This window comes from Xenopus laevis, chromosome 2S, assembly GCF_017654675.1.
Source record: "Xenopus laevis strain J_2021 chromosome 2S, Xenopus_laevis_v10.1, whole genome shotgun sequence".
In the NCBI taxonomy this organism is placed as follows: Eukaryota; Metazoa; Chordata; class Amphibia; order Anura; family Pipidae; genus Xenopus; species Xenopus laevis.
In genome coordinates this window covers 82268816-82329763 of record NC_054374.1, presented here as the reverse complement: position 1 = coordinate 82329763, position 60948 = coordinate 82268816, and the positions used below count along the sequence as shown (strand labels likewise).

Sequence of the window (60948 nt, the reverse complement as noted above, 5' to 3'; positions counted from 1 at the left end):
CAAGCAAACTAAACATTACTTACACTATATAAATATATTTAAATATTGTGCCATTTTCTGAACACTGTTATTAAGACAAGTTTTGCATCATGCTAAGATCTTGTTTATGCACCAGAAATGGGGACCTGATGCCGATGCACTGGCTACACAATTAGATGGTAAGGAGGGCAGAACTTGTGTTATCCTTTGATAAATAGATTGCACCTTTTAGGTTTCTTTTCCTAATGCAGCACGGTCCTATTCATTATAGGGATCCCTTTAAGTCAAGCTAGATTAAAGAAATGTTCTTTAACATCCTTCAAATAGCATACATTTGCCCAAAACTGTATATTAGACAGACACTATATTGTAAAATTATCTTCTCATTTGTGTTTTGAAATAGGGTGGGAGATATCCCATAAAACTGGGTCAGTACTACTAACCACACTGTACAAAGCTCAACTCAGGAGGCAGTATAGAGTTAGCTACAAGGGACCTCTGGACAGTTGTGCCTCAAACTTGCCATTGTTTTTTTATGAAGCTGTATTACAATTTAGAAGTACTTAATAATGCTGGTAATCTATGAACCAAATAAATAGAAGTTTGAATTGTTATAGTTTTCTTTGTTTCTTTGTGCTGAGAATAACATTGTACGGTCTGCAGTCTAATGACAAAAAACCCCAACAATATTTTTGACTGTAAAATGTTGCACAGCATTGGCTATCATATTTATGATGGCCTTTTTTTTTTATTAATGCAGGCAGAAATCCTGTTTATACAAAAATGATTGGTATAATGATATACTGAAAAGTCTTTGTTTATCACCCAAATACTGAAACACAAGGGCTAGAATGGGCCATTTTAATAATTGCAAAATGTAATTTTGGGAATATTGGAATTCATAACATAGAATGAATAATTATTGTAAAGCACAGTGTAACTTGTTGGTGCTCTAATGAACAAGGTTAATGGCATGTTAACAGATTAAGGGCTGCTGTGATCTTTGCTGAAATCTGGTGCCTTGTATTTTCCTTCCTTCTCCAGCTTCTTCTTTTGTTCTTGAATTGCCTGCAACCGCTGCCTCTGTGAGAGAAACAAAAAAAATGAATGGCATACTTTTAACATCTTGTTATCATGTTATGTAATATTGCTAGACATAGAGATGTTAACGAGCTCAGCAGAATCTAATCTGCTGATCCAGTTTGCTATAAGAATTCCCAGCCTGCTTAGGGTTTGACTCCATCCTGGAACCAGTTCTGATGTGAGATATCAGGGTGAGGAGTTCTGTGAAAGGCTTATTTTTTTTTTGGTAAGCAAACTTTTGGGGTTTTGGGTGAAATATAAACCTTTCTTTTGTGTGTGGTAAAGACTGCTGTTGCTAATGTAGAGACCAGAGCAACGCAAGGTTGTTTCCGGTCTAATAGTCAGGGAAGCCTGAATGTATAGTTAGCTGACAAGGGTTTATTTTGCTGTTTTGTTTTTTTAACCCTTTTCATTTTGTCCAGCTCTAAATGGTGTAAATAGGGCTGTTTAAATAAAAATCCATACGTGTGTTTCACTCAAACCCATTGTTGTACTGTGCCTGATTTAATCGGTGTACTCATCCATGGAACTCATCCATGGAGTCACCGTTATCCCGTTGCTGGGCTTATACCTACATCACACACAGATATGTTATTGGATTTTTTTTTTTCAAATACAAACATATGAGAGATGCAACTAATTTACCAAAATGTAACAATTTGCACAGGCATCTGCTAAAACATTTGCTTATTCATGTTGCTGGCTTGATCTATTAGGTGTTCCTTAGATCTTGCATGAAGGATCACCACAATGCGACTGAAAGGCTATAGGGTTGCAGGTTGCAATGCCCTACAAAGCTTATTGTCAGGAAAACAATTACAATAAGGGTAGCTGCTTTATTGTAAATTCAGCTATCAGTAGCAAAGTCCCCATGCCAACTCCCTGGGTATAACTGCATGTTAACCATAAAAAACAAGTATGCCAGCTGCTAAATTTAGATGAAGGTCACAGTATATTTTAGGAGAGTCTCCATAATGCTTTATCTGGTCCACTTATAACTGCAGCAAGGCCAGCGCCGATTCTGGGGTCCAGATGCCGCCCCCTCCTCTCCCTTCTTGCCTCATGGCAGAAGCGGCCCTGAGCAAGGCAGAAACAATAACAAAAGAGAACAATGGACAGGTACTGAAATTGGCAACAAGTATAACAATTGTTTTCAAAACAAGTCTTCTAGACAAACCCTATTCTTCCCCCAGCTGCAGTCTGTTAGGTGGTAAAATAAGGTACAGGTCACTATGCAGATAGATTTTTAGCGGACTGCTCATTTGTTATGACTATGCTCATAAAAAGAGAAAATAGAATGTGACTTTACTTTAAATTTCAGATTTTGCGCAATATTGAATAAACTCCAAAAACCATACATAGTTTATTAATTAAAACAATTGGATTAGTAGTTGATCAACACAAGCCATATTCATTCAATTCATGCCAAATAAAGGGGTGTTTAACAACCTACAAGCTCTGCATAAATAACCCTACTTTTGAAATATGTACTAGCACCCCTGATTTTTTTTTTTACACACAGTTTGGTTATTCCCTACTAGTTATCCTTTCTTCCAACACGTTGTTGTTTCAGAAGTTTAACCCCATCAAGAACTAAACAGGATTCTAGCCCATGAGATATGTATATTTGCAAATCATGTTATTCATTTTTTTTTTCAATTGTTCACGGGGTTAAGCCAATAATGCAATATATATGATATTTGTGTTTGTAATATGTGAATTATGTAAGAGATCTATACTCGTGGGAAAGGTATTGATATGCACAAGGTGTCAGCCACCTATCTAGAGAAACATATACAGTATCTGTATTAATTACTAATCAGCCCTATATTGTGACATTTATATTCTATGTGTACTCTTATTGAGTGGGTAAGTGACAGCAGCACAGAGAATGTGCTCTGACGGGCTGTGCAAAATCATAGGCGTCACGTCGGATGCGACGGAAATAAGGTAAGTAATGCCAGTGTATGGTCATGTCGTGTCGCATTGTTGATGTAACGTGACACGACTGTCGGATGCAGACGCAGCATGTAGCATCTGCACAAGCCTTATTCACTGATGAGCTGATGAAAATTCCGCAAACTGATGCAATCTTATCAGCGGCAAGAACGCTGCAGCACCTGACCTGTGCATCAATAGCACGGAAGTATTGTAGTGCGCAGCGGAAATGAGAGATTGTAAGTAGGGTTGCCACCTTTTCCGGAAAAAAATACCGGCCTTCCTATATATTTATCTTTTTTCCCTGTTAATAACATTGGGATCAACTATCATTTTTACCGGCCAGGTCGGTAAAATACCGACCAGGTGACAACCCTAATTGTAAGATGACAGGTATAGAAAAGGTTCTAGGTAAAATTGAGCTTCTTAGACAGATGTCAGACAGGTTTATAAATACTACTGATACGCAAATTTAGTTCTCTCTGGTCCAGAACGTTATTTAGCGCTGACATTACACAGCGATTTACAGAGTGTGACCGCATAAGCCCCTGCCCTACTCAAGCTCATTCTCGAAGTCAGTTTTCTGGCTGGAATACATTGTAGAATGCCCTGTTGTTAACCAAAAGTCAATTCATCTTCATTTTTTTATTTTTTTCCATCAATTTATGCCTGTTTAATGGGGTAAACAGGACACTGTCACCCGGGTCATACAAAAAAGACCAGTTGCAAATTCTTTTATATTACTCTATATCAGACACACGTATAACGCTATATAAATGCTTAGGCAGCCAGAATGTTACTTGTAAGATTTGTATGATGCGTTTTTGCATTCCACACATTATTACCCCTATATTAATTAGAACATACAAACAGTTGTGAAAAATTAAAACACCTGAATTGAACACTCATGAGTAATGGTCAGTTAATCTTCTATTATATATCTGCATTTTGGACCAGTATAGAGGTGTGGGGGTCTCTTTTTAAAAGCATCACGTTGGCGAAAGGGGCTCTCCTTTGTGAAATCGAGGTAACTCTCCATTCACAGCACTACTGCAAACAATGTTGCCCTATGGTACTTTATTGTGGAACTGCTTTAAATTAATCCAGATGGATGTGTACATCTGGAAAATATCTGATATATCTGCTAGTACAGGAGCCGTAATGTACAACAACCTCACAGTTGTAAAAATTCTGTTTGTACCTTAAGATGGAACCTCCATTTTTCAAATCTCAAAAGGATGCCCTGTCAACTGGAAACTTCTAATACTGAAAAATATTCTAGAGAATTTATAATAAGGTCCCTTTTTTTTACTGCTTGTTTGTTTATTTATTTATTTATTTATATTTATATATATATATATATATATATATATATATATATATCTCTATCTATCTTAATAAGTTTCCTCTTCACCAAAGCATAACTGTAACACTTCATATGTTATTAGATTAACTGCACTACTCAGGACTTTATATATTTCTGTAATATTCTCTTTGTGTACTGGAGACCAAAACTGTATACTGCAGATGCTTTACAAAGAAATAATTAAACTACCTTTCAGGAATCTGTACCCTGTTCAGTATACAATAATATCTTCATGCCTCCTAAATGTTTTCCCATCAAGGATTTGCCTGTGTACAGGTAGCCTGTACATTTTTTAAATATTAATGGTATAAATGTACTGATTGATGATCAATACAAATTCTCTGGCACATTTGCTACATCCACAATTAATGAATTATTCAGAAATGTTTTATGCAATCGGCAAACACAAATGTTTCTTATGTCCCACTCTCTCCTAAGGGTCACAGGTCCATAGCAGCATGCAGGGGCATTAGAATGGCATATATACATAATGTCACTCTTTGTTTTTTGTACACTCCTGACGAAGATCCCTGTAAGGGATCAAAACGTTGAGAATCCAATAAATTCTGTTTTTCGATACACAAATCCTGTGAGTGCCGCAATCCCATATATATATATATATATATACACTGTATACACACACACACACACCCCAAGGACAGCACTCCAAGTAAGTTTTGAGGCAAAGGTTTCAGCAAGCAAAATGTAGGTTTATTGGTTCCAACGTTTCTGTTCCACACTGGAACTTTCAACTACATCAAAGTCATCCCATATCTGGCCAGTCTTACATGCAATTTTGTTTGGTGCTAATAAAAGGCCAACCAAATTTAGGAGTTTTACTTTGAAAGCAGAAAGTCAGCAGGTAAAACTTAGTCCCTATATGTATAATGAAGCAATAGAATTCTTAATGAATCAGATGAAAATTGAGCATAGGACTGGCCAGATATGGGATGACTTTGACGTAGTTGGCCAGCTTAAATATATTGCAATATATGGACAAACAATCCCTGTTTTGTTTGTGGCATTTTTCAGTAGCAGTATGCACAAAATATCTCTGTCTTAAATATATTGATAATGGGTGCAGAGGATCTCTTGTATTTGTCTATACCAGAGGTGTCCAAACTTTTGGCCCGTCGGGCCACATTGGAAAAAGATAAAATTGTCTGGGGCCAGACATGAAATACACAAACACGTTTGATTTGTAAAAGTAAAGGAAATACACAGAAACGAACAACAATGCCAGTTGGATAACCAGATGGAGCTATACACTGGAATATGGGACAGCTGGATCTAAATAGACATATTATTATATTATTATTACTAACTGGGCAATGGGCAGAGTCCCCCCCTCCTCCTATTTCCTCGGGAACAAAGCGTTTCAAGCTGGGCCGCATTCATTTGCATCCTGGGCCGCATGTGGCCCTCGGGCCGCAGTTTGGACACCCCTGGTCTATACGTTCCTATAAAAAAATCATAGGAACGTGTCAGTATCAAGTAGTTGCTGCCCCCAAAATAGTTCCCCTCAAAGCCACACCAAGCCCCCAAACCTGCATGAACCCGACCCTCCGACACTGCTAAAAGATCTTCTGTGCCGTTTCAGTGATGCTGGGCTGGGGGTGGAGCGACCCTTCCATAGGCTAATTACAAATGAAAACAGGACTTCAGCCTATGGAAGGATTGCTCCGCCCCCAGACCAGCGTCACTGAAGCAATACAGAAGATCTGTTAGTAGTGTCAGCCGGTCTGCTGCACCAAGGTTCAAGGGGCTGGGGGTGCCTTTGAGAGTGGCTTTCAGGGGAACTATTCCGATGGCAGCAACTACTTGTTACTGACGCTTTCTTATGATTTTTATAGGAACGTGTCAGTATTGCTTTAACTATGTAGAAGCTATTTCACTGTGTATGTGGTCTGACTTGATATATGAATTCTATGTTTGTCCCATATGTTTCTAGGGTTGATAGCAGTTTGGTACGTACGCAACACATTTTTCTTCTCACAGCCACTAAATATCTAGAAATTCACAAATCACCCTTGCTAAGCACAAAATACACAGTTGGTTGAGGAAACCCACAGAATGTTGTGCTCATGGAGATAGTGTAAGCGCCCATATTTGGAAATATGATCCAGTCTCCTGTTTCTAGATCTGGAAGATGAACCTCATTCACTAGTTCATCCAAATTTGAATAGGTGGGACCCAAAAGAATGCTCGGAAAGAGCTCCTGTTCAGTGGCAAGCTCCTTATGGAAGAAAAATAAAGATGAAACAACCTTACAGTTAAATGTTGACCTCAACTTTCAAGTTTAGGATATAACAATTTTGTAGTATTTCTGACGATTCTAAAACAGTAAAACTTTCCAGTACAAGCGAAGTGTTTCTCAGTATCTCATCTTGCCTAATGGCATTAGCAGCCCTGTCTATATGAAAAAATAAAGTGAGAAGATTTCTCCTGAACATAACTTAAATGAACACAATTAAGCATTCATTCAGTCTGTTTTAAAACAGGGTATAGAAAACAATTCTCAATAGCTGTTGTGTCAGTGCTTGCAGATTCTTAAATGACAAATAAAGGCAATAGCATTAGTCTTAAAGAAGTATGTATATTTTGTAAATTATACATGTTATGTACTAGCCAGCTTAGAAGTGTTTCAGTTTGTAATAGAGGCAACACCAAACACTAAAATTGTTAACTGTTGTTCGCCATTAATCTGATCTTGGTAAGTTTAGTTCCCAAAGCAAAGGCACATGATCAGCATGTTCTGCATTGCTGCAGGCAAGCTACACTAAGAGGCACATTTACTAAGCTCGAGTGAAGGATTCGAAGTAAAAAAACTTGGGTACTTCGACCTTCGACTACGACTTCGAATCGAACGATTCGAACTAAAAATCGTTCAACTATTCGACCATTCGATAGTCGAAGTACTGTCTCTTTAAGAAAAACTTCGACTTCCTACTTCGGCACTTTAAACCTACCGAGCACCAATGTTAGCCTATGGGGACCTTCCCCATAAGCTTTCTAACCTTTTTTTGATCGAAGGAAAATCGTTCGATTCAAAGGATTTAATTGTTCGATCGAAGTATTTGCGGTAAATCCTTTGACTTCGATATTCGAAGTTGAAGGATTTTACTTCGATGGCTGAATGTCGAGGGTTAATTAACCTTCGATATTCGACCCTTAGTAAATGTGCCCCTAAGTTATGCTTACTTTTCAAATGTATGTACCCTAACTAGATAAGCTATACATCAAGCAGTGTGGGTTAATATTTGATCCTATCTTAACTGGTCTAGATAAATGTTTTCTGCATGTTAAGATTGTTTGTGTCAATTTTGCATGGGGAGAAGCACAATAAACCCATTTCTTGGCTGATTACTACTACTGATTGGTAATGCTCAATACTGCCCCCTTTACTGGTTACTAGAAAGCAGCGACTCTCGACTCTCTAAAATAATTACTAAGTAGTTCTGCAGCATGTGGATTTGTTTATTTTAATGGTAAAAAATGGTAAGAATATCTCGGGTTTCAAACACCAATACTAAATAAATTAATTTCTTAGAAGCTAAATGGATGATGTTCTGTGCCTCTACTACCTTGCAAGAAATGTAGAGTTCAGAAGAACACATTACACTAACTAGGTAAGAATACCAAAATGCTAAATGCTATTAGCTAAAGATGCAAGAGACCAAAGTACTAATGTATAAAAGCAGCAATATTCTCAAAATTAAAATATAATAATATAAGGGTAATATAATATAATAATAATAATATAATAATAATTAAGGGTATAAATATATATATATATATATATATATATATATATATATATATATATATATATATATATATATATATATATATTAGGGATGCACATGCACCGAATCCACTATTTTGGATTCAGCCGAACTCCTGAATCATTCATGAAAGATTCGGGTGAATACCGAACCGAATCCTAATTTCCATATGCAAATTAGGGGTGGGAAGGGGAAAACATTTTTTTACTTCCTTGTTTTGTGACAAAAAGTCACGTGATTTCCCTCCCTGCCCCTGATTTGCATATGCAAATTCGGATTCAGTTCGACAGGGCAGAAGGATTAGAATCCAAATCCTGCTGAAAAAGGCGGAATCCTGGCGGAATCCTGGATTCGGTGCATCATATATATATATATAATTGTTCACAAATGATGCGCACTCCAATCCTTCTTGTTCTTTTATTTGACAAAGGTTGTAGACCACAACCAAAACGTTAATGTAACATATGGTTATACTATGGAATAAAAGAATAAGAAGGATTGGAGTGCGCATCATTTGTGAACAATTGTATTATCAACTATTCCATGCAGCACCCAAGGTCGATTGTGAAGACTAAGAGAGTGCAGACCGTTTTGGTATATATATATATATATATATATATATATATATATATATATATATATATAATATATATATATATATATATATATATATATATATATAATTTCATGATAGTGCACTTTAAATCCTATATCTGTTTGCAGAGCCCTTGACACATTTTTGACTAGATAAGGGTTATGGGGGTATGTTAAATGAGAAGCTACTTTGATCACCAACCTTTCTTAATATTGGCCTCCGTTTTAGTTTTTCTTTTAATAAACAAAAATCAAGAAACATTCCATACACCCCATCATTTAGTATATACAAGAATTTCCTTCTCCTCTCTCCATCTGCACCTGTAGAGCAAACAAAAATAAAACTATGGACACATATAGGTATAAATGCATGAGGCAATGCTAAAAGGGGGGATTACCTTGCTTGGTTAATTTATGTTTTGTACCTCTTATGCTGGCCAAAAATTTGATCGTGCGAATCTCTGTTTCGCACGATTTTTGGTCGTATGTGGAGTGTCCCGACATTTTTCATGCCATGACGATCGGTCGTTTGATTGGGCACCTTTGAAGGCGCCCGAACATCGGCCACTGTTTACTGCGGCCAATGGTAATTGTTACGTCTATGGCCACCTTTACATCTCTTTCCATGGCTCCCACCTTTTCTGTATGGCATTAAATCCTGCTATAAATGCATCTTTATTGACCAGTGTTTTAAATAATATTGTACCATAGACAGATACACAGATGCTTTAAAGGGGTAGGTCACCTTCACTTTGACTTTTAGTTAATTGTTCTTCACTTTTAATTTTTGATGGTTTGTATATATTGAGCTTTTTCTTTATCGACTTTCCAGTTATGAATATCGGCATCTATCTGGTTTTACCCTTAGCAATCAGGCAGTGGTTTGAGTGAGAAACTGGAAGATGAATAGCAGAGGGCCTGAACAGAAATATAAATAATAAAACATAACAATTACAATAAAATTGCAGCTGCACAGAACTAATATTTTTGTTGGGATCTGGGGTCAGTAATCCCCATTTAAAAGCAGGCAGAAGGGCAGAAGGGGAAGGCAAATACTTACAAAACTATAAAAAAATGAAGACCAGTTGAAAATATGCAAGAATACTAAAAGTTAACTGAAAGGTGAATTACCCCTTTAATATTCAGCACATGGTCATGTACTGACCTTTCTCATACATCTCCTTCTTGGTAATAATATTCAATGCAATAGTGAAAGCTGATTCCACATAATATCTTCCCGGTTCAGAAATAATCTCTACATCCATATTATTAGGAAAGTACTGGTTCAGAGAATGACGGATGACTTCTGCAAACTAAGAACAAACAGATTAAGGGGCCGATTCACTAAATTCGAGTGAAGGATTCGATGTAAAAAAACTTCGAATTTTTGTGCTCCTCGACTATCGAATTGGTGTAAATTCGCCTGAGTAGAATGATTCGAATAGATCGAGCACAAAAATGCTGCGACTATTCGCCATTCGATAGTCGAAGTACTGGATCGAGCGCAAAAACGCTGCGACTATTCGCCCATTCGATAGTCGAAGTACTGTCTCTTTTAAAAATACTTCGACTGCCTACTTCGCCATCTAAAACCTACCGAATTGCTTTAAAAGCCTTTGGGAAAGTCCCATAGGCTTGTTTTCCAAGTTTTTGATCGAATAAAAAGGCATTCGATCAAATGAAAATCCTTCGAGCGAATATTCGATCGAGCGCCTATTCGCCTGGCGAATATTCGCCAATTCGACTATTCGCCAGCGCGTAAATTCGCCCGAATTGCCTATTCGATTCTATTCGATTCTATTTAACCCCTCGAAATTCGACCCTTGATGAATTTGCCCCTAAGTTTAGTATATCTTGCAAGAAATTTTACGTTTTTCAGCGGACCAGAAAAAAATGGTGTAAAATCCAGGAAAATGTATTATACATAATATAAAGGTGGGACCACAAAACAATAATGTAAAATGAGGGAAAACTTAAAACCAGGGGATGTAAAATTGAGGTTCTACTGTATTCTATTTGCATAGTTTTTGTAATGCTTGCCATGATAACATACAGTAAGAAAGTATCTTGTGGGTATGTACATATTTTCCGCCGGCCCAGAACTGCTCCCCCCCCCACCTGTCTGATGTTCAATGTTATCCCACTCTCCTTCTTTATTATACTTTATTTTTTTTAAAAATGGCAATTTTCTATTTAGGATTACCTAATGGCACATACTACTATAAAGGTATATTATTATGAAAGCAGGGTTTTACATCTGAATTGTTTTATGCAATGTATTTTTATAGATAACTATAGTTTTCTTTTAATGAAGGGTTTAAAAAAGAGGATACCATTAAAGGAGAATGAAAGGCGTTTAATTAGGAGCCACAACACTGGTTAGAGAGTAGAAGGTCAGAGGTCAAGGGGCCTTCAACCCCGCCTCTCCATTTCAGCATAGTTATGGGGGAGCAGGACCATCCTGAGGGGTGTCTTTGGTGAGGTTGCTGAAATATGAGGAAGACCAGCAATGGAATGCAGACTTACACCCTTGTTCCTGCATTGATAATTGATAAGCTCACACATTGTTGATGCAGTAGCCATATTTGAAACTGAGAAGATCAGTGAAAGGCCAAATGCCTACCTTGCGAGTACACCCCTGGTTACCACGCATAATACTCTAGTGGAGCTTTAGAAATACGTCATGCATTTTACTCTAACTCTTTTACAACAAATTCTGGCTGAAACTATATTTCATGAATGCCTAATTTTGCCTCTGGTATATAACTGTCTTTAAGGCCCAGTCTAAGACACAATATAACAGTAATAATGTACTTGCCATATACCTAGCTAGTAACATGGTTAAAGGAGAATTCAACCCATAACTAAAAAAAACCCTACCCTACGTTGACACCCCTCCCTCCTCCCCCAGCCTAGCTGCCCCCCTGGGCAAATGCCCCTAACATTTTACTTTGGCACAGATTCAGGGATCGCAGTTCACCGCAGCCATCTTCTGGGTCTTCGGTAAGCTGAGACTGAGACTGGCAAAGCAGCACATGCGCCGTTGGGGCAATTTACCAGTTTGCGACAACTACGCATACACCAAAATGGACGGATATTGCCGAAGCACCGGAACAAGACATGAAGACCCGGAAGATGGCTGCGTTGAACTGCGATCCCTGAATCTGTGCCGAGGGGTCTACGTAGGGGGGTGGGGGTCTACGTAGGGTAGGGTTTTTTTTAGTTACGGGTTGAATTCTCCTTTAAGGAGCATGTGGTGAAAACTGAACTTCCCTAGTAAGTCTTACCTCCTCAAATGTTGGTCGGAATTCAGAGTCCCCAGGAAAACCACCTCCAATATCAAGGAGTCGCATCTGATATCCCAACTTTTTCCCAATATCAAATACCTTTCTGGCATCTTCAATGGCTTTGCAAAAGGAATAAGTGTTCTTGCATCCAGAGCCAGTATGAAAACTGCAGAGGGCAGATTAACTGAGACTTATGAGAAGAATTTAACAGATGATATTAAATACACTATTTTATTTCTCAAGTCCCCTTGCTGCACATGCACAGATTCCATCATTAACATTTTAAAATGTTGTTGTCAAATTTCTAGTGTCTAATTTCTAGATCTTTGCTTTAGAAACCAGAAACTGCCATTGTTTGCTGTTGTTTCCTTGGGCATGAAGTGCTAATGTGATATCAAATCAAGTTACAGATGAAATGTGTTTTTATGCAACATGATCTAGAACAAAAAGAGTAATTTTTGAAGCACAAGGGTGTATCCTGGGTTATGTCTTTAACCTTGAGGGCAGGTTTTTGCATTCCAGCAGAGCTGTCTTCGTGAGGGTCAGGCGGGGGAGGGGGGGCACATTCGCATCCCCTCTCCTGCTTCCTTCCTACTACATAACCTGAACATCTTTCAGACACTGATATTAGGAAGCTCTGGTAGGCACAAAGGATCCCTTTTCTTACTACTTGCCCTCAGATAAGACAGGACTGCCTTGTGTCCATCAGCACTGCATTCTGGACCTTGCTCATGTTACCTGCATGATATTCCCCAGACACAATTTTGTGCTCCTTAGTACTCTAGCATTTGTGTTCTGTACACTGGCCAGGGCGCCTACAAGTTATAAGAAAAAAAGAACATTGCACTTACTATTTTTTTAGCCAGGTGCCTGTAACTTCAATTTCCTGTGCTCTGATTCATCAGTGAAGTGTAAGTCCCAGTAAAGTTGCATGGCGATTCAATAAAATGAAGGGGAGGTTCAAACTTCACCCATCCAATCCCATGCGGCTTTACCAGGACTTACACTTCACTGGCGAATCAGAGCACAGGAAACAAGATGCAGGCTCCGGAACTCCAGCCCACCCTCCCTTCCGAAGTCTACAGCTCATTGACGGCAGGGGCCCGGCTATGCAAGAAAGTGCAGCACGGCTGGGCCCCCCTTAACTCGCCAAATCATCCGGGACAGCATTCCCCCTTCCCCCCTTGATGGCGGCCCTGGGTGGTTGGTCCCATAGATGAGGTGTCCCCCTGAACTGCTGACAGACATGGATGTAAACCCAGAATCAAAGGAGAGTGAGTTGCCTTATTTGAGTACTGAAGAATAGTAACATTTAATATTTTTTCCTAAAGGCAATTACTATCCACATCCACATGTCAGTTGAGATGTAAAGTATACTGTGGTAATATCAGGAGTGTTATTATGCAAAACCCTACTAGAAAATGTATGCATCTTTTGAAATGCCTCGTACTGCCTTAATATAGTATGCTTTTTTGTTTTGTGTTTACATACAAAAATGACACATTTATTTATATATATATACTTTGCTTTTTAAGCAATGATCTCTCGTGCTGCATTTTTCTGCCCAAATGTCATTCCATTCCATCTGTAAGATCCTCAATGTGGTAATAATATCAATAATAACAATATCTTCTTGTTACAATCCATAAAAACAAATGTAAGGGTGATCACAAAATAACAATCTGCACAGTGCTGGGCAGGAATGAACAGACTTCCACAGTAGTGATATGGGAGTTGATCTGAACATGCAGTGACTCTGATACCCTTCCTCAAATCAGTTTACTCTAATGCTAGTTTTATAGCAAGGATAAAGCTTGTTTCAGAGGTGCTGTATCTGAAGCAACAAGATCTTTCTAGGCTACCACCTATAGTAAGCTCCACAAATCTGGCCAACTACTTTCTAACTTTACTATAAGACTCACTTTATGGTCATCTATTCTTATCGTCTTACATTAGCAAAAGGGGAAGTGGTCCACTTTTCTCCCCTCTTTATAGAGGGCAATTCTTTTCCTTCCAGAATTACATTGAGGGGAAACCTGTTCTAGAACCTTCTCCCTACCTTTCATCACCATCTAGTGAGAGATAGTAATAATAGCAACAACTAGTATAAAATACTCTATTTAACCCTTACATTTTTTTTTACACCCTGCCTTACAGTTAGTAAATGACCCCTAATGTTCAAAAAGAATGAGGGAGAGGCAAAAATTAAGAAAGGACATGAAGTTGAAAGCAAATGTGGAAATTCAGAAGAAAATAGTTTATATGTAGACTGGGGAACAAGTTAGAAAAAAAGGGCAGAGAATGTTATGGTTTTAGAGGACAACTGGGAGGAAACTGGGATGGGAATAGGTCAAACTGGGAGGATCTTTTGAAAGTAACAAGGACAGTGGTGCAATCAAGATCGGGATTAAAGAATTAGAAATGATTCTCTTATACTGTAAATACCTCACTCCGATTACTTGGATATTGAAGTTTTTTGCTTTCTTGAGAAGATCCTCACATTCCTCCAGAAGAGCACCGTATTTGAAACTAAGGGGACACCAAGCGTCTCTGTCGTTGGTTGCAATGCGGAGAATCATCCTGCATAAAATTAAATTAGTTGGGGAATATAAAAGAAATGTAGATAATTTCATTGGTGCATCATATATACTTTATTACAAATATTTTTACAGGTTTTGGGACAGACACCCTTACTCAAGCATGGAAAGTATCTGAATCCCAGCCCAGTGTTTGCTCCTGTGGCAACTAATTAGTAATTATATTTAACAGTCACCTACAAGTTAGAAATCAAAAAGCAAATGTTAGTAAACTTGTTGGGGTCTGGGCTACCCATTCTAGCTGTCCTGTTAAATTGTAAAAAGTACCTAGTACTTCCCACTAGGAGACACTGTCGGATTGGGATGCCAAGGGCCCACCAGAAAACCTTAGACCATGGGCCCATTCTACAAGATAATTTTCTTCCACTTCTCATTCAAACTTTTTATTTTCTTAGTACTTTTCTTTACATTATATACTCTATTTGCCATCTATTCAGCCCCTTTGTTTCCATAAAGAATTAGGGAATAAACATGAAATTGTTACAAATGCTTAGAAGCAGGAGGGCCCACTGACACCTGGGCCCACTGGGAGTTTTCCTGGTATCCTGGTGGGCCTGTCCGACACTGTTAGAAGACCCTCTCTGTCTATACCTAAACGGCAGATGTCAGAAATAGAAAAAAAAAAACAGGGTGTGTCCTCCCCTTACAACAGGGATCCCCATGTATATCTAAAAGGAGTTGGGGAGCAACACAAGCATGAAAAATGTTCCTGGATGGAGCCAAATAAGGGCTGTGATTGGCTATTGGTAGCCCTTATGTGGACTGGCAGTCTACAGGAGGCTCTGTGTAGTAGTACATCTGTTTTTATTGCCTCCAAGCCTGGAATTTAAAAATAAGCACCTACTTTGAGGCCACTGAGAGCAATATGCAAGGGTTTGGGGAGCAACATGTTGCTCACGAGCTACTGGTTGGGGATCACTGCCTTACAATATATACCCTTGGCCCTCTAGTGGCTGGAGCCTAAACTACAATTAAACTTACATTCCCTTACCTCTATTGCCACCTAGTGACCAACCTAATATAATACTGTTACAGAAATAATTTTTCGAAACCCAACATATATAAACACATTGAAGAACCATGTTTCAAATTCGTATTAATGCCATCATTACCTTTCACCCCCTAGCACATGGAGAGTGGAATATAGATTACACTTTGCTGTCAACTTACTCGGCCTTTGGATGAGAGGCTGCTACCTTAAACAATTCAGCTTCACAGTCAAATGTCATTCTGCACACTCCATGCTCAGCAGCATATTTGATGTGTGATACCTGCTTACAAGGGTTGGCATAGATAATATCAGCAGCTCGTATTCCCATTTTAAGCACGGTTTCTATTTCTCCCTGAAAGGAAAGACATACGTGTCTTGTAATAAGGATATCAAAATGTGAACCAGAGAATTTTGACTTGCTATGGAATCAGACCAAAATTTTACAAAGAGTATTACCATACTCGCACAATCAAATCCTGTACCAAGAGTTGCCATCATTTGAAGCACCTCCCTTGTGCTATTGCACTTCATTGCATAGAAAGGCTTCACTTGGGGTAGCTCCTTCAAAAACCGCCTATGTTTCTGTATTATGTCTCCAAGGTCTGCAATATAAAAGGCATCATGATTTCCCTGCAGAGCAGAGAACACAGGGAGGAGATTAAAAGGGTAGCTCACCTTTAAATTAATTGTTACTATGATATAGTAATAATGGTAGTAGAACATTTGCAAATCTTTTTTTTTAAATTTGTTGTGGTTTTTTTGTTCAGCTGCTATCCAGTTTGAAACTTTAGCAGTTATCTAGGGTTCCATTTAGCCTAGCAACCAAGAAGTGGTTTGATATTGGAATATGAATAGGAGAGGCTTGAATGGAAACATAGATAAAAAAAAAAAGTAACAAAAACAATAAAACTGTAACCTCATAGAGCAAGGTTTTTCACTTCCAGGGCCAGTGGTGCATAATTAACCATAACAAATGAAAACCAGTTGAAAATGTGTAAAGAATAGGACCTTTTAGAACATACTAAAAGGTCACTCAAAGGTAAACTTTAAAGAAAAAAGAGAAGGAAAGAAAAAGAACCTTGTTTTGTAACTGTATCAATTACTACACCTCTATAATTCGAACACTTCCCTCAAAAAGATAATTTAGTTTCAATTCGTTATATGGTTTGGAAAAGGATACCCTTATCTTATTTCAGTTATCCGACTTGAAACTATGTTTACAGTTGCCCTTAACACCGAATTTTAATTCTAGTGGTTATTTATTTTGTGGGTTAAACCTGAATAAAATAACAAACGATACTAATTGATAAGTTTTTTTTTTTCTATTTAAAAATATTTATTGTGAGGTCTTTGAAGGTGAATGTTGCACATGGTTCATTTATTGTGAGGTCTTTGAAGGTGAATGTTGCACATGGTTCGTTATATCTAGTAGAGAGGAGTTAAATTTACCCAACCCTAATAATAAGCAACATTGTAATTTGATAACCTGGTGTTATCAGCTTATCTTAAAGACTGTAAACACAGTTTCAAGTGGGATAACTGAAATAAGATAAGGGTATCCTTTTCCAAACCATATAACGAATTGAAAATAAATTATCTTTTTGAGGGAAGTGTTCGAATTATATAGGTGTAGTAATTGATACAGTTACAAAACAAGCTCCTTTTTTCTTTCCTTCTTTTTTTTCTTTATAATTGACTTACACCTTGTGTGGCTGTAGAGTCTGAGCATTTATTTAACTTATTTTAAGAGTTAATTTTTTTCTTCAAAGGTAAACTACTCCGTTGAGTTAACTTTTTCTAATACAGAGCACTGCTACCATAGGCAGATTTTGCTTATATGCTTCAGACACTACTCACTATGTCTAATGATATTGGTCATCATACACAAACAGAAAACAAGTAAAACAACAACCAAAGTAAACTAAAGCCACAATGCATAGGTAACTGTAAAACACAACTACTTTGTGGTAGTAATTTCTTATCACTTATCACAGAATCATGACATGATTTAAATTAATAAATTCCCTTAAAGCTCAACTATTGAAAATAGAAATAGAATGTATGGATATATTAGGAGTGCTAGGAAGAGGAATGATACATGTTAAAAATAGCAATACACTGTTGTAGTTAGGTATAAGTACTGTTACCCACCTGTGCTATGTTATTGCTGATTTTCTGCTTGAGGAACTGTTGTGCTGAAGTTCTGTTATCTAGTAAAGTCAGATTTATCCTATTTGAAAGGGTGACAGGATGCAAGCTATTTCTTTTGTCTAGATTCTCTTCTATCCTTTCATCTAGGAAACAGGTTATATTGTTTAGAATCCCACAGAAACAAAATGTGATGTAAGTAATAGAATTAGCTGCAAATACAAATCTATGCCCCTTTAAATACAGCTCAAGACTTTATTTGAACTTGCTACAGCCATATTTTTTACATCCCTGGTGCATGACATTTATCCAGGGCCGGATTTCCGTGCCTGGCGCCTCGAGGCCCACCTATTTACGCGCATCCTGATCATCACAGCTTGAGCGTGCGCATGCGGTTGCTTGCTGGGGAGTGAGTGTTAAACGAGAATGCAGCTGGGCAGCATGCCGCCCCTGAAAATTTGCTGCCCTAGGGCCGGGCCTTTGTGGCCTTGCCACATACCTGGGCCTGCATTTACCGGCATTGAATCTCATTTGTCACTTAGCTGCCCAGATTGCCAGTATGTCAAGATCCTGTTGCAAGGATGCCACATCCTGGATGTAATTAATTGGGCTGGATAATTTTGTGTCATCTGCAAACAGTGATACATTACTAAGTCATCCCCTAAGTCATTAATGAACAAGTTAAATTAAAGTGGACCCAATACCGAGCCCTGAGGGACCCCACTAAAAAACTTACTCCAAGTAGAGAATGTATCATTAACAACCACCCTCTGTACCTGATCCTGTAACCAGTTTCCTATCCATGTGCAAACGACTTCATTAAGCCCAAAAGACCTTAGTTTAGAAAGCAGTCGTTTGTGGGGCACAGTATCAAAGGCTTTGGCAAAATCCAAATAGATCACATCTACTGCCCCCCCCAATGTCCCAGCATCTTACTTACCTCATCATAAAAAAATTGTCTGACATGACCTATCCTTCATAAAGCCATGCTGATTGCTGCTTATAATGCCATTCACTAGGACAACATTTTGAATATGATCCCTTAACATACACTATTATCAAATTATTGTGCTAAATGAAAAACAGGATCACAAACAAAGATGCTTCCAGAATATACATGAAAATAATAGTAGTATATTTAGACATGATAAAATTATGCCGTATTGAATAATGACTTAAAACTCACTTGCATTACCTTAATCAATTACATTTTCCAGGGTCAAACTTTTATTCCATAATCTTAAAATTTTCCCACAATCATATTTTTTGCCACAATTTATCAAATCAAATTTTTAAAAATAATAAAAAATCTTGCCATCTCAAAAGCCAAGATGCCATAGAAGTCAAGGGAAAGTATACCGTCATTTCAGATTTTAAATAAAATGGTAATCAATTTTTTTTTCCAGGATAGAATTTATTTTTCCATTTTTTTTCACGAAATCCCCCCACCCTGAAATCATGAAAAAATTATGCACAAGGTATTTTCTAGAAAATAAACACATGAATGGGATCGGGGAATCCTTTGTTGCCATACTATTATAAGGTCCAATCCTAGAAGAAGGAATGTAACAAGTAAAATGGAGATACAGGACACCCTCCCCATATTAGAGGAGGAAGAGTGGACAGAGACATTTACTGCCAACAAATACAATCCTTAGCTGCCATGAATCGATTGAAATGATTGAATTTATAGCCACAACAGACCATGATAACACGTCAAGGTTTTATAAGGTTATTAAATCGGGCAAAATCTTACTAAACCTATGGCTTTCAAAATTGGTATACATTTGCCCACTAAATCTCAGATGGTCAGGTGTCCTACAGGACAAGGAACAAATAAATAGTGACTAAATGTGAAGCATTCTTTAATCAATACGATAATATAATAGAATATTTCCCATGAACCATAAGTTCAAGGAATAGGGTTTGTGCTGAAGGTTTCTTCTTATTATTTTTATTGTTTTTGTTATTTGTTAAAAAGGGGAAAGAGAAACTGAAGCTACTCCATGTTTGATCCTGGTGAGGCAGAGATATATATATATATATATATATATATATATATATAGTATGTGCAGTGTTCGCACTCTTACTGGATCACAAGTTGATTGCGGGTGCAGGGTCAAAAGTGTATCAATTAATATCGCAGAGGGTCGAAACGTTGGCTGTGCATCATTAAAGAAACACAGTTGATTTATTACAAATGAAGTGCGGGTCCCTCTGCAATATTATATATGTAGCCATTAAGATATTACCCCACTCATAGGACAGTCTTTACCTATTGTATACAGCACTGAAGAATATGTTGTAAATATGTGTTAATAAAAACAATAGTTCTTACACAACAGAAATGTGAGCACAGTTTAATATAGTATTGTTAAAACAGATATCACATAGTAAAGTTTCTAATGGATTGTTGATGTAGAAAGTAATATTCTGGGACAATATGTAATTGATCTTTATTTTTTATTATTTTAGGTTTTTTAATTATTTAGTTGTTTTATGTAGCAGTTCTCCAGTTTGTTATTACAGATGCTATTTGGTTGCTATAGTCCAAATTACCCTAGCAACCAGTCATTATATTGAACGAGAGACTGGAAAATGAATAGGCGAGGCCTGAAGAGTAAGGTAAATAATAAAAAGTAACAGTAAACCATGAAATTGTAGTCACACCAACAATAGGTATATGGCTGCTGGGTTCAGTGGCCTGCATTTGAAAGTTGGAAGAAAACAGAAAAAGAAGAAGACAAATAATTCACCAATAGACCAATTTTAAAATTCCTTAGTATTAGGCATTATGTAACATACCAATATTTAACTTAAAGATGAACCACCCCTTTAACTAGCAAAAATGTTTTACAGGATTATCAGTTATTAAATGCAGAGTATTATTAACCTGCTAATACAGTACAATTATGTAAGTTCTAACAATCATACAAGTATATAATAGCTACTGAGCTATAAAAAAAGAGATAATGTGATACACACGCGCAGGTGATTGTAGCTTTTCCATTTGAAGAAGGTCCGTGTATGCTGCAGGCAAAAGAAAAGTAACTAGAGAGTAGAAGTCAGCACAGACAAATATTTAAAGTAGAGGTAACAGCAGGCAGCCAGTCATAGGGGGGAGAAAAAAATCTGCCCAATCAACTTGTGTATATATAACTTGCTATTGGAATGATTCAAGTAGAAGCCAGTGGCAATTTCTTAGTTACTTAGTTACTTAGAATTTTGGATTCGGTGCATCCCTAACAGGAATAATTGCACTCATGACTGAGCAACAGAAGCCGCTGTACTGAGGTCATACCAACTATCATAATAATAATAATAATCATTTAGTAGCAGTAGTGCCAAGCTTAAAGGAAATCTATACCCCCAAAATGAATACTTGAGCAACAGATAGTTTATATCAAATTAAGTGGCATATTAAAGAATCTTACCAAACCGGAATATATATATAAGTAAATATTAACCTTTACATCTCTTGCCTTGAACCACCATTTTGTGATGATCTCTGTGCTGCCTCAGAGATCAGCTGACCAGAAATACTACAACTTTAACAGGAAGAGTATGGAAGCAAAAGACAGAACTCTGTCTGTTAATTGGCTCACGTGACCTAACATGTATGGTTTGTGTGCACAGTGAATCATATAATCCCAGCGGCCCTTATTTTTTAAAATGGCAATTTTCTATTTATAATTCACCCGATGGCACATACTACTAAAAGAGTATATTATTATGAAAACGGTTTATTTACATGAAGCAGGGTTTTACATATGAACTGTTTTAAGCAATATATCTTTATAGAGACCTACATTGTTTGAGGGGTATCAGAGTACATCACCAGAGTACAGTCAAAATAGAATGGTGTTTTAGTGGGCTGTGCTTCTGCCTGAGTTTGATTCCAGCCTGGTAACAACATGCAAAGGGTTTTATACAGTATTTTCTCCCTACTTTCCTACCATGCTCCAAACAAGAAGGCAAGTTATCTGACTCCTAATAAAATGACCCACTGTGCGTGAATATAATAGACACCTTTTTGGGGGACAGAGAGGACTGGGAGCACTGGGTCTGCTGTACAGAAATCCTCCTCCTTTCCTGCAGAGGGCAGGTGCACAAGAAAGCAGGTGAGAAGAGGGGGAGGCGGATTGCTGTGCGTCTAAAGCCCTTTCAAATATTTTCTGGGGGGGCCTGGTGACAGGTATATTCGCCACTGTGACCTTCAGTTGTAAGCTCCACAGGGGCAGGGACCGATGTGAATTATCTATATTCTCTGTAAAGAGCTGCAGAATATGTCAGGGCTATACACAGGTAGTTAATAAGAAACTTATTATGATATTGACTTTACCAACTGGCAGAGCATAGCAAAACACATGGGGCAAATTCACTAACAGGCGAAAATTCGCCAGCAATGGCCTGGACAACGCTAATTAACGAAGATCCGAAGTTGCGCACAGGATACCGAACGAAATTACGCTCAGCAGTTCGAAGTTACGCTAGCTTTGGCTAATTATCATACGGTGTGCAGTTAAAGTACAGTGGACATATATGCTGCAGCTAATACATTACACTACACAAGGCCAGGGAACCATAATAAAATTATATAAAAGTTGTTATAATGCCCTACACGTGTGCCCACAGTATAGTTTAGGTGCCATATGTTATCAAATGTAGGGGGGAAGGAGGATACCCGAAAAAATTTACGATCTTTTTCAGTCTATCACCCTTTAAATAGGAAAAAAACACCAGCGTTTTTTGGGAAAAATTTAGAAAAATTTTTTTTTGAGGAACTCCTATCTACTCTATTGCACTTTGCCTGGTCTGAGGTGACGAAGGCAAGTCTGGCGATAGAGGTAACAGTCAGTAAAATCAAAAACTTAGTGAATTTGCGTAGTAAGGCTCTTTCGCCAGACCGTAAATTCGCCTGGTGTTAGAGTGCGAAGTTGCGCCAGAATCTATCTCCTTGGCGAAATTACCGTTAGTAAATTGGCGAAGTGCCGAAATGACGTCACTTCGCCCTTTAGTGAATCTGCCCCATAGCCTTTCAAGAAATATCTGAGGATTTCCAGTGCTGAGATTAAAACAGGAGGACCAGTTCAGAAAGGCTAATGTCATACACCAAGGGGCAAATTCATCAAGGGTCGAATTTTGAGGGGTTAAATCCCTCGAAATTCGACTGGGGAATCGAATAGCATCGAATAGGCAATTTGGGCGAATTTACGCGCTGGCAAATAGTCTAATTGGTGAATATTCGCCAGGCGAATAGGCGCTCGATCGAATATTCAGACGAAGGATTTTCATTCGATCTAATGACTTTTTATTCGATCAAAAACTTGGAAAACAAGCCTATGGGACTTTCCCATAGGCTTTTAAAGCAATTTGGTAGGTTTTAGGTGGCGAAGTAGGCAATCGAAGTATTTTTAAAAGAGACAGTACTTCGAGTATCGAATGGGCGAATAGTCGCAGCGTTTTTGCGCTCGATCCAGTACTTCGACTATCGAATGGCGAATAGTTGCAGCGTTTTTGCGCTCGATCTATTCGAATCATTCTACTCTGGCGAATTTATGCCAATTCGATAGTCGAGGAGCACAAAAAACGATTCGAAATTCGAAGTTTTTTTACTTCAAATTCTTCACTCGAGCTTGGTGAATTGGCCCCCAAGGGTTTTTTTTTATCATCAAGATCCAAATTTATCTCACTATTTTTGGAAAGCCACTCAGACCAAATCTGCACGGACTCCCCTCCCCCCTATTTATCATGACATTTTCCTGAAAAATCCTTGAGCAGGAAAAGTCTCTTATAAAATCGTAAAAACAAAAAATCAGAATCCGCAACTTTTTTGGGTTTGACATCTAAATACTGAAACCTTTTTCAGATTTAACACCTGAATACAGCAACCTTTTCAGATTTGATGCTCGAATGCTGTGACTTTTTTTGGATTTGATGCCAGAATACCACGACTTTTCCAGGAAACACACCACAAAACAGGATATCTTTGCGACATCTGCCATTGACTTCTGCATGAAGTCGTCAGGTTAGAGTTGGAGTACTTTTTTATTCGGACTTAACACCATTGGTGATTAATAAATCATGAAAAATTCGAGTTTTTCTTTTCTAAGAAAAAATTGTGGTTTTCCCCTTTAAAAGTCCAACCAGAAAAAAATGGACTTTGATAAATAAGCCCCCTACTAGAGTTTTCTCTGCTGGTGGAAAAACGCAAGGCATCTGTGGCCATCAACATCAATGTGGTGGGGAGGGGTGGAGAGTGTCAGACAAACATATTGCTCTGAGGAGGGAGGGATAGCAGTTTTTAATCAATGCTACATTTCTTATCACCTATAGCAACCAATTAGCAAGTAGCACAACATATTGGTTACTATGGGTTACTGCACCTGGACAAGCTTTGTGCCTTTTATTATATGTGGAAAATATTGAAATCCAAAATCCTACACTAGTATTTAACTAAAATCTGAAGTCTGTGTAGTCTTTTAACTGTGGGGTTGTACGGGGCCTAATGGCGGCCCTGCAAACAAGTACAATATTTTAGAATGTTTTTCTCACATAATTTAGTCCCCTTACTCCACTACTACATAAGAAAAAACAGAAAAAACACATAGGACAGATGAATTAAACCTTTCATGAAGTATTTTTTATTTGTATAATTTGTATAATTACCACTGATTTGTAGTGCCTATACATGTCATACAATATATAATCTGCAGACATAGCCAACCATTTAGTGAATAGCTCAGTTTGGAGTGATAGCTTTGTTCTGCTACTAAAATAATGGTTCTTATTGTGGTACAAATTATATTGATGGTGTTTCTACAGTGATTTTTCTTTGGTGAGCACAAAGTATACCTTGGGTGCAGCAAATGCATTGAAATTGGAATTCATGGAAATGGTGTAAGCCCCCATGTTTGGAAAAAATATCCAATCTCCCATTTCCAGTTCTGGGAGATCTACATTATTCAAAATTTCATCCTCACTTGCACATGTGGGTCCCCAAAGGATACTGGGAAAGAGCTCCAATGCTGTGTCAAAGTCCTAAGAGGAAGAAAGAGATATACATTTTTGCTTTGTGATTTTTTAAATTCTCTACTATAGTGATGAACTCCAGCAAGAGAAAAACTGGTCTGTAACTGTAGCGTATTAGCAAATTATTAGCAAGGGGGTAACTGAATAATTACAGGGCAATTATGTTGCACCATTTAGGCCTGTAAACATGGAACATGACATCATGTAGTTCATGGTATATTAAATGAGAAAATAAATATAAGGGAGAAATGTGCACTGGAACTTTTTGAAAAAATGTAAATATAAACTGAAAAGATCGGGAAAATAAAAAAAATTATGCAGCTGAACTGGTTAAGCATCAGCTTTCTGATTATTGCATAATAAGATGATGGAGTTATTTTACCATTCTAAATATGATGTTCTTCAAATGCAAGTTTGTGTAAATAAACAGGGCTAATATTTGTCCATTCCAGGAAACCATGTAGCCTTATGCAGAAAGAAAAGCAAATAGAAAAGTATATATCTGGTTTGTTGTTGTGGATTAGTAAACAGTCCTTAGCCTCAGTAGGGATGTAGCGAACTGCCGATTTGGTGTTCGCGAACGCCGTTCGCGAACACCGGCAAAAAATGCGAACGTTCGCGAACAGTTCGCGAACTTCGAACACCGCTAAAATCGTTCGATTCGAACGATTGAAGGATTTTAATCGTTCGATCGAAGGATTTTCATTCGAATCGAACGATCGAAGCCATTCGATCGAATGCTTTTCATTGAATCGAATGCTTACAATCGTTCGAACGAATGGAAATCGTTAGATTTTTAGCGGTCGAAGGAATTCGAATGGTCAAATGGTCGAAAGATCGAACGCAAACTCAAAATGCGAACGTTCCCAAACGTTCGCGAACATTCGGCGGACGCGAACGGTCGAAGTTCGCGCAAACTAGTTCGCGGGCGAACAGTTCGCTACATCCCTAAGCCTCAGTTGCTACAACACTTAGGCTTCGGTCATACGTGGTGGGTTTTTTTCTGCCTAGAAAATGGTAATTCCTTCCAATGACTGGCATGCCAATGTTCAAACAATTCCCTGTTTATACTAGCATTTATTCTTTAACACTCTCTCCCTATGTCACTCATTGCATTTTTCAGTTATCTCCTAACCTCAACATGTATCTCTGTCTGTTACTTCTTCCTTTAATCAATCCCACCAATTGCCACATTTGTCTCCTTCACTCTTATACGAAGCCCACCATGTGCCTCTTTCCTCTTTTTCTAACTCACTCTTGCGTATGTTATTGGCCCACTTTATCTCCTTGCATTTACCTAGTATTTCCCACCTCTGCATTCTCTTCCAGTGGTCATTGTTTCTTAACTAGCAGTTACCTTGTATCTTCATTTTTCCATTATATCCCCCATTCCTTTCAGCACTAGGTTCCCATGTGCCATTCTCTTTCACTTCTGTTTCCTAGTTATGCGGCACAATCTCTAATACCTGCTCCCTGCCTTAAGTGTTATTACTGAGCTGTTAGGTCTGAGTAGGAGGGAAAGCTAGTGTAACTTTAGAGCTCTTAATCTGCTCAGTCAAGACATTGCATGCAACTCTACTGACTTGCTTCATACCTCACTGAAATCTAGGCCAATACAATTTCAACAAAAAAGTTAATTCCTGTCTGTATTCCCAAAGATGTACAGTTAACCAGGCCCCCAACATTACTATTGTCTAATGGTTGTCTAAAGTAAGTAACTCTTATTAATTCATTTACCTTCCCTACGAATGGCTTTAGATTTTTTTCTTCTATTTGTAAATAATTAAGAAGAAAAGACCCAAATGTCCCATCATTCAGAATATAGGACAATGTCCTTCTTCCTTCTCCATCTGCAATTAAGAGAAACATTTAATAATCTATAATAATAATATAAGTGTTAACAGCAGGACTGTCATTCCAGTGTATTGATAAAAAAATTTGTATTCCAATGGGTACAAAAATTATCTTGGCCAGAGGATTGGAGTTCCAACTTATTCCAAAATCTGATACCCAAGAGGTGTCCAATGTCACTGCTGAAAGTACCAACACTGCCAACTATGATTGCCATTAAGACAACACAGGCATCATTGTCAAGATATTGGCTTGAGTAATGGCTTATTACCCAGCTGAGCAGAGTTCCAAAGGCACCAGGGTTTTGTTTGTACCAGCTTTCCTGGCACCTTCACTAAGGCAATCTTTTGTGGCCCCACAATCTCACTGGCCCTCCTTTCAGGCTTATATGGCTCTCGAATCGAGCACACAGAAACATTGTCTGCTCCCTAATTATACAAGATCTATGCAATAATTATGCTACAATAAGTATTCTATATGGGTTTTTGTGGGCATCCCCAGCAGTTACAGAGTCATCTCTTTCTACTTACAACAGTAAAAGTTATTCTAGGAAATATAACAATATCTTTTTTATACTACTAGGAGCTCTTGTGCTTCTCTTCTTGCTGAAAGCAGCAAGGGGTAAGTAGTGTCAGGGCAAATACTGTTTTGAAGCCACCACCTTCTATGGTTACCTCTCCTTTGCTTGTATGGGGACAGGATCACTATTGTACAAAGCACAGGTGTGCTCTCCTACATGAAAAGAACAGAATTCCCTTTTTTACTGGGGGGGGGGTCACCCCTGGCAAAGTGCAGCCCAAAGAAAATGTTTTCGCTTATAATTTAGGGTGGCTGCTTTTTAAGATGAGCAAATAAGACTATTATTTTAATTGGAAAATTGTCTGCTGTCCATAAATTTTTATTTACAGTGCAGCTCAAGGCAAGTTTCTTATATTGCGTCGTGGCACAAGTAATGAACAGAGGGTTCTGGTTGCACTTTGAAAGGGTTATGGGCTTTAAATATAAGGACAATAAACCTCTGCTTTCCAATCACCTTATGTTTAGTTGTGACTCAAATAGTTGCTGGGGTCCTTGTTGACCAGTTTCTGCCTGGTCAATAAGCTAGTTGGATAATCATCCTGTTTACTAATGTGATTTTAGTGTGTGCATGGGGTAATTAAGTCAAAAACCAACACCTCAACATCAAGCACAATTCCAAAATTATTTTTAACATACCCAAGTAAGGGCATTGGCACACAGGGAGATTTGCCACCTGCGACTATTATAAGTGACAAATCTCCCGAAAATGCCTCTCCATTTGAAATAACTGAAATCACTTGTGCTATGACCAACATATTGCTAAGTCGCCTAAAGTTTCCTCCAGAGGCAATTTCGGGCAACTTAGTGATATGTTGATCATAGCTATAGTGATTTCAATGATTTCAAATGGAGAGGCCACTCCCCGTCTGCGACCGCCCTTAAAGTGAAGGCCCTCTACATATCATAAAGTACTTTATATTAAGGACCTTTCTTAGTCACCTCCTTCTTGGTAACAATATTCAGAGCAGCTGTGAAAGCTGAGCTCACATAATATCTTCCAGGTTCTGCAATAATCTCAACATCCTCATTGCAAGAAAAGCATTGGTCCAGGGATTTGTTTATGACTTCTGCAAACTAACAACAAACAAGTTTACATTGATGAAGGATGCAGTGAATTGTTAAAATTCTGCCAACCCAAACCTTTACTCCAAGTCATGTGATTTTAAACAGACTGTGACTTTAAAAAAGTCTGTCAACAGAAGGTGACCGACTTGTATTCAGGCATTGCCAAAATGTTACTGCAAAAAAAGTTGATTCTGATTCCATTTTGTATTTTGACAATGTTTTGTGAATGTTTTTGTTATTCAGCCAAGTCCAAAAATGATGGACTGAGCATGTCTCTTTTGTACTACGTCTCAAAAGAAACTTTGGGAACAGAGTTGTGTTATGATTTAAATTCATACTGCTTGTATATAAAGTTTTGCAAATAATGTCAGAGTATGTTATGTATAGTGAATAAAGTACCCCCTCCTGTAAAATATAAGGAAGTTACCGAACAGTTTCATGACCATATAAAAACATGAGGCCGAAGGCCAAGTGTTTTTATACAGGTCATGGAACTCCTAAGTAACTTCTAATATCCTCATATTTTGCAACTGGGGGTACTTTATTTATTATAATACACAAATTGCAGTGAGTCATGTGACAGAAATGACATCAGAACTCACCGTTTATAACTGATGACATCAGAACTCACCATTTATAAGGATATAATTTACAAGATATTCATGGCATTTGTGTATTATATATATATATATATATATATATATATATATATATATGTCCTTATATATTGTAGTTCTTTTATCTGCTAATAGCAGACAGCATTTCAGGGATAAGACATGTTCCTGTAGTAAATATAACTTGTCCTGAACTGATATTTCATTTACTGAAAAGAGAGATCCATAAAAACAAATACCTTAATTGAAGTCACAAGGACATAAAAATGAAAACTGGGAGATTAATTTGTTTACATACGTAGGAGTGCTGTATAATACAATTATGTATATTAACATAAAACAACCCATTAGATGATTAGAACATTCATTAAACTATATATATTTTATAAATAAAACAAGTGCTGCATATATATATATATATATATATATATATATATATATATATATATATATTTCATTCACTCCATAAGTGCTGCATATATATATTTTTGTGTAAGTTTCAAATGAACCAAGCCAATTTTTTATGTGAATATAATCATGCTCTTAGTGATTGTTTAAATAACTGAAAAGATTAGAATGATAAATACTAAAGAAGCAGGATGTAGTGACAAGCCTGTGTGTCCTGCTGGTGTTGATTTACAAGGCTCTTATGACTTACTGCTTTTCCATCAGATAGCTAGACTAAAACTGCATATTAATATTATTCATAAATCATTTCTTCCACAACTCTTTCCCCCATGTCACATCAGTGACCTAGCACTAGGGTAAGTTATTTAGCTAAAGATAAAATAATATCAGCTTTACAGCATGCATGGACAACTAGATTTATTCATGGAAATACCTACAATTCAGCTACTGCAAACACAGCACCTTTTCTGTGTATTATGTGTCATAACATAGCACAACCCCATCATATTCTATATTACCCAAGATTATTTCATATATATCATTCACTCACTGTTCCTTAATCTGCTGCTGTTTAATACATTTATTTTCGCTTTTTGTTTCCTCCTTTTTTTCTTCTCACCTTTTCTCTATAACCCACTCTGATGCGTCCACCTTCTTTATCTGTTTAACACTTCTCTATCTTTTCTACTTCTCTCCCAGCAATCTTTTCTCTCATTTCTCTATATGTCTAACTATATTATATTTTACCTCTTCATTTTATTTGCATGCAGAAGTGGAGAGGAGCAAAGGAAAGTTCCAGGATTCAGAACTCTTGCATCCCCACGGAGGGGATGCTATTTCACAGAAATAAAGAAGTGAAGGGATGGCATCCATGTTTTAGCACTGGTTCCAACACAAAATTTGACAAGGTCTGGGGCCCCTGGTGTGACATACATGTTTTAACATACAAGCTAATCATATGGAGGTGCAATCATAATACCCTAGTCATAACCATATGAATCGTTGATGCTGAGTCCAGAGAGTAACCTCTACATAACTTGTTTTGTATACTGCTATCTCACAAATTGTAAAGACACCTTTGTGTAACTTTAATAACTGTATATGGGACCTGGAAACTTCCACTGTTTTTTTTATGTTTCATTTTGTTTCCCCTTTTTACCTTTAAAAAATGTTGCTCTAAGCACAGGCCCATGGATGCCTACATATATAAATACTGCCCTGGATACAGCTGACCCCACAACAGTGGTAGGGCCTGGAACAAAGGCGTTAGACTGTCTAAAGGGTCCCAATATACATGCACCCTCAGAGTGGATGGGTTTGGGGGAAGCAGCCTCATGCCCACACATCCTCCCCCAGACTATTCTCACATTTTTCACAGTGGGTGCATCGTAGATAGCTTTTTTAGGAACACATACAAAAAGCATATTTGCACACCTACTCATCTACAACATGATTTGCTACAAATAGACAACTGTTCCACAGTAAGTCTCACCTTCTCAAATGTTGGCAGGAATTCAGTGTCCCCAGGAAAACCCCCGCCAATATCCAGGATTCTCATCTTATATCCCAATTTCTTCCCAATATCAAATGCCTTTCTGGCATCTTCAATGGCTTTGCGAAAGGAATGAGTGTTCTTGCATCCAGAACCAGTATGAAAACTACAGCAGGCAGAATAGAAAACTTGGTAATAAGCACATGGGTATATCTATCTTCCAAAAATAAATTACATTGCAAAGTGAATTATATGTGAAACACTTACAGGGTTATGTAATTAAAGTTTGCCCAGGTGCAGTAACCTGTCAGGACTTACCAGTATAATCCAGACGTAGAAGAGGCTGGAGCAGAAGTTAATGAACCCACAAGCGCCTCACACAACCGCTACCCACCTGGAGTGGAACAGGGAGCAGGGTTGTGGAGAGTAGCCAGTGAGACGATCAGCGAAGTACAAGGGATGAGGCAAAAGTCGTAGTCAGGAGATCCGAGGTCAAAAGGCAGGCAGAAATATTCGTAGTCGATAAACAGGCAAGAAGGTCGAGACAGGCGGCAGTAATCAAAGTCCGGGTTCAGGCAAGGGTCAATAATCGGGAATCCAAAGTTCAGAGTCGCTAGGGTTTCAGTCGAAATAACCTAATAACCAGGCAATGCATGTTAATCTGGTTTGGGTTTAAATACAGGAGTTTTGGCGCCAAACTGGCGTCATTACGCTGACGTCGCGGAGCTGACGCCATCACGTCCGTCACAGGCGTTTCCGCCTACATCCTTGCGACCGTCGCCAGCATCCCGCGTCAGACGCCGACGCGCATTAGCGCGTCTGCGCCTGCGCCGGACAGGACGCAAGCGTGCGTTCTCACATTGCCCCCCATCAAGGAGCGGCCTCAGAACGCGACCACCAGAAGGCTTACCAGGGTGAGCTCTATGGAATTTCTCCAGCAACTCAGGAGCGTGGATATTCGACGTTGGTTCCCAGGAATTTTCTTCCGGACCGTAACCCTTCCATCTCACCAGGTACTGGAGCCGCTTGCCTCTTAGTCTGGAATCCAGGATCTCCTCAACCTCAAATTCTTCCTGACCGTTGATCACCACAGGTAGCGGAGGAGGAGCCGAACGCCCAGGAAATCGGAAAGTTGAGGCTGGTTTTAGAAGAGCAGCATGAAACACTGGGTGGATGTGCCAGGAAGCTGGAAGTTTGAGTTGAAAGGCCACAGAATTGACTTGGCGAATAATAGGGAAGGGACCCAGGAAACGCTGACCCAACTTCCTACTGGGACAAGAAAGCTTAAGGTTAACAGTTGATAACCAAACACGGTCACCCACCTTGAACTCCGGATCCCCGCTCCGTCTCCGATCGGCATACATCTTGAAATTTTGTTGGGCCTGCTTCATGTTTTCCTGGATCTTTTGAAAATTGTTGGATAAGAAGGTTAATCGGTCTTTGACAGCAGGAACTAAAATGTCAGAAACAATGGCAGAGGGAAAAGTTACTGGATGAAAACCATAGTTTGCGAAGAAGGGGGACTGATTGATTGAAGAATGATGGGAATTATTATAAGCGAACTCGGCTAAGGGAAGAAGATTCACCCAGTCATCTTGGAGGTATGAAGAATAACATCTTAGATATTGCTCGAGAGTCTGATTAGTTCGTTCGGTCTGACCATTGGACTGGGGATGAAAGGCAGAAGAAAGGGACACCGAAATCTTGAGTGCTCCACACAACGATCTCCAAAACTGAGAAGTGAATTGTGGTCCTCGATCCGACACCACCTCATCCGGAAGACCATGGAGCCTCACCACTTCCTTAATGAAGGTATCAGCACTCTCAGAAGCAGAAGGAAGTCTAGGTAACGACTTGAAATGAGCCATTTTTGTTAAACGATCCACAAAAACGACAATCGTGAAACAATCACAAGACAATGGCAAATCAGAAATGAAATCCAAAGAAACCGAACCCCATGGACGAGAAGGCACCGGCAGAGGTTGTAGAAGACCAATAGGCCGAGAATGAGAGTCCTTGGACCTAGAGCAGACTTCACAAGACGAAACAAATTGAAAACAGTCCTTAGCCAACCCAGGCCACCAAAATAGTCTCTTAGCCAGGATAATAGTTTTCTTGATACCTGGATGACCTGCCAATTTTGAATCATGAACATTCTTGAGGACCTCTAAGCGCATAGGTTCAGGAACAAAAATTTTACCTTGATGAAGAAGAAGACCCTCCTTGGAAACTAACGATGGTTCAGAGAGATTTGAGGAAGCGTCTTTAATTCCATCAACCAGGGTAGACTGTAGCAGGAGAAAATTATTAGAGTTTAAAATTGTTTCAGGAACCAAGGACGGCTCGTCTTCAGAAGAAAACATACGGGACAAAGCATCTGCTTTAACATTCTTAGACCCAGGTCGATATGTAAGATGAAAATTGAATCTCATGAAGAATAAAGCCCACCTTGCTTTTCTGGGTCTCAACCTCTTGGCCGAACGTAAGTACTCCAGATTCCTATGATCCGTAAAGATGAGGATTGGATGTTTAGATCCTTCAAGGAGATACCTCCACTCTTCAAGTGCTAATTTAATGGCAAGTAATTCACGATCCGCAACATCATAGTTACATTCGCTCTTGGCCAGTTTACGAGAAAAAAAAGCGACAGGATGCAGATCCTCCTGAAACCCAGCTCTTTGCGATAACACAGCACCCACCGCAAGCTCTGAAGCGTCAACTTCCAGGATGAAGGGAAGGGAAACGTCAGGATGATGAAGAATTGGGCCTGAAGTGAAGAGTGCCTTCAATTTCTCAAAGGCCGCCTGAGCTTGTGGTGACCAACAAAACTTTTGATTGTTACGAGTCAACTCAGTAATTGGAAGAATAACCTGGGAAATTTCCTATAAAAATTTGCAAAACCAATAAAACGTTGGACAGCTTTCTTGGAAGAAGGAATTGGCCAGTCAAGAATTGCGGAGATCTTCCTGGAGTCCATCTGAATTCCCTGCGGAGAAAGGAGAAAACCCAAAAAGTCCACAGATGTTTGTTCAAAGACACATTTCTCAATCTTAGCATAAAGCTGATGAATACGTAGACGAGCCAGCACCTTTTTTAAATGTGATCTGTGTTCCTCCAAAGAATTAGAAAAAACAAGGATATCATCCAAATATATGATAACGAATATGTCGAGGAAGTCTCTGAAAATATCATTGACAAAATGTTGAAACGTTGCAGGAGTGTTGCAAAGACCAAAGGGCATGACCAGGTATTCAAAATGCCCATAACGAGTACGAAAAGCCGTCTTCCACTCATCACCTTCTCTTATTCTGACGAGATTGTATGCGCCACGGAGATCCAGTTTAGAAAAGATCTTAGCCTCAGCCAAACGTTGAAAAAGTTCAGGAATAAGAGGAAGTGGATAACGATTCTTAACAGTGATCTTGTTCAGATCCCGGTAATCAATACACGGCCTTAAAGAATGATCTTTTTTTTCAACAAAGAAGATCCCAGCTCCTGCTGGAGAAGAAGATTGTCGAGTGAAGCCTTTGGCTAGATTCTCATCTAAATAAGAACGAAGTTCCGATAGTTCAGACTCGGACAGCGGATAAACTCGTCCAAAAGGAATCTGAGCCCCTGGAAGAAGATTAATAGGGCAATCATAAATATGATGAGGAGGCAACTTGTCTGCCCCTTTCTTATTGAAAACGTCCGTAAATTCCCAGTAAGCTTGACGAAGAAGATTATGAATTTCGGAAGCAGGAGATAAAGAACAGACTCTATTGAAAGAGAAAATGCATTGAGAGGAACAAAAATTTGAAAGAAAGTTCACTTCACCGGTAGTCCAGTTGATGGACGGGTTGTGTTTCTGCAACCAGGGTAGACCCAGAATGACGGGAAATAGAGACGAAGAAACCACATCAAAGTTCATGACTTCAGTATGCCCTTTATTTAATACAACAAAAAGTGAGACGGTCTCTTGCACCACAGGGCCCGAGGTAATCAGAGAACCATCTGCCACACGGAGGGCTATGGGGTTCTTTTTGGACTGGAGTGGGATCTGGAACTGTAGCGCCACTTTATTGTCCAGGAAACACCCGCTGGCCCCCGAATCAAGGATTGCTTGAAGCTCTACCCGCTTGTCTCCCCACTGCAAAGATAAAGAGACAGTCAGGAGAGGCACGGGAACATGGCAACTGGAAAAGTCTCTTTCGAAAATCCTCTTACCCGTTGGACGAATCTGACAACCCCGAAGCAAGTGACCTGCCTGTCCACAATAAAAGCAGAGGTTGAGTCTGCGACGTCTGATCCGTTCCTCTGGAGTTAACGCAGATCTAATGGCTCCAATCTGCATCGGCTCTGGGGCTGAACTGAAGACGGGTGGTGGAACAGCTGGAGGAAAAGTGGAAGGCATTCGGATAGGAGGTGGAGCGGTTGGTAACATCCAAGACTGAGGTGGAAGACCTGCTCTTTCTGCCTCTTCTTCCTCTCTGCGCTCCCTGAGCCTCCGATCGAGTTGGATGGCCAGACAGATGAGGTCTTCCAGACTGTCGGGAATGCCAGTACGGGCCAATTCATTTTTTAGTTCAGAAGAGAGGCTGAAGCGATACTGGTTCTTAAGCGCAGCCGGATTCCACTCCGTGTCATCTGCCCATTGCCGGAATTCCAGGGTGTAGTCTTCCGCTGGACGGTTACCTTGCTTCAAGGCATGCAGGGCGGCTTCAGCAGTAGTGGCTCTGTGCGGATCGTCAAAAAGAACTGCCATGGCATCAAAGAAGGAGTCAACTGTGGACAATGCAGGACTATGGCGATCCATAAGACGAAAGGCCCACGTCTGTGGTTCTCCCGTCAGAAAAGAGAAAATCACCCCGACCCGGGTCTGCTCAGAGGGATAGGTGTGAGGCTTGAGTGTAAACAGTAGCTTACAATTGCTCCTAAAATTCCGGAACAACTTCCGATCACCCGCAAACTTCTCCGGAAAGGCCACCTTAGGTTCCGAAATCTCAGAAGTGATTACCTGGACTTCCGCTGGAACCGGAGGAGTTGCAGCTGCCGTGGAAGGGAGAACAACCGGTGGTTGGGTCCTAATGTGCTCCTGTAGCTGAGCATAGCCACTTTGCAGCTCCCGGACGGCTTGCGTAAGAGAAGATAGTTGTTGCGTCAGGACTGCAAACGGGGACGCCCCTTCAGCTGGATCCCTCTTTGGCCTGGTTATACTGTCAGGACTTACCAGTATAATCCAGACGTAGAAGAGGCTGGAGCAGAAGTTAATGAACCCACAAGCGCCTCACACAACCGCTACCCACCTGGAGTGGAACAGGGAGCAGGGTTGTGGAGAGTAGCCAGTGAGACGATCAGCGAAGTACAAGGGATGAGGCAAAAGTCGTAGTCAGGAGATCCGAGGTCAAAAGGCAGGCAGAAATATTCGTAGTCGATAAACAGGCAAGAAGGTCGAGACAGGCGGCAGTAATCAAAGTCCGGGTTCAGGCAAGGGTCAATAATCGGGAATCCAAAGTTCAGAGTCGCTAGGGTTTCAGTCGAAATAACCTAATAACCAGGCAATGCATGTTAATCTCCGCGTCCGCGACCATCGCCAGCGTCCCGCGTCAGACGCCGACGCGCATTAGCGCGTCTGCGCCTGCGCCGGACAGTACGCAAGCGTGCGTTCTCACAGTAACCCATGGCAACCACTAAGATATGTTTTAAACATGTACTGATTTGCTGCAATGGATATGTAAACCAATAGGAGCAAAATAACCTTTCACTGTGTTTCACGATGCCCTTGTGTCTGGGGCCTTGATGTGATCTGTGCCTTGTACCTGATTAAAAATCCAATGAGGTGTAGAGTGCAGTGATGTTTGGCACAATGCACTAATCTTACCAATTGCCATACAGCAAGGGGTAAGGATAGGGCGCCTTCTCCGTGCAGATGCTCCCTACTGGACCCAGGAGCACAAATAGAGCACAAATAAAGATGAATGCTAGATGGACCCCTGATCATGATGATGGTTTCTCCACCAATCAGGCAGAAAGAGGGGTAAGAATTAGGGTGGATAAGGGCTTATATGGGTTTACCAGTACATTTTAATACTGGTGTTTTACTGGCTACACAAATACATATCAGGTGGAACATCTTACTCCTTCTTAATAAAACGTTACTTGTTCCCAGAAAATATCATATTGTTATTCAGTATATACCTCACTCCAAATACTTGAATGTTAAGGCTCTTTGCTTTCTCGAGAAGATTCTCACATTCATTGATGTGGACACCGCATTTGCCACTGAGGCTGTGCCAAGAATCTCTGTTGTCAGCTACAATTTGAAGAATCATCCTGTATAGAAAGGAAAGTGTCTACTGAAAAACATAGGATTCAAGTGGGCCAGTGATCTTTCTGCAGTTTCTATTTCTTTTCAGAAGAATTTATTTTGGTATTCACAGAAATAAAAGTGGGCGCTTACCAGTGGTATAAATAGATATTACTGGGCCCCACAGCAAATTATTTTTCAGGCGCCCATGGGTAGAGGTAGACCTGTTTTACCAGTATTTATTAAAATAGTATGTTAAATATAGCCTCATGGGCCCCCTATTCCTCCTGGGCACCCCTGCAGCCACAGGTTCTGCTTTCTCTGTAGTTACACCCCTGGGGATAACATACAGTATAGATCTGAAGATGAGCATAGGATATGTTTGTGTTCTACTTCTGCAGTAGGATCATGCTAAATAAACTTTTGTCAGCTTTACAATTAACATACAAAAGACTCAAATAACATAACATGTGTAACATAATAGCCAGAAAACTACTTCCTGCTTTTCAGCTCTATAACTCTGAGTTAGCCAGTGACTTGAAGGGGGCCAGATAGGACATAACTGTTCAGTAAGTTTGCAATTGATCCTCAGCATTCAGCTCAGATTCAAAAGCAACAGTTATGACCCATGTGGCCACCCTTCAAGTCTCTGATTGGTTACTGCCTGGTAACCAGGGTAACCAGTTAGTGTAAACCAAGAGAGCTGAAAAACAGGAAGTAGTGCTCTAGCTATTATGTTAGACATCCAGTCACTCCAGCCTTTATACATTACATTTTTGCCTAACTAACTATATTAGAAACATTTTTTATTTTGCACAGCCTATCTATTTACCCAGTTTTTATTTTTAAACTAAATAATTCCTTTAAATGTTTATTTCTTTGAGATTGAGACACACACATACACTTGCAAATGGTGTTTTCACATGTTTCACATACATAGTGCATTGTGTGTTTTTATTGTTTGTTTTCTTATAGCTTTTCTAGGTTACTGTATATGCGCCAGGACTCCAGAACTGTGTTTTAGTCAATGGAAACCCAGGCCTGTTCCTAGACACCACAAAGCATGTCACTAGAAGCATCAGTTCCATAATCTTCAGCAGGCAGAGAGGAAGAGACCCACTGAAAACAAGGGTGATTCTTTTACTGGAAAGATGAAAGTTTGGGGCGCCCCCCTTCTAGTCGCCAACTAACTAACAGGTTGGAGAGATGCCAAAGCGGAAGTTGGGAACTTATGGCTATTGTGTTAGGCATCCAGTCACTCCAACCTTTATAGATTACATTTGACTAACTAACTATATTAGAAACATTTTTTTATTTTGCCCAGCCTATCTTTTATTTTTACACAGAACTGAGAAGCAAAGAAACAAAATAAATGAGTAGAGGAGCAAAGGGAGACGACTAGGATGAACATAAAATCAAAAAGATCAAGAAAATGAGAAGGGAATAGAAAAGTGAGTATGGAAGTGAGCATGTTATGTGCATAATTTGTGCTTGTGCCCCAAGTCACTTGAAAGCCTAATGATATTCGTAGCTTCAGTTATGACTAATTTGCCCAGGCTGTTCATCTAGTTGTGAGTCTCTTATCCAAAATAACATGCCCTTTGGTGTGATTTATGCACTGTGCCCAAATGAAGCTGGTGCCAGTAAAAATTCTATATCATAAAAAAGCTGCTAAAGTTCACTCAACATTTTACTGTCTCAATGTTTTCTGGTTACTTACTCAGCCTGAGGGTAAGATGCCGCAATTTTAAAAAGTTCTGATTCACAATCGAAGGTCATTCTGCGCACACCATGCTCAGCAGCATATCTAATATGAGATATTTGCTTACAGGGGTTGGCGTAGACAATGTCAGTAGCGGGTACTCCCATCCTTAGCACCATATCTAACTCTGCCTGAAAAGATGCACACAGATGAGCGAGGTTACTGGCCAGAGCCATTCAGATGGCTTATTATCATCACACGATCGCACACATGATATTACCGTACTACAACAAGCAAATCCTGTTCCCAGATATGCCAGTGTTTGGAGAACCTCCCTTGTACTGTTGCATTTCACTGCATAGAAAGGCTTCACTCGAGGTAGCTCTTTCATGAACTGGCAGTGTTTCTGCATTATGTCTCCAAGGTCTGCAACATAAAAGGCATCTTCATTTCCCTGTAAAGCAGTAACATAATAAGAAAGATTTCATACATTGGGTACCATATAGTCAATAAAGCTCATGCAGTAAGGTATTTGTGAATAACAATTTCTAAAGGCTGTCCTATTCCCATGTAAAGGTCCATTAAAGAGTTACTATAATTCCAGGTAATGGTGTTGTACTATGTTAGCCAGTCAAAATGGGTTATGGGTTATGGGTTAAAACTTTTAATATAAAACATAACAGCCTCAATGACATAAAAATCTATTTTAAAGACATTGGACTATTTGTAATGGTCTGGAAACAGGATTAAATATGGATCCATGGATTTATGGCAAATTACTTAAAGAGGTTGTTCACCTTTGAGTTAACCTTTAATATGATGTAGAGCAGGGGTCCCCAACCTTTTATTTTTTTGCGAGGACCGGGGGGTGGGGTCGGGGCGTGGTCCGTGGGGGTCAGGCGAGGGGCCGGTGGGGGTCGTGGTGGAGTCGGCAGAAAATTTGGACACGCCGGCATGCAATTCAGTACGCCTCGTTTTTGCGCACTGGTCTCGGCAGCCCAGTGCGTGAGTGTCGGCCGCAGCCCGGCAGTTGGGTACCCCTGATGTTGAGAGACAATTTGCATTTGGTTTCCATTTTCTATTCTTTGTGTGTTTATAGACTAAAAGTATATATAACTATAAAGTATACATAACTAAAACTTAAAGGTGAACCACCATTTAAATTAAGAATTGTAATAAACCAAACATCTATGGAAATAACAAACTACTCTTTACATATATCCTGATCTTACTGTGTGTGTATTTAAAAGACATGGTACACAGTTCTGCAGGATACAAGCAAATGAGAGATTTTCCTGGGAAATTCCATCTTCAATCCCAATCAGGGGCATGATTATAAAGGTAGAAGACTCTGTGACTTTTGTGAGTAAAAACGGCTAAAAGTATTTTATATTTGTTAATAAAAATATGTTTTAGGTTAATGAAAATGCTACATTATATGTTTTTCCTGCTTAATTAAACCATTGGAGGCTTTTCGTAGGGTTTCCACTCAAACACGTGTTGGATTTTATTGGTGGATGTGAATGTGATTGATCACCCAAAAAACTTTATAGGCCTTATTCACCATGCAAAGTGCAAAAATGGCCACAATTAGCCATTTTCTTGTATTCTGCCCACTGTGAACGACATTGTGAAAATAGCCAAAGGAGCCCTTTCAGAGAACGCAGACTATGCTTTGTACTTGCACCTCCCGAGGGTAGTAAACTACCCCTTTTGTATTTTGTGAATGCAATACACAAGGTTGTTGGGAGCATGTGGGTATATAAACATCTACATCCTACAGCTCCATTCTTCCTTCATATAAATGGCATGCTGCTTTAGAGAAAACCAGGACAGAAGCCCTGTGTGAAGTGACAGATATTCTTTGCAGCAGTTCCACTGTATGCTCCTTCTAAACTACACCCCTGACTGTGCTTCTTTAGTACAGGTATGGGATCTGCTATCCAGAAACGCGTTATCCAGAAAGCACTGAATTACAAGATGGCCATTTCCCATCTAATATTGATCACATAGTTCACATTTTTGATTTATATTAATACTGTATTAATAAAACAGTGTCTTGTACTTGATCCCAACTAAGATATCATTATCATCCTTACTGGAGGCAAAGCAAGCCTATTTGGTTTAATTACTTAATGTTTAAATCATTTTTAGCAGACTTAAGTTCTAGTGTTCCAAATTGCAGAAAGACTCCTTATCTGGAAAACCGGTCTCATACCTGTATATTGTCATTTCTCCAAACATATACCTACCTACTATGCACTACAACAGTATTCTTAACTGGTGTACTTACTGATGCTGAATTACTGGTAGCTTTCTGCTTCAGAAACTGCTGTGCTGACATGCTATTGTCCAGTAAGGTCAGATTTATCCCACCCAGAAAAATGCAAGTATGCAATGGAGAAATGTCCTCTGTCTTCTCTCTATTTCTTTCCTGTAGGTGACAGGCTATACCTATTTGGAGCACAACAAGCCACAAAAAAGACTTTAAAATTTTAGAACTAGCTATAAACAAATGTGTGCATTTAGGAAAAGCAGAAAACAGAACTTTTGTTTCATTGTTAATATGTAGGTCTTGAACCCTGTATATTTCAATAAAAATCAAATTATAAACAAATTGTATGTTTCCCTTCAGATTTGTGAATATTATTTGAAGCTTAATAGGTTAACATTCCACCTTGTAAACAATAGTACAAATGATGCTAATTCCTGTGGCATTCATTTCATACCATCAAGTGTTCTTCAGCCCCTAACTAACAAATTTTTTTTCTGGTTTCTTTATGTCCCTTTCTATTCTCTGTACCATGCCCGGACAATTTGTAGATTTGAAGGGGCTGCTGTAGGATGTTATACAGACTATTCCTTGAGCCTCTGTGTACTTAAAATGCCAGGGCCTATTTAGAATTTCATTACAGACCTGCTCTGCACCTCGGTTCTGACTGTTGAACTGCAGAACCAGTGAGAACATGAGACAGAGCCAAGAAAGAGCTACATATACTGTGTATCTATATAAATTACTTATTGAATGGATGTTTTTTCTGTTAACAATGTATTTGCATGCAATGGAGAAAAATGTGTGCATTCAAATTATATAGAGGGTCATAGAGTTTGCAAACCAAAATTTGCATTCCTCCTAAGAGCCTTAGGAAAATGGTTGTCTGCTATGTGCCAATCTGCCCAACCCTACACTTGCTTCACTTTTTGGTCTTTTCTTGAAAGTCCTTTTCAAGTCTGTGAATCAGGACTATTTGTCTAAATAGAGACAACTGGGATGTATGTATTTTTACACAGCAGACATCAAGGTTCTAGATAGTACAATACCTTAAACAAATAAAAATAATGTGAACAAGTGACCAACGGAATAGAAGAAAAGGTTAGTGTTGCCTTCCATGCTCTCTGTCTCTCTCTCTATAAAAACATATAGTAGCATTTAAAACTAGTAATTCAATACATGAAATATATGCCCTTTGTTCCAAGTAAATTCAATATAACTTTGTCATATAGACAAAATAATTAGTATTTATTATATTTCGTATTTCTTTTTAGCAACCCTCAAAAAAAATCTTTGTCTGGCATTTTCAAGGTAAATGATATTAAAAAAAGAAGCTGTTATAAGAAAACCATAACCTATTCAGTGTCAGTCATTACAACTTCCAAATTTGCACACTTTAATATTATTAAATTATTGTTATTAGTAGTAGTATTCATAATAATAACAATATTAAAATAATGCTGCAGTATCAGCTCTTAACTAACATAAAGTAATCTCTATATTCATAACTATTTGAAAAATAAGAACATTGGTATACATACAGTTAAGGTTTGTTTCCATTTCAGAGAGATCTAAGAATTCTTTACACAAAGGAACATATGCTACAGATGACTGCAGAACTGCAGATACCAAGCAGGCAGATTGAACGAAATTTATATATGGGAATGTCATGCATAAAAGGTAGTGCAATATCTGGCCAATCAGCTTGCACTAATCCAAAATCTACATATTATGTTGGGGTTGCAGAAGTTAACAGATTCTGTTTAGGACTGTAAAATAACACTGTACAGCTCTACAACAAATGAGAACAAGAACTGGCTTCTAGAAGAAGCATTTGCATGCACTATATTTGTTTTTTTGTTCATAATGCTCCTCAAGCAGAATCCTGTGCTGAAATCTGTGTTTAAAACGAGCAAATAGATTCTTTTTTATTATTGAATTTTGAAATGTGACATAATTAGTTTCCCAAGTCTGCAAAGCTTTGTGACTGATAAACTCCAGTCTTTCTCCCTGCTGCACTGCTATTTGGGGTGATGTATCAGATTAAAAGCACACTGTAACGGTAAAGTGTAGACACCCTGAGGATTAGATATATTTTTCTCAGGCAGTGTCCCCTTTAGTTTGGACACCTAAGGTAGTCTTCAGTGTGCCCTGGGTGATTATTTCCTTTTCGACAATAACATTTTATATAATAGCAATTCTATGAAAGCCCACTAGAAGGCAGTGTCATTTTGTATTAATGGGAGAGCACATGCTCAGGGCTCTTTTCCTGGATCCCAACTTGCAGGTAGTTGGGTACAGGACTGGGTCAGAGCTGGTGTCAGGTTCAGTTAGGGAATGTTTAGTTTAGCAGTAGTAGCTCTGTTATAGCCACTCTAGGAGCAAAAGGCAGTGGTAGGGCTGGACTGGGAGTAAAAAGCAGCCCTGGCAAAAAAATCAAAGCAGCCCACATATAAATGTGCAACATTGGCGGCCAGCCTCCCCTCCCCAGTTAAAAAAAAAACATTGGTGGTCAGGCCCCCAAATAAAACAAAAAACAACAACATTGGTGGTTAGGCACCTCCCATAAATGTTTAAAAATAATTGGTAGCCAGGGGTTTCCATAGGCCTAATGGAAACTGCTGTTAGTAAAGTAGTAGTAAAGGTGTGTATTAAAAAGCATCTAGTTACCCACCTTTCAGCAGTGTGCTGTTCTTGAAATTGTTTCTGAAGTCGTTCCCCACATGGATTTCAGTTTTGTTCCCCAAAATTATTGTTTTGGGATTAGTAATTTATTGTGACACTTAATTTGCTCCATTGTGTAATGAGTATATTTTTCAGCTTCTCTTGGAGTCTCTCATCTTGTCTTTGGGGTCGTGAGTCCAGCACTCAGCGGTGATGTAACTGAACTGGTGGTGGCTCCATGATACCAGTGAAGACATGCCAAGAACCCGTTCATGTACATTGGAAATCCAGAATTCCAAGGGTATGCCAGACGTGATGTGAGCTAAAGACAACTCATGCCAATGTTTGGAGCCAGTTCTTTATGTCCCACTGCTGGCCACTCCAACTGTGCTAGGTGGTCACTGACTTGTTCTTGGTATTGCCCTTGTCTATCTTACCTTGACTGAACCATTCCAGCTCTGCCCTGCTATTGCTCCTGGACTTTGTGTTTATTAACCCTTACAGTGCTGTGCTTTGAATTCTGTCCCTACCTCCAGTTAACCCTTACTATGCTAACTGTTTTTCTACCATTGGTCCCGACACCAAACACTACAAGGCAGTGGTACCTGTAACTCAGTGTAGCCCCTTGATAGACATTTGCATTATGGTTTGGCCACTGATCCTGACAGATATTTGTGAAGTTGTCTTAGTTGTGTTAGTCTTTGGTTCAGTACCAAATTGAATTGAATTTTAATTTTAGTCCTGAACCAACCTTTTGTGACCATGGGTAAATCCAGATGATGACAAAGGACAAAGGAGCTGAATTCTTTATCCACTTCTTGTTCTTGGGTTTTGGAAGCAATTGAAGAGCTTGAATGAGGGTGACAGTTTTGGAAATAGTCATTTTAATGCTTAATTAGGTTGTTTTTAATTATTTTTTATTAATTAGAATGACCAAGCAGTTTTATCATTGAACGTTTTACTTATGTGAAATCCATTACCATGGTACTTTGGGTGTAAAGTGCATTTCTGTATTCATTTCTGCATGGTACATACTAGAGAGGGCCTTCTAGTGGACTCCACAGAAACTACATTTATTATAACACCTATACCACAAATAGTTGCATTTCTAAAAAAAATGTACTCTAGTAGCTGATTGTAGAGCTGCTGCTTAAGCTTGCTTTGTCAAAAAAAAAATTGTTATTTGTTCTAGAAATGCAAACGTGTTTATCAAAAAGCAGCCTGTTAACTCCAGTTTTTATCTGGCTGTGTAATATAGTATGTAATGAAAAGTTTATTTTGAAAGTACTCTCAGTACATCAACCTCCATTAATGTCTGGATAAAATATTAATATGCCTGTCCTGAATAGATTAAAGAAGAATGTAGGCAGTGGAGCAACTGTATATTACTGGGCCCCATAGCAAATTACTTTTCAGGCCTCCAAAATGCTTAGCGGTTGACTTGTTTTACCAATATTTATTGAAACTGTATATGAATTAGGGCCTTGTGGGGCCCCTATACCTCTTGGGTCCCCTGCAGCCACAGGGTCTGCTTCCTCTATAGTTACGCACCTGAATGTAGGGATGTCCCTTTAGTGGACTCTGTGGCAAGTACAGTTGTGTTATGAATAATAGCAGTCAACATCACTAACCTGATCACAATCACTGTTTTTGGTCGAATTTATATTTCTACCTGGCAAATAATTTACTAGTAGGTGTAGTAGAGTAATAGAAAACCAACAGTCCCAACAGTCATAGCACGCATACTGCTGATTCTGTGTAATTAAATCATTAATTGAGGTTTATTCCAAATAATAGTAGTGTTCAAAATAATAGCGTGTTCCAAATAATAGCAGTGTGGAGTTCAATTACTGAGGTCATTCATTCTGTGAAAAAACAGGTGTCAATTACAGCCCTTATTTTAGGAAGGAATGTAGCAAATGTTGTGCATGCTGGTTATAGTGCATTTCTCTTTGAAAATCTGAGTAAAATGGGTCGTTCAAGACATTGTTCAAAAGAACGATATACTTTGATAAAAAAGTTGATTGGAGAGGGGAAAACATATAAAGAAAAAAAGATGTGCTGAAGAGGTTACATTTTGCCAAAGATCACATTGACTGGCCTAAAGAGAAATGGTGCAACATTTTGTGGACTGATGAAAGCAAGATTGTTCTTTTTGTGTCTAGGGGCCACAGACAGTTTGTCATAGGACCCTCACTGAACTGAATTCAAGTCACAGTACCCTGTGAAGACAGTGAAACATGGTGGCACAAGCATCATGATATGGAGATGTTTCTCAGACTATGGTGTTGGGTCTATTTATCACATACCAGGGATCATGGATCAGTTTCAATACATCAAAATACTTGAAGAGGTCATGTTGCCTTTTGCCAAAGAGGAAATGCCCTTGAAATTGGTGTTTCAACAAGACAATGACCCCAAACACACCATTAAACAAGCAACATCTTGGTTCCAGACCAACAAGACTCACATTATAAAGCAGTCAACCAAATCCACGGACCTTAATCCAATACAAAACTTGTGGGGTGACATCAAAAATGCGGTTTCTGGGGCAAAACTAAGAAATGGAGAAGAATTGTGGTATGTAACAGGTGGCAGAAGTTGGTGGACTCCATACTACACAGATGTGCAGCAGTTCTCAGAAACACTGCTTATACAACTAAATATTAGTTCAGTGATTCAAAGGAAAGCAAAATCTTGAGACATTTTTCAGGTTATACGGTGAATGTCTCAGTTTACAAAGTAGAATGCAGACACTGCTATTTTTGGAACAGCCTAATATTTCCTTTTCACTTCATTTTCTGTAACAGAATAACACAAATTTGATACATTTTCTTCATGTTTTGATTTGGAATAGTATGTACAGTGTTTCCAATGCATTTGTGCGTATGGAAATAAAGCTATTATAAGGATTTTGAGATTTATTCACTTTACACACTGCTATTATTCTGAACTCAACTGTACATTTATTACTTTTTGTACAATTTTTACAGCTTCCCAAACTTGGCAAGAATGGTTTCCACACTTCTGCTCTGTGTTCTAGAGGGCTAGGGATCTATGAATCTTCACATAAAGGGTTCCTTTATGCGAACCATTTTTTGTTTTGCAAGGCTTTCAAATACAGTTAAGTTTACTTTAAAGGAGTGGGTCACCTTTGATGTAATTTTCAGTATGTTACTGTCCAGTTCCTAGCAACTATTGCTCTTTATTATTTAAATTTTTGCGTTATATATCTTTCCAGCTTTCAAATGGGGGACACTGACCCCATCTAAAACTGTTACAGGCTACACATTTCTTGTTATTGCTAGTTTTTATTACTCATTTTTCTATTCACGCCCTCTCCTAATCATATTCCAGTCTCTTATCAATCAAATCAATGCCTGATTGCTAGTGTAAAAAAAAAAACAGATTGCTGAAACTGGAGAGCTGCTGAATAAAAAATCTATTAACTCAAAAACCACAAATAAAAAATTTAACCCATTTGCAAACTGTCTCAGGATATCACTCCCTACTACATCATACTAAAAGTTAATTTAAAGGTGAACAACCCCTTTAAAACCATGTTAAATTATGTAAAGTTGCTTAGAATTACATTTTCTTTATGAACAACTAATTTAAGGAATAGTTCAATGTGTGTATTTCAGGCCCAAAAAGGTAAAAAACTAAGGTAAAGCACTGCGTAACTTGTCAGCACTATATAAATAAATGATGAGGAGGATTAATTATGGCTTTACTGGGCCCCATACACTCCCAGGCCCCTGCAGCAACATGGTCTGCTTCCTCTGTAGTTACAGTTAAGTTATAAACCACGGTTTTAAAAATAAATATTTATTATAAATTAAGAACATAAGCTGTTTGTAATGCATAAAATGTTCCCATATGGATGTTGGAGACAAAAAAAAATAACTGTAAAAATACTGTATGTTGCATACTCAAAAACAATGAGATAAACGTTTGGTCCAAAACAAATATGTCAAATGAAAAAAAATTTAATGAAAATCAATTGATGTCGGTGGCTGCATGCAATTAATGATAAAAATATCCGTTTCTTATGCATAAATTGCTCCCAGATGATACAGAGACAAATACAGGAAGGTAAAAATGCTTTATGTTGCATACTTAAAAACAAGAGACAAGCTACGCTAAGACAAGCATCTGCATGTCACTCCCATGATGCAGGAATTCAGATGATGCTGGTGGCTGCAAAGGTACGAGTGAAGCACAAGGAATCAGAAATCTCCCAGCCACAAGACATAGGGGTGCACACATTTTCTTTCTCCTCGGTTTGCTGTAATCCTCTCTGCAGCAACTGAACAGCTTTCCTGGTGAAAAAATAAATAAATACAGATTATTGTATGTAAAGTGACGCAGCAGAGTCCACAAAAAACATTTCTTAAACCTATGAATAGTATGAATTTCTCAGATTTTATCCTGTCAGGCTATATTTCAGGCAAAAACACCACCACTAAAGTAGTCAGAAAAATGTACTTACCAAGCAGCACGGGGCATGGCGTAATGTACTGGAGACTGCTGGAAACCATTGAAATTGGAAGATGCTGCTATGGTGTATGCACCCATATTCTCAAACAAAAGCCAGTCGCCAACATGAAGCTCAGGCAGCTGAACGCGCTCTGCAATCTGATCTAAGCCATCGCACGTGGGTCCCCAAAGGCTACTGGTGTATAATGGCTGATCTGGAGAAGGTTTCTAAACAAGGTAAGATAAAGTAGAGATTAGGACTTGGGTACGTAATGTTCAGCAAAATTACATGGTAATACACAAGTTTTAGGACAACTGATGTCTTTTGAGCCTACAGTATGTTCAGCATACATGAGGCCTGTGTTCTCCTTGACAGTAATGACCCTCAGGGGATTCAGTCTTGGCACATTTCAGCTAATGAAGTAACAGGCAAAGCCTGCGCCGTTTCGCCTTTGACTAATTAAAACTGGACTGATACACATTAGAATGTTTATGATCTGAACCACCTATACTTATTATAATATTATGATAAACTGCCCCAGGTGGCGTGACCAAAAGCACTGGTAGAAGATAATAAGCAGAGAATGTGCAATATTCTGAAAAAAAGACTAACTACACAGCATCATTGTGCCATTTAATTTGCTAATAAAGAAATCTGTATGATTTCTCAAAGATGCAGACAATAACAACTAACTAATAGTAAAAACTATAGGACTACCTAAAATGTGTTTCTTCTCAATCAAAACACCATAGCTGAACTAGTCCACACTAGCTTATCAAATTTAACCTTACAAGATCATTTTTTGCCATTCACACTTATATACTGTATGACAAGACAGTGGCTTCAAGCACAAAATCATTTTTTTTCATAATTGTATCTCTACAGACATGGGTGTAGGGCTAGTATTTAATACATAGCACCTCAAATTCCCAGGTAGATGGAGAAATGAGGACAACATTTTTAAAAAGAAGATTCCATCCTGCAAATAAAGTTATACCTTGTGGAGGATTGGTTTTGGATGAGCATGATCAAAGACCAAGCAATTAAAGGATCCATACACTCCATCATTAACATAATACATGATGCTTTTGCTGGACTCATTTTCCTCATCTGTAAAAGATAGCAATTTAAAGGTCAGTTATAAAATATACAAAAAAAAAAGGGGTAACTTTTAGTATGATTCAGATGCTGATATTCTGAGACGATTTGCAATTGGTTTTCAGTTTGTATTTATTTTTTTAGTTATTTAGCTTTTTATTCAGAAGCTCTTCAGTTTGCAATTTTAGCAATCTGGTTGGCCTAGAAACCATACATTTATTTGAATCAGAGACTGGAATATGAATAGGAGAGGCCTGGACAGAAAGAGAATTAAAAGTAGCAATAACGATACATTTGTAGCTTTACAGTGCATTTGTTTTATTATGGGGTTAGTGACCCCCCCCCATTTGAAAACTGGAAAGAGTTGAAAGAAAAAGACAAAAATAGAAAACTATAAAAAAAAGATGAAGACCAATTGTAAAGTTGCTTAGAATTGGCTGTTCTGTAACATACTAAAAGTTAAACCACCTCTTTAATATAGCTATAGAAAAAATGTCCATTAACAAGAAAAAAAAAATGCACTTACCATCAGATACAGAGTGTTCCACTTCTTTCTTAGCAATAACGTTAACAGCCAATGAAAAAGCAGATGCTACGTAATATCTTCCTGGTTCAGCGATAATTTGCACGTCAGAGCTCTCAGGGAAATACATGTCCAGTGCTGGATTTATTACACCTGCAATCTGGAAAAATAAATATGGTTTGGTCCTGGACAATCTTACAAGTTCTGCTTTAAGCTCTCCATATATTTAGGCATATGGTCATTTTGAAGTTTCAGTTCAAATGTCAATGAATCTTAAGCTTGTCAGGAGGCAAACTGCTCAGTGATTCCACAATATTGCAGTTCCTGACAGTAAATCCAGTATACCAATACCTTTGTTCATGATGTGCAGGGGGGTAACACCCCTTCAGACCATAAAATAACACTGGCCACATCTCTCTCCTACATCTGTTCAGCCTGTCAGCAGTCAAATCACACCATATCTATCTGACCAGTGTGTGCCATTTAGATGAACAACCTAGACAATGATTTTCGTGTGCAACATTAAATAAAATTCTGTGAAAATGTCTTACCTCCTCAAATCTAATTTTGGAATCCTCTGTTCCAGGGAAGCCACCACCAATATCCAGCAGCCACATTTTGTACCCAAACTCAGATGCCATTTCAAAAACCAAGCGTGCATCAGAAATAGCCTGAGTATAGGCCTTGGAATCAGTGCATCCACTACCAACGTGGAAACTGCAATGAAAATTTTCGAAATCTGGATTAGACATTACATGTAGTAATTAAATGAAATCTTATTAAGTCAGAAAAATGCAGCAAGCATTTTACATTCCAGTATTTACATATTTTACAGGCACTGCAGTTGTGGTACTGTGCATCTTCCTCCTCCAACCTCCTCCACTTTCCATGCCTTGGTCCACTATATGAGCCAAGACTCAACCCCACCCTAGCTATGGCTAATTTCTCTGCTATTTGTAATATTATATAAAAGTAAAACAGAAACAATGTTCCCCTCATTCTGAAAACTTAATGTAATTTGTAGGACCTCTATATGAGAGGAGATGTTCCTAGCTATGTACATAAACATAAGAAATTATCAGATATTGGTAAAATTAATCCGTTGTGATAAAAGTAGAGGGAAATTAATTTTCTAATAATCTCAATGATAGTTTAATGTCTTTATGACACAATCAATAAAATGTTTAAAAAGCATAATTGTACCAATATGTTACTTCCTTCTCAAAGCATGCTTGTTTCACACTGGAATAACTGGAATGAGTCCCCCCTGGGTCGGACCGGGCCAGTAGGACACCAGGAAAAAACCCAGTCAGCCCACAGTCCTCCTAGGCCCCGCCTTCCCAGACCCGCTGCTGGCAGAGCCTTCACTCCTTCCTCCCATGGGGGCTGGAGGGGGGGGGTCCAAGGGGGATTTGCAACAGGGGCCCATGGGGGTTGGTTGTGGGTGGGTTGTGGCTGCCTGATGTGGCAGCCCCTGTGAGCCCAGATCCCCCAGTCCGACACAGAGTCCTTCTATTCTTGGTGGAGCAGTAATTGCTATGCAAAGCTGTCTACACCCTTCATCCAAAACATTGTTTTGCATCCACTGATAACTTACCTAACACCAATGACATCCACACTGAGGTTTTTAGCCATTTCCAATAAGCGTCTGCAGGATTTTAAGGGGGCGCCAAATTTCACACTTAAACGAGCAGAGGATTTAGAGTCATCCGTTGCTATACGCAGAACCATTCTACAGAGTAACAAAAGGTTGAAATCAATAACTGCCACACTTTTTTTTTTTAACAAACACAATATTCATTCTTGACATACTGATCTACGTTTTTAATCTGACTGCACAAAAAGAATACCTTGCATTGGGATGGCTTCTTGACACCTTGGAAAGCTCTACTTCATTGTCAAACGTCATCATTTGGACACCATTCTTAGCTGCATACTTAATCTGGGAAATCTGCTTGCATGGGTTGGCATAGATGATACGTTCTGGTGCCACACCAACGTCCTGGACTAGCTCAATCTCTGTCTGCAAATGAAGACGAAAATAGTTTATTGCTACTTACAACTAACAAAGACCCCAGTCCTTATTATCGTTAGTTATTACAGCAATCTTTCCCCACCTTTAGACTACAGACTACAGTGCTAAATTACCTTGCTGGCGCAGTCAAATCCAGCTCCCAGCTCAGCCAAGATCTTCACCACTCCTTTGCTGCTGTTACACTTCACTGCATAGAAAGGCTTCACACGAGGCAAGGCTTTCAGAAAACGGAGATGTTTCCTTACCACATCCCCTAGATCAGCCACAAAAAAGGCATCACGATCCTCCTAAAAAAGGGAATTATAATATATAAAGTCATGAAGAAAATACAAAGGTGACAGAGATTTCACACTTTAGTTAAATGCAAAATGTTATTTCATTCTGTTTTTTTCTGCATTAACTCGGTTAACATTTGGTATTGACATTTAATGGTGGGGCAGGTAATACTTTTAAAATCCTTATGGATCCATCACCAGAAGTACAGGGTACAATAAAGGGGTGATAAGCCCTTAGCACCTAGTAAACAATCAAAGGAAACCTATGGAGAGACCATGAATTCTTTACACATATAATAAATTGCTGGGCAAGATTTCCAACCATTTTAAAGGTTTGGTACTTACAGTCTGTGAGACTTCATTAATGATTTCCTCCATCAAGTCTCTGGCCAAAAAGCCTTCTTCAACCAAGGTAAAATCTGACTCCTGGATATACCCTTGCATTTTGAAATCTGGGATTTTAAGCACTTCTACCAAGATTGTTTTTAAGTACGCAACAAGCTGTTGGGAAACATACAAAAAGGTGCCTTTTAGGAAGGTATACTAACAAAATGTATTGTTTTTGGTATAATAACAGTGCAGAATGGAAACCACACATACACAAAAAGTTCCCCCATCAAGTTCAGTTGATCCAGGGGCAAAATAATAGATTTTATAATAGGCTTTAAATGTTCTGAGTGCAGCCCAATATCCGGGTTATAGGATCCTTCTGCCCGGCCAACCAAAACCAAATCTTAATTTGCATATGCAAATTAGGGGCAGGGAGGGAAATTGTGTGACTTTTTGTCACAAAACAAGGAATTAAAAAATGTTTTCCCTTACCAGCCCTAATTTGCATATGCAAATTTGGATTGGTATTCGGCCCAATCTTTCGAAGGATTCAGGGGTTCAGCTGAATTTAAAATAGTGGATTCAGGGCATCCCTAGTTTGAAGCCCTTGATGGGCCCTGGACAAAGAGCCAAATGATGGGCCCCCGCAACCCTGCTGTGCGCAGCAAAATATATTTTGAAGGCCACATGTACTTTTTGGCCACACCCCATTTTACCTAAACACAACACAGCTGTAAATCCCTAAGTAAAATACCCCATTACTCATAGTAGGATGGCACAAAGAGTTGTAGTTTGTACACATTTGCCCACTTAACAGATGACCAGTAAATGCTACCTGCTGATTGGTTGCTAAGGGTTACTGCCCCTGGGCAAACTTAGTGCCTTTTATTACATAACCCCATTCATTTAGTTACAATATTGAATAAAAGAAAAACACTAGTGGCATCCCTGGAGATAAATAGAATCAAACTGATGGCTACACGTCTGGTGAGGATGTTCCATAAACAACACTTATTTTCACCACCCCATCCCATGTACAGTACATACTTATCATTATGTGGAAATAATGGAAGACATCTATGGCTACACGACCGTTTCCTTCCTTTAACAGCTTTTTCCTCACTGCAAATATGGCACTCATGTATATAGAGCAAAGCCCATAAGCCTGGTCCATCCCATCACACCTAAAGCCCTCCCTGAGCAGCTGAACTACAGCTCCCTCTCTCAGGCAGCCCAGATGACAGCCGTCTCTCTTACGTACCGGCGGCACCGTCACTTACCTTTTATCAGAGCAACCAGGGAGGCTCCGCAGTGAACTCGGAGATTTTGCAACACCCCGGGCTGTGAGTGAAGTCGCCGCTTCTGGCGTTTATCGCTTTCTGCAGGAAAGAGAAATACATCTGTGTCAGCATACAGTAAACTGTAGTCCTACCCACAAATACGCACTCTCCATTTCCTGTAGCAACGCAAGGGAATAACATTGCCCCTTACTCACCTTAACATGCATTGACACGGCCGTTGCCCATTAATAGAAATGTGGAAGTGTCTCCGTCCCTGGTACTCAGACTAACTCAGTATCCTTCTGCGCTACAAACCTATGTCCTACGGCCGCTTTATATACTAAGAAGGGATGGTCGTGACGTCACCTTGTATCCAGGCAACACTGCACCCAATCTAGAGAAACAGTCCCGTGGTCTGTCTGGCCACGCCCACACTTTCATCTACTATGTTGTCATTTGGCTGTCGTGGTCTCTTGTTTCCCATAGTAATTATAAGGGCTGGTATCAGTGAAACAAGATTCCTGGCATACCGATATCACAGAAGTTGTAGCCCGCATGCAGACGTTGTCTGGTTCACGTTTACTCTTTAATGTTATACTTCATGTGACTATCATAGTAGTCATTTTCAATTAACTGAAGAGTTTTTCAATAAATTGAAAATTATATCGTTTGTGCTTTTATTAACTAAAGTCACACAGACACAGCTTTTTACTGGGAGGGGGGTCCAGGGCCCACATGTGCTGCCACTTTAGGGGTCCACATTCTTGGCCAGCAGCCAAAGGGGTGACTTGGGGGTAGGGTTTCCACCTGGCTGTTATTTTACCGGCATGGCCAGTAAAAATGTAGCTTGATGCCAATTTTATTAATTGGAAAAAAAAGGCAAGAATATAGGAACTGTATTTTTTTTCAGAAAAGGTGGCAACCCTACTTGGGGTCCACCCTTCCCCCGCTACTAATACTCGCGGGTGACCCTTGATGCTCCAGTGTTCATACTGGACAATGGATGTGGCGTAGGCACAAATCCAGACCTTGAGATACAAAAAACACAGTCAAAGTCAAAAGCCCCTAGGCAACCCAGCCCGCCAGCCCACTCCCACTTCCCCCATCATGGGCATTCACACATGACGTAGTTCGTTCATACGCGGTGATGCCGAGCGGCGTTCGTTTGCGATCTATGCTAGGTAAGTCTGGTCTAGGGGTAGGCAGAAGAGCTGCCTCTTCTGCCTACCCCTAGTTCCGGCCCTGGCCTCAACCCTTAGCGTTAAAACAAAGGGTCCCAAACAAAGTTTAAGGGTTGAGACACACGGGCAGATTCGGGGTGATTTCCAAATCTCGGGGAGAATCGCCTCTTCTGGGCGACAATCTCCCCGAACTGCCTCCGCGTGTCTTCCCATCCACTATAATGAAAAGTCGCTTGTGTAAAAGCACACGCGGCTCTTCGTTTTCCAAAGTCGTCCGTAGTTTCCTCGTGAGGAATAATAATTTGTCACAGAAAATACTGCAGATGAGTTGGTGGCAACCTGATTTATAACTAGTTAAAAATGAAATAAGTTTATGTTTTCCAAAGTGGAATTTTTTTTGTCTTTGTACACATTCCTTAAATCTTACTGAATAGTAAATGAATGAATGAATATCAGCATATGTCTATTTAGTGAGTGTCACAAAAGTTCCGTGCTTATGTTTTTCATTTATAACATAAAAACTGTACCTTTATTTAAGGTACAGCACATAAGATTTTCTCAACAAAAAAAAGCAAAAAATTTTGTAATCTTATTGTTTGGAGTTAATAAACTACTGCTTATCATAGGGATTCCTTGAAAAAAATTATAGATAAAACAACACCCTATGTGCTATTACCCTACAAGTAAGGTATTCATCAAAAGAACATTCCAGCACCACTCCGAGTAGGTGAAGAAAACAGTATTGTGTGTTTGTGTAGCACTATCGTTATTGTGGATATTAACCTACAGGTAAAAGACAGCAGGTAGGAGCTTTAGTTCATCATCTGGAGAGAGACAGGTTAATGACACCTATGTAAGCAGTTTAATATATGTGAATTATTCCATACATAGTCAATTTAGCTGTCTTTAGTTGCAAGGTTTTGTTGTAGGTAACCCTATTATGCATGTCTATGTGGCTATCCAGCATCAACTGGCTGTAACTAGCTCCTGTTGATAGCCACAGAGTATTGTCTTACTAATGACTATCGCCTTTCATGTAGGGACACAACCTTCAGCTGTCTCATTGAAAACCAGATCAAACCATCCAGTGAATAAGTTTTAACAGTGCCTAACCTGAAGCTGGTTACACAACAAAGATTTTAATCACACTTTAGAACCTAAATACAAACTTTTGTAATGGAAATGAACTGCTGGCACATGTGACATGTATGTATAAACACAGAAAGCTCCTATTTAGAGTCATTTTTTACAGATGAATCAGTCATTTGCCTTTCTCTTTTTAATTGTAAATATCTCATGCAAAGTAAAAAGTGATCCTGAAAGTGCCGGGTCACTCTTTCACCTATACCAGTCTTATTTCTTAATTGGACATTTTGCATTTTCTATATAATACAGTGCTATGGAAATAAAGAAAAATAGCTGTGACGAAAAAGTGGAGTTAGAATATACTACACATCAACAGTCAACACAATTTAATTCTATGCGACATTATTTATAACCATGTGTATTCATAAAGCTGTATGAAAGTATATTGGAATGTAAAATTCTGGTGTAAAAACCAATGTAAAGTTCACAACTGTTAGCGACCACTTCCGACAGTGGAAGACCGTTTGCGAATTTTATAGTTTGCACCAATGTACAGTAAATGTAATAAAACATCTTACTGAAAAAGTCATTATGTTTGCTCCAAAAGATTACAACACCTTCAAGCACTTCTTAAGCGTGCGCAATTACAATTCACAATGCAATAACAGTTTAAGGAACAATATTACATTGCGAGATGTGGATTTTTATTCTTATTGGTGCGAATTGTTTTGCTCTATGCGACTTTAATTACATCCCCCCGTTAAAAAAGTATAAAAACCTTCTCTGTTTTCTTTTCTCTATATTCTTGTCCCATTAATACACCTTCCTTTGCTCTTTTTGTCTTTATTTTATAGAAATTATTTAATATATGTTGAACCCCGACCCATTGTCATAAGAAGTACCTGTACCAAGTGAATTTTTATGTATTTCGGACACAGAGCAATTAACAAATGGTTTTGTATAGTACACTATGGGGCAGATTTATCAAGTTTTTTTAACTTTGAACTTCGAATTCAAAAAGATCAACCGAATAGAGGTCGAAGGTTTTTGGGGGTCGAAGTGGTCCGTATTCAGCTTACTTTGAATTGTCAGATCGATTCGAAGTTTTTCCCCCAAAAAACTTTGATCTCTCAAACTCCACCAATTGCCTCCATATACACTTGAAAAAGGGTTGTACCCAAAACATGTAGTGTTTTGCACTGCTAATAAAAGAAACACATGCAGTTTGAAAATAATGCTTTGAAGCTGTTTATTCCAACTTTATTACAGTATCTTATACCTTTTGGGAGTGTGACACAGGCTCCTAGGAATTCATGCTGGGACCAGCAATTTGTCTTACTTGCCTCCATATAGGTTCTAGGAGGTCCCCCATAGGCTAAAACAGTGCTTTGGCAGCTTTTAGGTGGCGAATGGTCGAAGTCGAAGTTTTAAAGATACAGTACATGATAAATTTCAATATTCAAATTTCAACGTTTTTTTCAACTTTGAATCGAAGTTGGACTATTCCCTAGTCAAAGTACACAAAAAATAGCTAGAAATTCTTAACTTCGTTAACTTCGAAAATTCACCTCGACCTTTGATAAATCTGCCCCTATAAGTCTTGTTGCTTGAGGGGCAAATTTCTTAATACATTTTAAAAAACACTTTTCTCTCTTTAGCTCCAATGATTTTAACGGATTACACCAAATCTTTGGCAGTATTTCCAAAGTAAAGTAAATCAAAATTCACCTCTTTTATCACTACTTTTAACTTTGTAATGGATTTATTTATATAGAGCCAACAGAGATTATACTTGTATATCATCCAGTCCTTGTCTGGGGATAACACAATTTAGCACAATGTACAATGAACCAAATATCTTATGTAAATATTCATTGTTTTTTGTGTTCTCTACAATATTGTTTACTTGTAAATCAATATTATGAGGTTCTGATTGTGGGTATTTGAGCGCTTACATTTGGAAGAGCTTTCATGTAGAGCAGCTGCAAATTTGCCCAGTGGTGACAAATGTAAACCAAAGTGTTAAATGGATTCTGTCATGATTATGATTTTGTTTTTATTTCTAAATTACACTGTTTACACTGCAAATGATTCATTCTACAATATAAAATTCAATTCCTGAACCAGCAAGTGTATTTTATTCAGTTGTAATATTGGTGTGTAGGTAGCCATCTCAGCTCATTTTGCCTGGTCATGTGCTTTAAGAGAGAGCAAACACAGAACTGCTTTCTGGCAGGCTGTTGTTTCTCCTACTCAACGTAACTGAATGTGTCGCAGTGGGACCTGGATTTTACTACCAGGCAGCTTTTGCGTTAGGGAGCTGTAATCAGGGTCGGAATGGGGGGGTTAGCACCCACCGAGACTGACACATCAGGGCCCCACCGCCCTCAGTAGAAGGGCCCCCGTCGCTCCCCCCTACCCCAGTCATCGGGCTTCCTCTGTCCCCCTCCTCACCCCCGCTAGAGCGTACTTGCTTCTTGTGTATTGTGCCTTCCTCACGCGATCGGGCGGGAAGAGGGGAGGACTGCCTGGCACTAGCAGCCTACTCCTCATTAGCAGCCTTGTACTTCCCTGCACAAACACGAGCCAGGTGCGGGGAGCATCACAACTCAGTCACATTCTCACCTCCATGCTGCACGTAGCATCCGTCCCCATCCGGATCAATCCATGGAAATATAGCAAAAAACGGAGCATTCGGGGAGATATGGTAAAATCTTCAAATTTTAATCATCAAAGTTAAAAGAAATAACAGCGTGTCAAGTTACATCAGATCATCCGCTTTACGCGTTTCATGGCATCTCGCCACTTCATCAGAAGCGTATAACTGATCACACTCCATAGCCACAATTAAATAGCACCTAGTCCCACCCATAAAATACATTAACCCTTCCATGATACCATGAATTAGATCACATGTTAATCAAATATTCGTTTTGCTAAATATGACTATATATAAGTAAATCCTGTAGCACGAGAATAGATAGTAACATAATATATATCATGTAATTTTATGATTTTGTAATTTAAGCTGTCACATTGATTATTATTGCATAAACATATGGCTACGATATAAGGTATATTTCAGCAAGAATCAGGGCTGTCTGGAAATAAGGAAATACATTAAGGCATAATGGATTTACTAAATATCATCGTACATCCTTATTTCTATATATCGGTATAATAGTTATTGACATTCAAGCTCATCCATTTCATTTGTAATTAGAAAAAACACGACAATTCCCAATCCTTATTCAAACCCCCTTCCCTTTCCAACGTTTGTAGACGATAGATCCAGTATGCTTCATTTCTCAATAACCTTTTATCCGCATCTCCTCTTCTAGACTGTAAAATTGGTTTATCAATAATTTGGAAAGAAACATTTTTTCTCCCCTCATGTTTTTCTAGCAAATGTCTAGAGATTGCGGACCTCTTATCATTTCTATCCACCGCCGCAAGATGTTCTAGGAACCTAGTTCCAGCTTTACGGACTGTCTTCCCTACATATTGGGCACCACATTGGCAAGTTGCCAGATATATTATGCCCTGTGACACACAATTAAGATATTGCTTGATCGGGAAAGAATACCCAGTCCTCGAGCTTATAAACTCTTGCGATTTCTTAATATATTTACAGGAACCACATCTATCCCTACCACATTTGTAATTACCTCTGTGTTTTAGCCAGTTTTTTGAATTGGATTCTTTTGAGTTAAAAATACTTTTTGATATATGGGAACCTAGGTCCCTGGCTTTTTTATATACAAAGGACGGTTTCTTTTCAAGTTGTAATTTCAAGACTGGATCCTGTAAGAGAATATCCCAGTGTTTCCGTACACTTCGTTCTATAAAGGATGTTCCTCTATTGTACGTAGTGCAAAATCGTAGTCTGGGGGCTACTTTCTCCGGCTTATTTCTATTACTCTTATTAGAAAGTAATTCGGACCTGTTACTCAATACTGCTCTATCGTAGGCTGCCTTAATTACTGACTCATCATATCCCCTTTCAGTAAAGCAATCCCACAGTTGCATTGCCCTGTCATGGAAGTTTTGCCAAGTGGAACAGACCCGACGTAATCTCAGGAACTGTCCCACTGGAATTCCTTTCAGGCAATTTCCCGGGTGTGCGCTTTTGTGATGCAATAGAGTGTTACGTGTTATTGGTTTCCTGAATAGATCAGTTTCAATGTGGCCCTGGTCTATAAAGAATGTAACATCTAAGAAAGCTATTCTGGTTTCATGAGTTTCATGGGTGAAGGCAAGCCCTTCCACCACATGAGAACAATATTGTACAAATTGTGTCAGGGACAATTCGTCCCCTTCCCAAATCCCTATGCAATCGTCGATATAACGAAAGAAACGTATTATATGTGAACTAAAAGGATTAGTATCTCCAAAGATGTGGAGTCTCTCAAGCCAACCCATGACTAGGTTGGCATAAGTGGGAGCAAAGGATGCCCCCATTGCGGCCCCACATCTTTGGAGATAGAATTTGCCATCAAACATAAAATAATTAGTGTTCAACAAAAATTTAATAGATCTAATAATAAAATCACCTTGTGCTTCCGAAATCAAGTTACATTTATCTAACCAATATTGAATAGCCGTCACACCCACTTTATGATCGATCGATGAGTACAACGATATCACATCCATAGTAAACCAGCGATATGTGGATTTCCAATTCGTCCCTTGTATTTTATTGATACACATCGTTGTGTCTTTCAAATAAGTGGGAAGTGCTTCCACTAGCGGACGTAACAGGACATCCACATATTGTGACAATCCTTCACTCAAAGAACCTATACTTGCCACAATGGGCCTACCCTGTACATTATTAAGGGACTTATGAACCTTTGGTAATACATGAAAGATGGGGATCACCGGATTTTTACACTCCATTCCATCTTTTTCTGCAGCTGTTAGGACA

At 39.0% G+C, this 60948-nt stretch overlaps 3 protein-coding genes across 5 annotated transcripts; all 3 read right to left on the bottom strand.

Moving 5' to 3' along the window:
• Positions 1 to 376: 376 nt before the first annotated feature.
• LOC108705015 (ornithine decarboxylase) lies at positions 377 to 21083 on the bottom strand. 3 transcript variants are annotated; one of them, XM_041584056.1, is made up of 9 exons: positions 20754 to 21083; positions 17772 to 17914; positions 16077 to 16250; positions 15800 to 15972; positions 14478 to 14612; positions 12033 to 12198; positions 9911 to 10058; positions 8948 to 9066; positions 377 to 1062 (listed from the first exon to the last, which is right to left on the bottom strand). In XM_041584056.1, exons 1-9 carry the CDS (start codon positions 20776 to 20778, stop codon positions 964 to 966), a joined length of 1182 nt encoding a protein of 393 aa, XP_041439990.1. In that variant the 5' UTR covers positions 20779 to 21083; the 3' UTR covers positions 377 to 963. The 3 variants fall into 3 exon arrangements, with proteins under 3 accessions (XP_041439990.1, XP_041439989.1, XP_041439991.1); XM_041584055.1 differs by lacking the exon at positions 377 to 1062 and adding an exon at positions 6099 to 6602 and having other exon boundaries at positions 20754 to 21078; XM_041584057.1 differs by lacking the exons at positions 377 to 1062; positions 20754 to 21083 and adding an exon at positions 6099 to 6602 and having other exon boundaries at positions 16077 to 16222; positions 17772 to 17861.
• A 3306-nt stretch (positions 21084 to 24389) lies between these two features.
• Positions 24390 to 45174, bottom strand: LOC121400625 (antizyme inhibitor 2-like). The gene is made up of 9 exons (XM_041584054.1): positions 42611 to 45174; positions 41091 to 41251; positions 39078 to 39251; positions 38816 to 38988; positions 36987 to 37121; positions 30810 to 30975; positions 28157 to 28304; positions 26538 to 26650; positions 24390 to 24809 (listed from the first exon to the last, which is right to left on the bottom strand). The coding sequence occupies exons 1-9, from the start codon at positions 42738 to 42740 to the stop codon at positions 24588 to 24590; spliced, it is 1422 nt and encodes a 473-aa protein (XP_041439988.1). The 5' UTR covers positions 42741 to 45174; the 3' UTR covers positions 24390 to 24587.
• A 2532-nt stretch (positions 45175 to 47706) lies between these two features.
• azin2.S (antizyme inhibitor 2 S homeolog) lies at positions 47707 to 54045 on the bottom strand. The gene is given in 11 exon segments (NM_001086223.1): positions 47707 to 48055; positions 48226 to 48440; positions 49211 to 49323; positions 49838 to 49994; positions 50386 to 50551; positions 51432 to 51566; positions 51685 to 51857; positions 51983 to 52156; positions 52490 to 52645; positions 53755 to 53853; positions 53970 to 54045. Coding segments are annotated over 9 exon segments (1371 nt in total). The 5' UTR covers positions 52589 to 52645; positions 53755 to 53853; positions 53970 to 54045; the 3' UTR covers positions 47707 to 47916.
• Positions 54046 to 60948: the final 6903 nt, after the last annotated feature.

What these genes read in the sequence shown, in the direction of transcription:
- LOC121400625 (XM_041584054.1), bottom strand. Translation starts at nt 42,740, where the DNA reads ATGACATTCCCATATATAAATTTCGTTCAATCTGCCTGCTTGGTATCT. An exon ending in GCATCTTACCCTCAGGCTGA is followed by an intron (nt 37,122 to 38,815) that starts GTAAGTAACCAG and finishes CTTTCTATACAG; the next exon opens with GATGATTCTTCAAATTGTAG. An exon ending in ATTCAAGTATTTGGAGTGAG is followed by an intron (nt 30,976 to 36,986) that starts GTATATACTGAA and finishes TGCCTGCTGTAG; the next exon opens with TTTTCATACTGGTTCTGGAT.
- LOC108705015 (XM_041584055.1), bottom strand. Translation starts at nt 20,778, where the DNA reads ATGGAAAAGCTACAATCACCTGCGC. An exon ending in GCCTCTCATCCAAAGGCCGA is followed by an intron (nt 14,613 to 15,799) that starts GTAAGTTGACAG and finishes AATTTTATGCAG; the next exon opens with GATGATTCTCCGCATTGCAA. An exon ending in GAAGGAGATGTATGAGAAAG is followed by an intron (nt 9,067 to 9,910) that starts GTCAGTACATGA and finishes TTTGCTCTACAG; the next exon opens with GTGCAGATGGAGAGAGGAGA.